Raw genomic sequence first — 72,089 nt, 5'->3', positions numbered from 1 at the left:
ACCTGCAGAGTCCTGCAGAGTCCTGCAGCGTCCTGCAGCGTCCTGCAGAGTCTTGCAGAGTCCTGCAGAGTCCTGCAGAGTCTTGCAGAGTCCTGCAGAGTCTTGCAGAGTCCTGCAGTGTCCTGCAGAGTCCTGCAGAGTCTTGCAGAGTCCTGCAGAGTCCTGCAGAGTCTTGCAGAGTCTTGCAGAGTCCTGCAGAGTCCTGCAGTCCAAATAATGAGTTGCAGCCACAGACTGTGTATTAAACAGGTTGTAATCCTGTTAAATTAATGATCTGAGGTCTGAGGAGAGGAAACACTCATAACACAACTGTCAGTCTGTGGGTTTAGGGACGATTATCAAGTTGTTCTGGTGTTTCAGCTCCGAGTCTTTCATGATTTATATTTATCATTTGATTAAGATGCTGATGTTGACGCCTCATGAAAACACCGTACATCAGTGTGAGCAGGAGGGACGATCAAACTCCATGTGAGGTGAGTTTTATTTGTTGATATCAACCAAATCAAGAAAAGTTTCAGTTTGTTTTCTGTCATTCTGAGAAGAAACTCTATGATCATTCATAGATCATTCATAGAGCATTCATAGATCATTCATAGATCATTCATAGATCATTCATAGATCATTCATAGATGATATATCCTCCAACAAACTAAACTGTTCATCACAAAGACAGCAGACGTCTCATCATCAACCACCTGCTCATTCACACACACACAGACACACACACACACACACACACACACACACACACACACACACAGACACACACACACACACACACACACACACACACACAAACACACACACAGCAGCAGGACATAAAGCCGTCAGCAGCAGATTTACAGTCCAGTCTGTCGGCGTCTGATGACCTCCTGTTCACATCATCGTCACACAGCTCAGCTCCACCACAAGTGTCAGTCACATTCTTTCACACAGCCAATCAGACAGCTCCATCATCACTGGAGGGCGGGGTTTAAGTCTGCTGTCATCTCCTCCTCCTGTTGCCTCCTTGATCGGAGTCACATTCATCCTCGATAAAATGTGTCAAAATCTTTATTTAAACAGAAATGTATGACGAGCCTGTTGTGTAACTCTGAACCTGCTCACAAACCAGCTGGGAGAAAAACTACGTTTAGCCTTTAAGCATCACTCTCATCATTCTGGATTATTCTGTTAACAGTCAACAGTTAAGATTATAGAGAATAATGTGCTTCATGTTTTATGTATATACATATTGAGAAATGCAAAAGTGACAAAGTGCAACAGAAATACATGAAGTGAAAAAAATGATGACAAACATGAAACATGACTTAAATATGTATCGTTCCACTGGCCTGTAGTGATATTTATCCATCATAGTTCCTACATGAAACTGATCACAACAAGGTCTGTGGATTATCTGACAAAAACCAGGTCATGATTTTTTGGAAAGAGATGAATTTTTTGTTGTTTTTTTTATCTCTTTGAGCTTCTTAAGTGTAGTGTAAACTAGTTCTCTCATACTGAAGAGAAGGCAGACATTTCTACAGCTGGTATCTCCAAAAAAATCTAGATAGATAAACAGCAGGTCAGAGGAAAAACGTCACCTCCTGTTGAAGTCTTATCAGTCACAGCGTGTCCTTCCCTGATTCGTCACAGCCCTATCACATGACCCTTGACTGATCAACTCCCAATAATTACATAACTGTAGTGGAGGGAAACAAACATTCATTTTCTTTTGATGATTTACTCAAAATGTGGATGGAAACCCAAAGACAAAACATTTAAAGTGTCTATTACTGTTATTTCATAAAAATGAATGATGAAAATGGACAATGACTTCCACTCCACTGTGTGTGTGTGTGTGTGTGTGTGTGTGTGTGTGTGTGTGTGTGTCTGTGTGTGTGTGTGTGTGTGTGTGTGTGTGTGTGTGTCTGTGTGTGTGTGTGTGTGTGTGTGTGTGTGTGTGTGTGTGAACTAAGAGTTCAGTTTGAGTGTGAAGCCTCTGCAGCTCCACTCAGACTTTTACAGCTTCTTTGTTTGACCTCTGACCTCTGCTCTTTGTGCTGCAGAGCAGCTGGCAGGAGGTCAAACAGCATCTTAAAGTTCAGAGTCAGAAACAGTTCATCAGATCTCAGAGGAATCCTGCACAGATCTGCTACAGAGACTTTTATCCTGAATGTTTCCTGATGTTACAGACGTTCACTGTGACTCGGCAGAGAAAATGAAGAAAACAGGGATGATATGAAAATGAGAAAGTAAAGAAACAAATAAGGTAAAGTGATGAGTTCCCTCAGTTAAATCATAAACTCATCATTATCATCATTACGATATCATCATTAATGTTCCACAAAACATACAAGACCAGTATGAAACCACTATGAGACCAGTATGAGACCAGAATGAAAGCAGTATCAAACCAGTATGAGACCAGTATAAGACCAGTATGAAACCAGTGTGCAGCTCTGGCTTATAACAAACAACCAGAACTTCTAGAAACTCCTCCTCCTCCTCAGAAACAGAAGGGAAACTACATTAACAACAACAACAACAGGTAATCAATAAGTCGATCTTTTGTGACAGTGAGTGAAGAGTCTCTGGGTTTTGGACAAACAGAGACGTTTGAACTCGTCACTTTCGATTCTGATGAAAATATGACGAGCGTTTTCAACAATTCTTTGACATTTTATAGATTAAACAATTAATGTTACTGTGAAAACAATAGGCAGATTAATCAATAATGAAATGATCATTCGCTGCAGCCCTGCACTAAAACAGGTTCTGTCAGTCCTTAAACTCCTCCTCACAGTTTGTGAGACATTTTCCTTCAGTTTAAACTTTAACAGACAGCAGCTGGAGCACGAAGGACGACTGACTTCATAGTTGAATCATGTCCTTCTGGTCTCAGTCATTTAAAATCTTAATATCACTGCAGCATCAGGACAGAGGACAGGACAGAACGGCAACTTTTTCATCATGTTTGTCCTTCGCTTTGTGGCTCAGACTTCCTTTGACTTGTTGACAGTAAACTTTCAGGAGAGTCTGAACGTTCAAACATTTAAAACACTTTTCTTTCTCTTGTATTTATGCTCATTCATTGATGAGTAGACTGGAAACCACTGAACAAAACTTTTCAGGACTTAATCTGAATATCGATGACAACAGAAATACAACCTCCAGTTATTCAGAATAAAAACTAACCTGTAAAATCCAAACGGCTCTTCGAGTCTCCGAGTCTGGACGAGTCGTTCAGTTTTTATGATCCTGAAGCTGCTTCGACACTCGACCGTCTGAGTGCAGAGCAGCAATCTGTTTCTTTCTGTCTAAAGACTGAAAGTCAGTAAATCTCTTTGTATTCAGACGTGGTGACAGCGAGGCGTCACAGCAGCTGCAGACAACAACACACTCCTCCGTCAAACAGCTTCACTCAGCCAACAAACACACTTCATCTCCAACTTTTCACTTTTTCTTTCACCAGGATGAAAATCAGAGAATGAATCCTGCAGATTTTCAGATTTTTACAGAAATATTCTGGAGCTGTGGAATATTTGATGCCTTCTCCCAAGACCAAAGATGAAAAAGTTTGTTATTTAAAAAGTGTGAATCATGAATCAATTCATTTCTCTTCATTTCCTGAATCACCTAACACTACTCTTTCTCAGTAATTTGATTAATTCATCAGATCCACTTTGTTTGAACCAATCAGACGTCAGAGATCCACGAAGAATTAATGTTACAGCTGGGAAAAATGACTCCAGAGATCATTTTGTTCATTTCTAAAAACTGTGAGGTGGTCGAGAAAAAATGAACTGAAGACTTTATTCAATATTTGAAGGCACACAAAGAACGAGTCTAAAGACTTGAGACTTGCAAAACAATGACTTGGTCCCACCTCTGCAATACAAAACTACAACCCCGGTTCTAAAGAAAGTTGTAAAGTTGTGTAAAACATAAATGAAGGTAAAAGACAGCAGCTGTGATGTAGTTGGGCTCTTTGAAGCGATGCTCTGCAGTGTTCAGTGTTTCCTCCAAAGCTTTGACTGACCTGCTTCTTCCTACATCAGAGATCATCTTTTATTTCATGTTCCAGTCAGATCACTGAGGTTCTCCACTGCTGTTCCTTCTGTGTTCCCACAAACATTACGGTGAGGCTGCTTCTGTTTTCAGGCCTCTAAACGGTGAAATTTCAGTCTCTGGTGTTTCTTTTGTTTTATTGTGTTAACATTTATGTATTAATTTTGAGCATGTTATTGCTTTAATTCTTGCTAAATTTTGTTTGTTGTTTATTTTTTATCTTCATGTTATGTTAGTTTTGATTTTTCATGCTGTATAACTGAATCTGAGCTGAGTTAATGTCCCTCCACGATGTTTCAAAGTGAGGAAATACTGCGTTGTGTGTATTTACAGTGAGTTCTGTAAATCTGCAGTGGTCCTTCAGTAAAACAGAGGGACTCGGTTCAGGTTCAGTGAGGTGAATCAGTGTCGATCAGTGCGCTGTCAGCTGATGGCGTGACCTCCGCTGACGGACAGAAACAGTAATTAAAGTGAACAGAAACAGTAATGAAGTGTCCCGCAGCTCATCAGTCTGAATGAACCGTCAGGTTTCATCGACTCACAGGAGGTGAAGGATGAAGACAAACAGATCTGACACGAAACATCAGCAACATCTCACGAACATAAACACAAGTTTTAGTCATTAAAAAAAAAAAGTATAGAAATAATTTTCATTTGAAAGTTTTTATTAGTTATTGAACCTTTTGACAAAATAACAAAAAAAACCCATCATGATTTACACCTATTATCTTTTTAATTTCATGATTGAAAACGTAATTTTTGGTATCAAATTTTGTTAAAGGAACCTTTTTCACCTTGTGGAAAAGTTTAGTGAATATATACAGATTATGATTTCCAAATGATTATCATGGCTCTCATGAGGCATATATTTAAAAAACATAAATATCTCAGTTTCCACTTTAAATATGTCCTTGGAAATCATTTCAATCTTTGACTCATAAGCTAATCTTTAAATGTAGAATCAACTCTTCATAAAGGCAGGTGAAAGATGAAAAACAGAAACTCATGTGGTAAATAAGAAACAACTGGCATCCTGATGGATCTGTGTTGAAAACACGCTCTTGAGATTTTGCGTTCACAGGAATGGGACGAGCTGAACACGTAATGCCTCTGGCCATAAAAATACAAAGGCATAAATGTCATTAAAAAAAGTTTTTCAAGAATTCTGCATCACAGAGGTTCTTCAGCGTGCAGTCATCAATATGCACATAAAAACTGAGTCTGGTTGGTCCAGTAGGATGAGAGATTAGCTGTGGACAAACTGTGTCCACTGATCTCTGCAGCACACAGAGGTGATTGCATGATCCCCTCCAGGAGAAAGGAGGTGAGACACTGATTCCAGTAATTCATTTAAAATTGTTTTTGTTGACTTGTTCATATTTAGTACTGATGATGTTTAACCTGCCGTCCGTCCTGCTGACTGCTGGTTCCACCACCTAACAAAATACAACTCAGTGACCAACCGTTTTCCCAGCAGCCCTCATGATTAATGAGATAATTAGAGTCGAGGGAGGCGACGCAGCCAGTTCAGCTTTTACCTGCAGCAACATCAAACACACTTTAAAAGAGTAATTAGCAGTGAAAACTCTCTCATGTCCACAGAGGGGGATTAGTGTGTTGATTAATGCGACTGTCGAGTGAAATGAATCGAGTGAGGAAATCCATTTTCTCTGTTCACGCTGAAAATCTTCTCTGTGGAGTAAGACGTGAGCTCGTTTCTTCTGTTTCAGAGCTTGTTAGAGTTTGTCTGAACGAGGCCCCGAGGAGCTGGAAGATAAATACACTCCCATCCTCCTGTTAGTCAGCAGGACAAACTAGAAAATTAGAAATAAAATTCGATTTTTTTAACAAGTGCCACAGCGAAGTTAAAGCCACAGTGAACCAAAGAGATCCAGATGGATTTTATTTTATATCTTTTTAATTCCAGCTCAGTCTGAGTCACTCTGTGTTGCCAAAAGTATGTGGACAGCCCTGTTCAGGTAGAAATGAATAAATATATGCTGAAGTGAAATAACAGAGGTGAACTCTGGATGATCAGGAAGGTTGACCTGTTTGTATTTCACTAATTTACAACATGATACCACCTGTTCAACAGAGTGAAGAAATCTTTTAATGAATGATTTGATTGTTTCAGATGTATTTTAGATTCTGTCTTTGCTGCAGACTTGAATGTTTCACTGTCGAATAATTCAGTTTTATAGTGATGCACAGATCAGGAGAGTTCAGATCAGTCATGAAGGCTGATCCACCTCGTCCAACCAACAAAAATATGCATCAATCAACGACCTGCAAATCACCAGTTTTATGTTTCACAGTGGCTCAAATGTCAGGTGTGTCTCTGTGCAGCTCTGTCCAGGAGACCAACCTGAGTTTGTCCCCCGTACACAGCAGTGAGTGACAGTTCTGTTCAGCCATATCTGAGTTAGAGGTTCTAAAGGTGGGGTGAGTCATTTTGGACAAACAAACCCACTCATCTGATGTTAGTGTGAAACCTCAGACTGTGACACGACTTTAAACTAAATCTCTGATAATATCTCACACATTGCACCTTTAATATCTCCTGTTTGGTCCTTTTTCTTTCTTGTATTATGAGCCTCTGTGTCACATGTTTTAATAGTACCTGACGATACAGGATAACGGTATTTTTTTTATTGTTCTTGTTATTATTGCTCTGCATGCTTTTAAATAATCATTCCATTCCGCAATAAATTTCAATCTTCTGTTTTTAACTCATTTCACAGCCTGGATTTTAATGTGCACTGTCCCTTTAAATAGACAAACAAACAAACTGCATTATGGGATGAAAACATCAGTCACAGCAGGAGGAGGTCGGTTTGTGTTTTGTGTGTTCGGTGGTGAGACGATCGTATCTGATAAAACACTGCTGCCGACATCAAACACTGACACAGAGTGTGTGTGTGTGTGTGTGTGTGTGTGTGTGTGTGTGTGTGTGTGTGTGTGTGTGTGTGTGTCCACAGAGTCATATATGTCTTATATCTGAAATATATTTGGTTACACTTCATTTTATAGACACTAATAAGATGTAACGAGCTGTAATTTGCATCAAATAGACAAAATCTTCTTTATTAGACAGAATTAGACTCTTTAATTAGACCCTTATTAGCTTTTATTAGAAGGTAATTTGAGACACATTACAACAGATTTGTACTTAAAGTGAAATGTGTCCATAATTACCCTCTAATAAATTCTAATAATAGTCTAATAAAGGGTCTAATGCTAATGAAGAACATATAATTTCTAGTTTTAATATAATTTAATACAAAGTACAGCTTGTTCTGGCTTATTAGTGTACTGAAAAATAAACCGTATATTTTAGTGCTCAATATTTCAAGTCTTCAAGTGTGCCAGTATTTTCTTCAGTCAGGAATGTGTTTGTTCATCGTCCTCTTCCTCAGAGGTTTGATATCAGCTGGATTAAAAACGTCTTCTAACAGCTGTGAAAAGCTGCCTGTTATCTCCTCCAAACAGCACCCACATGTTTCCTCTCCAAAGGCCAGCGGTGTGATGTCTGAGCATCACTGAACTCATCAGACACGAGGAGGAAGATAACAAACAGCTGATGAAGATGATAAACAGTGAGACGCTGCAGTTATTAAAGATGAAGGAACCAGACTGCTCTGAATAATCCCACCTTTCACATGATAAACTGACTTCTTCTGCCAGCCTGTGGTGACATTTCACTCTGGATCCATCCCATTTCTCTCTGCTGAAAAATACTACTACTCACTTATTTCTAGACATCAGGAATCACACCATCACCTTCATTTCCACTTCATGTTATGGTGAAAAGAAAGTGACTCACTTGATACCAATCAAATATTATTCAGTGTAATGTCCTGTCTTATATATAAAATATGTGTAATTTATGAAATGTTTTGGTTTGACTTAATGTTTTTAATTTCTAAACTTGCTGTTTCAGTAAACACTCTTATCCCAAATTCAAGAATTCAACTTCAAACAATTTAAACATGTTAAAATCCTTCTAAAGATACATGTATGTGTCTTTTATGATGTTGTCACATCTGTAGAAACATGTTCACATTGATGTTTTACAAACGAACCAAGAGGAGGAAACATGAAGTTTTACAGCCTGACAGTTGATTGGATAGTTGTGGTGATGTCATCCTGCCTCATCCTCACTGACCCAAATGCAGAATACAGACGAGACACAAGTCAGGCACGGTGAATATTAAAGGATGTCTGTTGCAGCGGTGGAAGGAGACTGGAGGTGGAGGGAGTCAGCGGGCTGAGGTAGAGGATGGTGAAGAGCTGCTGACAGACAGACAGAGGGGTGGGTGTGGTCACGTTCAGGCGGAATGAACCGGAGCTGGATGTGAGGAGACCGGAGGAAGATTTACTGAAGCACTGATGAGATCCAGGTGAGCAGACTGGGAGTGTCGATTAACCAACTGTTGCCAGGTGTGGAGGAGCAGAGCGCCTCCAAAACACAAAGACAGACAGGAGACACAGGAGACGCAGGGGGAGACGGACAACAGGACACTGGAAGAAAGAAGGAGGCATCGCCACGGCCATGACAGCATCAACAGCCTTATCTAGAAAATCACCACATGTAATGAACAATATAAGAGACAGAAACAGGATGAAAAGAATGTGTCTTGTAGTTTACATGAGACTGAACACCTGAGCACACCTGACCGACCTGCTGAGGTTCATGTGTGTGTGTGTGTGTGTGTGTGTGTGTGTGTGTGTGTCCACGCAGAGACAGCTGGCTGCTGCGCTGCGTCTGACGCACAAACTGTAGATCTTCATTTATTAAGCTGCAGAGATTTTTTGACGGGAAGGAAAATGGAGAGCACCTGGATTTCTTTTCTCCTGTGTTCAGAGAGCGAGGAGGAAGGAGGAAGGAGGGAGGAGCGAGGAGGGAGGAGAGAGGAGAGAGGAGAGAGAAGAGAGAAGAGAGGAAGGAGGAGAGAGAAGAGAGGAGGCAGAGAGGAGGGAGGAAGGAGGAGGGAGAGAGGAAGAAGGAGGAGCGAGGAGGGAGGAGAGAGAAGAGAGGAGAGAGAAGAGAGGAGAGAGAAGAGAAGAGGGAGGAGAGAGAAGAGAGGAGGGAGGAGGGAGGAGAGGGAGCACATCTCCCCTCCATCTGATTTTTTTGTTTACAGTTGTGTATCTGTGGGATCAGTCACACTTGTTAATCAAAACACTCAGTCTGATCAGATTTTGACCTGATCATTAGGGAAAACACCTGTTACTAATTAATAGGCTATACATGTCATACAGATCAATTATCTGATCACCTCCTGAACAGATTTCACAATCAGTTGATGGATTTATCAGAACCTAAACTTTTGAATTGTGCTAAAATCACATCTTGTATCATAAAATCCTGTGGTTGTTTGTTTCACACCACAAACAAACTGCAGTCTGCTTGGAACAGAACCTCGTCTTCAGGTGGACTCGATCCAGTTCTTTGATCCACACGAGGGATCAGTTTAACGAGGGACTGTTAATCCTCAGCAGGATAACTAACGTGACTCTGTCGAGTGAAGGACATGAAAACTGTGACAGTGTTCAAACTGTGTTCTGTAACTCAGAGTCATGTGACCTTTAAGACTGAGGCAGCGTCCTGCAGGTTTGAAGTGAAGCCCAGTGTTTTATCAGTGCAGAGTCAGTGTCCTCTGAGGCTGCTCGCAGCAGTAAATCTGTCCCTGGGGCCCCGGCACCGGCCCCGGCACCGGCCCCGACCCCGCCCCAGCCCCGGCACCGGCACCAGCACCGGCACCGGCCCCGGCACCGGCCCAGCCCCGGCAAAGGCCGCGCCCCGGCACTGGCCCTGACCCCGCCCCAGCCCCGGCACCGGCCCCGACCCCGCCCCGGCACCGGCCCCGATCCCGCCCCAGCCCCGACCCCAGCCCCGGCACCGGGCCTGACCCCGCCCCAGCCCCGGCCCCGGCCCCGGCCCTGACCCCGGCACCGGCCCCGACTCCAGCCCCGGCACCGGCACCGGCACCAGCACCAGCCCCGGCACCGGCCCTGACCCCGCCCCGGCACCGGCACCAGCCCCGGCACCGGCACCGGCACCAGCACCAGCCCCGGCACCGGCCCTGACTCCAGCCCCGGCACCGGCACCGGCACCAGCACCAGCCCCGGCACCGGCCCTGACCCCGCCCCGGCACCGGCACCAGCACCAGCCCCGGCACCGGCCCTGACCCCGCCCCGGCACCGGCACCAGCACCAGCCCCGGCACCGGCCCTGACCCCGCCCCGGCACCGGCACCAGCACCGGCACCGACACCGACCCCTGCCTCACTGCCAACAACACGACTGAGAGGAAAATCAATACAGAGATTTAAAAGAGAGAAAAAGCTACAAACAACTGACTTCAAGTCAGAAGGTGTGAAACATAAAGAGACGAGTGTGTTTTTCACATGAACATCGTGTTCACTCAGTCAGTCAGGTTAGAGGAACAAGAATTTATACAGCTGATAATAATAAAGGTTAGAGAGGTGGAGGGAGGAGGTACAGGAGAGGAGAAGGAGAGAAAAGAGGTGATGGGGAAGAAAAAGGAGGAGGAGGAGGAGGAGGAGGAGGAGGAGGAGGAGGAGGAGGAGGAGGAGGAGGAGGTGAAGGTCCTTGGCCAAGGTGGCTGAAATGAATCCAGACTGAGGCTGGATTCATTTCATCATTCAGACTTTCCCTGGAGAAAATACACACACACACACACACACACACACACACACACACACACACACACACACACACACACACACACACACACGGTGTGTATTCCTCTGAGAATTACTGTTTCCTGCGTCCTCTAAAGTCAAACACTCCCAGCTCATCAGTTTGGTCTGCGGTCCAGAGACGTCGACAACCAGAGAAAATATTTCTACAAACACTGATACTGTATTGAAGTGGAGTTTTCAGGTATCTGTACTTTATTTTTTATTTTTCTGACAACTTTTTACTTATCATTTATTTGTGTTGCATTTGAACACAAATATCTGTCCTTTGTACTCCTTACATTTTCAAAACAGCATTTGATGGGAATTACTAATTACTTTAATTTAGCATCACTGCGTGTAGTGAAGTGTAGAAACAGACCCAACAAGACTATGTCGTTTATTGAGTATCGATGATGTGAAGATGATGAAGAAACGTCCGCTGACACCGACTTGATTATATAATAAGAAGTTCAGCATCATCAGGCGCCATGGTTTCCCTGTGAGAGAAGCCAATATGAGTCTGCACACAGGTCATGTAACTTGACTTATATAGATCTGGGTGTCCATTAGTTCACAGAAACAACTGCACACATGAACGTCCCACATAAGTTATGACGTAAGGGAGGACCTCACTTTCTCAAAACGTATAGAGGGCGTCTCAAAGCCAAGAGGTCCCTTGAGAGTTGAGCTAAAGGCCTCTTTCTCCTTATCAGAACAGAATCATATGAAAAAGAAGTTCAGACACCACAACTAAAATGACATAAGAAGACAAAACAATGTCACAACACAAAAAAACACAAGAACAAGATGAAAACAACTTCACAACACAAAAAACAATGTAAAATACATAACAGACATATCAAGACTGAGAAAAAGAAAACAAAAACTATTTGATAAGACCAAAAATAACACAACGGAAAAGACTTAACATGACAAACTGGAACTGGAACTTTTAATGAAATGACATCATTAAAACAAACAACAGAGCAATTTTTAAGAATTTTACCTGTTTTATGTTGTTTGTTGTTTCTAATGTTTGTAAAAACACTTTTAAAGTTTAGTTGCTGAGAGAATATTAGATACAAGATTTAATGATGGATGGATGAATGGATGGATGGATGGATGGATTTATGGATGGATTGATGGACGGATTGATGGATGGATGGATGGACGGATTGATGGACGGCTTGATGGATGGATGGATGGATGGATGGATGGATGGATGGATGGATGGATGGATGGATGGATGGATTTATGGATGGATGGATGGATTGATGGATGGATGATGGATTGATGGATGGATTGATTTATGGATGGATGGATGGATTGATGGATGGATGATGGATGGATGATGGATTGATGGATTGATGGATGGATGGATGGATGGATGGATGGATGGATGGATGGATGGACAGACGGATTGATGGATGGACGATGGATTGATGGATGGATGGATGGACGGATTGATGGATGGACGATGGATTGATGGATGGATTGATTTATGGATGGATGGATGGATGGATGGATGGATGGATGGATGGATGGATGATGGATTGATGGATGGATGGATTGATGGATGGATGGATTGATGGATGGATTGATGGATGGATGGATGGATGATGGATGGATGGATGATGGATTGATGGATGATGGATTGATGGATGATGGATTGATGGATTGATGGATTGATGGATTGATGGATGGACGATGGATGGATGGATGGATGGATGGACAGATTGATGGACGGATTGATGGATGGATGGATGGATGGATGATGGATGGATGGATGGATGGATGGATGATGGATTGATGGATGGATGGATGATGGATTGATGGATGGATGGATTTATGGATGGATGGATGGATGGATGGATGATGGATTGATGGATGATGGATTGATGGATGGATGGATGATGGATTGATGGATGGATGGATTTATGGATGGATGGATGGATTGATGGACGGACGGATTGATGGACGGATTGATGGATGGACGATGGATTGATGGATGGATGGATGGATGATGGATGGATGGATGGATGGATGGATGGATGATGGATTGATGGATGATGGATTGATGGATGGATGGATGATGGATTGATGGATGGATGGATTTATGGATGGATGGATGGATTGATGGACGGACGGATTGATGGACGGATTGATGGATGGACGATGGATTGATGGATGGATGGATGGATGATGGATGGATGATGGATGGATGGATGGATGGATGGATGGATGGATGGATGGATGGATGGATGGATGATGGATTGATGGATGATGGATAGATGGATGGATGGATGGATGGATGGATGGATGGATGGATGGATGATGGATTGATGGATGATGGATAGATGGATGGATGGATTGATGGATTGATGGATGATGGATTGATGGATTGATGGATTGATGGATGGATTGATGGATGGATGGATGGATGGATGGAAATATAATATATAATATTTCCATATCACGGAAATATAAAAACGTTATATATAAAGTGAGAATTCATCAAACTAAAGCGTCAGTTAATTGAGTTGATGAGTCTGATCTGATCATGTGACCTCTGTCTCAGCTCTCCATCCAGGATCTGAGCTGCTCTGATGCTCGTTAGCGTAGCGAGGACCGACTCTGTGATCTGGACCCGACCGGCTCGTCCTCTCCTGAGCTGCTCGGTGGCCGTGTTGAATATGATGCGTGTTGACAGAGCGTGGAGAGGAGGGACGAGGACATGGAGGAGACACTGCAGTGGAGGACAGATCCTCTCACTGACATGGTGAACTGGTATTGAACTGATTTAATTGATTACATGCTGAAATCCTTTAATACTGACTCCTGCAGTGTATCAGTGACTCCACAGGGACATTCTGATTGAATTATTGATGAATTGTTTTCCTGTTAATAAGTTTGTGTAGAAGAACGTCCATCGAATGGATGGATGGGTCAAATAAAGTCACGCAGGACGCCGGCGTTCATGTGAAACCAGAAGTTGACTTCTTGCAGTCAAAGTCACTTTCATTATGTTTTTATTCCACTGTTTGTTCTTCTTATTTTATTTTATGGCACTTTTCTTTAGATGACTCTTCTTTACCACTATTTGATGTATTTTTAACCTTTTTCAACTGTTTTTGTTATATGGATGCTGTTTTTTATTGATGTGAAGGACACTGAATTCCCCTTTGTACAAAATGTGCTGCTACATAAACTTTCTTATCATATCAGCAGCCTAACAATATAAAATAAATATAAAATTGTACTTCAGTAAAAGTACTAACACCAAAATTTTGTATGATTTTAGTGTTGCAGCTGGTAAAAATGGAGCCTTATCAATTGATTCATTGATTATATTTTGTTTATTAATAATCTGATGACACAAATGAAACATTTACTGAAGTTATTAAAAAATGTTTTGTCTAAAAATGATCTAAATGTTAAATTTATTAATATCATGGCTGATGAATTAATCAGCTATTATAATAATTACTATTTTCTCACAGTTATGTTACTGGCCTTTTGATTTTTATTTCTCATCTCTGACTTCTTAACATGAGGATTTTGTTGAGGATGGTTCATCACATCTGACCTTTGACCTCTGGACACTCGGCTGCAGCTGACATCCTTCTAATACCTGCGTTGTTAATTAAAACGAGCTGACAGGTGAATCAGAGAAAGTGACACTGACTGAGTTCAGAAATGAGAACCGACAGAACACACAGAGGAACGGTTCTACTGACACTGATGCAGAAGTCAGTCAGCTGGCTGTCAGCTGTGGTCCGTCCACTGTGTTCAAACATAAAAGAAAACATGAGTTCTCTGTCCTCTCATTCTGAACAGACGTGGCAGCTATGAAAAACTTGGACTGGTAACTTTAAGGGTTCTAAAATTAACGTGATAATGAAAATACATGATAAATCAATTAGTGTCAAATTTACAGTACAACTATACACTTGTATATTACTGACTCATATTCAGAATTATCTTTTAGTGGAAACTTCCTGCCAGGATCAGGCACGTAATCACCTCTGGAGCCTGAATGAAAGATGGACATTTGACTCTCCCAAAACCAGCCGTACAAGTTTAAGGCTCATACTCTTCTGTGGTCAGTGAAGGCAGCATGCAAACAGAGCAGAAAGGAGAGGCATGATGTGTCGATACGTCCACAGCCTCCTCAGAAGTGTCGTTACACACCACAGCTCACTGTGTGTAACTTCAATCACCTGAAAACAACACCAGACCGCTGCAGTGTGAATAAACAGTCCTGTACACACATCAGACCGGTCAGTTAGAACTATAGATTCAGATTTTTATAAAGGAGACGCCAGACCAGCTGATCTCCCAGCACTGCTGCATTTACATGAACCAGAGGGTGCAGATGAAGGTGCAGATGAAGGTGCAGATGAAGGTGCAGATGAAGGTGCAGATGAAGGTGCAGTCGAAGGCGCAGATGAAGGTGCAGACTCTACACGCCATGAACATCCCAAGATGGACGTGGGACTTAAATTTAGCATTTAGGCCTATTATTCATTTTCAGCAAAGGGTATTAAACTCTCAGAAACAGGACTGTCACCTGTCTTTGTGAACACTTTTGTTCAGCTTTGATAACATTATATAATCTATTATAATCTATATAACCTATATAATCTATTATAATCTATATAATCTATTGGACAGACTGGCTATTTTGGTGTAAAACAAATTAAATATGTTTACACTGAATGTTTAAATGATATGTTCTGTATTTTGCAATTTACCAGGTTTTTTAATTAACAGCATTCCCTCATTGTATTAACAGGAAACAGTCTGTATTACACCTCAAAAAATATTTGCTGTTGTAAATAAAGTAATTTGTCTGGGACAGAGCTGGACAGTGTGATTATGTATTCCTCACATCCAAATGTGTTCATTTTAATTTAAATGTTAATTTTAATATTAATGGTGGATGGATGACAGAAATGGCAAATGATTTCAGCCTGAACCAAACAGACTGTGTGTATCTCTAACAATTCAAAAACTCTGAACCTTAAACAAGCACTGAAGACACACATGTGCAGCTGACTTCACCTGATAACAGAGAATCAGCCCAAACTCTCAGATTTGTTCAAACCAGGTCAGTCCAGGATTCGAACCAACAACAGTTATTCTGCCGACACTCTGCGGTAAAACCTGCCAGGGCTCCATCGATATTATCTGAAATATGATCTGTGTTAATAATCAGAATAATGACTGACTCCACATCTGACAGTCAGCACTCTGTGACGGACTCAGAGTCCAGCTCATAAAGCTCCTGCCGACCAAGTCGCCTTTCTGCTGACCAAGCGGGTCCTCAGGGCTTTTACAGCAGCGGGACCGTTACTTCCTGCTGCTGTGATCTTGCTGCCATCATTCATCTCTGTACACACAGCTTCTGTAAACATCTCCCAATCACAGCTTTGACCAATCAGCTGTCGGAAGTGTGTCACTACAGTTCCTCTAACATCCACCAGATGGTGCTGCGATCAGACTGCGAGTAACAAACTGAGAAAAATACTGTGACAATAAGATCAGAACTGTAAAGAAAAGTATTCTGAGAATAAAGACATAAAAGAAGTCTTTACTTTCACAACATATGACTTTGATCCAGATCTTATTGGTTGGCCCTATATAAACACGGGGGTTAAACAAAATCAGGAAAATTTAAAGTGTGAAAATATGTTTTGGAAAACATAAAGCAAATTAATTAACAAATGAACACAGGACTTTCCCTGCTGTCCGCAAGTTAAGACAAGCTGTTATAAATGAGACTGCTGTGCCGTTTAGACCTCTGAGGGTATATTTCACTTACAAAATGAAAACAAAATCAGTTTCTTAATGTGGCAATGTTGAAAATGTTCAGAAAGGTTAAGCCTCTGTTGCTGAATGAGGTAGCACAGTGGTGACTGAGCTTATGGCCCACAGACGAAGGTAAAGAGTTGACTTTTATTTTGAATTTGTCACAGGAAATTCAAAGTGTTCATCAAAATTGCATTTCCCTGCTGTTCACTAACTCATGCTGTGTGCAGCATAAAATCAGTTGCTTACAAAATGATGGAAAAAGGCCAATTACTTCCTGACTTTTTCTATAAAATGACAATAGTTTGTTTTGCTGCCCCAGAATTCTGGGACCTGTAGTATCAAACCACATGTGCCGTTGCCACCAAGAACTAGAGATGTCACCACATCTACTAGGACTGAAATCTTTAACATTACAACTTTAAGATTACAGTAATAATCAGTAATAACTGCAAATACTGCCCACAGATATCCTGTCACACCTGCATCAACAGGCTGGTTTATCTCTCACCCCCTGTCATAACCACAAGTGACGCAAGTGAGTCAGACTCTTTTTAAGTTTTTCGTCTCACGCAAAGGAAACACTCTGATTTCAGCCCATCCTTCTCATGCCTCAGATGTGTCATTTATTTAGACTTCAAGTAAATTTTATATATACATGAAAAAATGAGGTTGGTGCCCAGAAAAACAGCACTGAATAAGTACATTCATCTTCACTTTGTGACCTTGGTGAGGCAGATACCAGCTCACTCTGCTCTGGTTCAGAACCCACTTCATGCAGCAGCTGGGAACAAGACGTGGGAACTTGTTGAACTTTTCTGCAGTGTTTTTTCATCTGCATTCATCTTACTGCCACTAGACAACTTCACTGTTAAACTTGAAAGTTCAACTGCTGCTGGTTTCCTGATTACATTCTCCCCTTTTTATTCTGAGCAGGAGTCACTGATTAACAAATTCTGAATGTCTTTTCATCAGTGACCAGAGTCAAAAGTTTATTCAGGTTTTTGAAGCTCACACTGAAGATCCACAGTTACAGTGAAGGGAATCGAACCACAAATCACACAACTTTCTAAAGCAAACTAGTTCTGGTGTGTGTGTGTGTGTGTGTGTGTGTGTGTGTGTGTGTGTGTGTGTGTGTGTGTGTGTGTGTGTGTGTGTGTGCATGCATGTCTGTGTGCAACAGAGCAAACGACAACGGAGTGAGAGAGTGAGATGAAGAGGGAGAGAGAGGCAGTGAGGTCAGATCATCGAACATATCAGAGAGAGAGAGAGAGAGTTAACATCATAGAAAGTGAAGCTCTCTCAGCTGTGCGCTTCTACATAAAAACCTGACAGACGAGTTCAGCGTCAAACTGACGTCTCTGAACACGTCTGAAGCGGCCGAGGCCTCCACACTTCACTGACTCGCAGAAATCACAGCAACAGGACAGAAAGTGATTCACCCAGAGCTGCTCTCTGTACTCACACACACTTTATAACACAATCAGAGTAGAAATATAGACAACCTAACACAATCTAAAATCAATACAAAACAAATAAAAGCCTAATTCACTATAAAGTATAATCTTAGCAGGAAAAACAGCACAAACTACATCAGTGTTAACCTCTTGACCTATATATCTACACACAGTGACACCACAAACCAAAACTAGCAGCTAAAAGAGAATAAAAGCTCCACAGAGCTGCAAGACAAGACAGCAAAGATCGCGGGTTTCTAAACACCATAATCAGAACAGCTCTACTGAGTCCCTCCAGGAAGCTGCTATGTTGCTAAAATTCATACAAATCCAACCAGTCCCTGTGAATTCTGCACTGCTTTACAATGTTGTCCAAACTCTGCAGCTTCTCTGCATCATACATGTTTGTCTCAATGAACCCAGCCATTTCTATATTTTTTATTTTGTCACAGGTACTGAATAGAACATAAAGTTTGTCTTTTTGAATGAGTTTGAATCAACACTCTCTGCTCTTCATCATCTACAAATAAAGCAGAATTTGTACTTAGAGTTTTGTTCTCCCCTGCAACAACTTGCCTTTGGTTGTAATTAATTATTCATATATGAAAAAGCACAACTTTCTTTTGCAGTTGTCACTTAATCCCACAATTTCATTGCAAAAAAGCCTAAAAACATTTAGGCAACAATCTCAAAAACAGGGAGGGACTTTATACTGTCTGTACACAGATGCTTAGTGGTTTTAACTATTTTAAATTTAATGTTGCCATATTCTGCTCACTTTCAAGATCATATTTTAATTTTAAGTCTCTTCACATGCTTTTCAGGAGTTCGGTTCTCTGCAGGAGTGAGTTACTCCCTGTGGTGTAGACTCTGATCTTTGTGGCTTTGAGACATTTTACATGAATAAAAAGGTGTCTAAAACATTTAAAGAGGGAAAACATTAGGTAACTGAAGATGTGACTATATTTGTCTTTTACAGGACCTCCAGCTAAGGCTGTGATCATAACCGATTAGCCCACCACAATACAGTGGCCGCGCGATGCTTACCGTGAGGTTGAGCTCATTCCTGTCATCACCACAAATTTCATTCTGAAAGGTCACCATCATGTTGAGGACAGGGCATGGATCTATTAATAAACCTAAGAATCCACGCTGTCACACACAAAACAGGAGCACAGCCTCTGATTAGCTGACAGACTCAACTCAAAGCATCTTGGGATTGCCAGAGGGTGGCTAAAAACATGCCAACAACAACAACTGATTACAACACAGAAAAAATGGATAAAGAATTACAGAAGACATTCTGTATTGGATTTATTTAAGGCTGAATTACGAAGCTTGTGAAATAGATACGAACACTGACGTTGTTAAGGTACAACACTAGTGTTAGCATTAGCTTAAAATAAGCTTTTTCTGCTCAGCTTTGGAGCAGCACTTCAGAGCAACGCTGTAAGTTTCCCAGCAGCTGGAAACAACAGAAGCTGCAGCGTTTATTAACTGACACACTGTAACCTGAAGTGTACATTTACTGCCACACTGACAACTTACTGCTAACTTTAGGTTTCTGCTCTGCTGTGAGCTGCACCGTCGCTCTGCTCCACATCCACAGCAAACACATTTACATACTGCCCTATTCCTTAAAGAAGCTTTGTTACACTCACGACAATATGCATTAATAAAGTCCAGTGAAATGTAATTATTAAAGCACTTGTGGTAAACTCACAGGAATATATCTTTTGTCACCACAATCAGAAAAACAGTCTCACCTTCAGCAGCATCTATAAATCATCTTTAAAATGTGGTTTTCTTTTCAACATCGACCAGCTGAGCAGATCTAAGTACAGGAAACAGGAAAAAGCACAGATGACTGAGGTACCAAGTTTGCTGTTATTAGAGTACAGAGCAAAAAGGGGCGGGACTTATGAAGGGTCAATCAGTCATTTCCTCAGTTTATCCTCACATCACTAAACCATGCTAGCTGTACTTGATTCAGGCTGTCAGGAGCTCTGTGGAAACTGTTTCTAAGTTTTTGGGTTTTTTGGTGTTTTTGCTGACCTTCAGCGCCGTGCTGTCGGCCAGAGCAGCAGCTTGTCTGTTCAGCTGTGATGTCATGATGTGGCAGCGCTGACACAGCCTCTGCAGCTCCTCCTCCTCCTCCTCCTCCTCCTCCTCCTCCTCCTCCGGTTTGCCGTAGCAGCTCAGCTCACTGGCCGACAGCGAGCCTTCGGGGTTCGGCCGGGACGCACAGCTCCTCGCCTCCTCGTCATCCTCGCCTGCAGAGCGAAGGCGCTTCCTGCGACACACTGAGGCCAGAGGAAGAGGAGTGTCTCCCTCCACCACCTGCAGACAGACAGGAGAAAACTGACACACCTGCAGCCTCCTACCACTTAATCCTCTGCAAGTATTATAGTTTAAACACACAGTTCACACACTTAGTTCACTTCATCACACTTTAATTTGCTTTTAGTTCAGTTACATGTAGTGAATTATCTGTAATAAAACTAGTAGTCAGTGTTGTACCAGTTCCCAAGAGCTTGTCCAAAGTTCATTTCACAGAGATTCAAATAAAATACGATTGTTGATGTTCATTTTTTCATTTTTTTAAATTTAGTTATAAATACAGGATTCTTACAAATGCTGTAAATCCTTGAAAACACTTGAATTTTATGTCTTGCTTCCCCATTTTAGATGCTGGAATCAGATCATTTGGACTTTTTTTTTTTTTTTTTTTTTTTTGGAAAAAATGACTAATTAATTAATCCTGTCACAATCTTGTCACCTTAAACAGTTACTTTCATTATTTCTTAATCTGTCAGCCATTTTCTCCATTAATTAATTTGTTGTTTGGTCCATAAAATGTGGATCAGTGTTTCTAAGGTGACGTCCTCAAAAGTCACAACTCAAATATATTTAGTTTACTGTCAGAGAAACCAGAAAATATTCACATTTAAGAAGCTGAAATCAGAGAATTTTCACTTTTTCTTAAAAACAATTAATAGGTTAAAATATTTAACAATTAATTAAATTGTTTATTAATAATTGCAGTTCTACTTTGATTTAATATGATGAAGTGAACTAATCTTTGTGTATATACAGTATGCAAATAAGTATATGGGTTTTGGTGTACGGTGCTGAAAAGCTCAAAGATGAACCTTGAAAATGCTTGAAGAGTGCACTGTAAAACTGAAAACTCCAATTAAATATTTGAATTAAGTATCGAAATCTTTGAATTTATTTGTTAACTTAAAATCTTGAGTGTCAGTAAAATTGTTATTTCTTTTGTTTTCACTGAATATTTTCAATTTGTGCTTAATGCAGTTTTGCCAGCAACATTATATTATGCTACAATTATTTCAGGGTTATTTTGGTGGATTTTAAAATGTTTCATAACTAACAGCACAGAGTTTCTAACACAAGCAAAGAGGCACACTGACTCCCTGTAGGGTTAAAGAACAAATCAGCGCTCATAGTGAACATAATGCACCTGAATACAACAGTGACTGTGTTGCTGGAGTAAAATTTTACTCTTTGTAGTTTTGGAACTATTCACAGACACTGTGCAGGACAGCTCTGTAATATCTTATACATCATCATGAAACACAATAAATATAACCATAGATTAGCAATTTACCCTCATGTCTGAAATTAGGAATGCACTGATACACGACAACGATGGTATCGGTCCGATACCGTCCTCATGCACTCGTACTCATATTCATAAAATGACTCGATACCCCACATCCGATACCACGTCACAAAAGGTAGCTGCTGAACACAAGCAAACATCTAAAGAACCAACACAACGCAGAGTTCAAGATGTTTGCTGATGCTTCCCCTCTTTTCATTATCAGTGAGAGACTCACTGTCCTCAACATCATCCACTAATGACTGCGGAGACTTTGGAAATTCCATGTAAAACTGAAATAAGTGCAGCTGTAGACTGCAGCCAGCCGCTGTCCAATAAGTCCTGGCGACTGTTGAATGTCTCAACTAATTAATCCAAAGACGAAAGATGAAAAAATGCATCTGTCAGTCTGTAACCCTCTTTTCTTGATAATAAACTACTACAACTTTTCTTTGTGTACTTATTCTTCACCAAAATGTCCTGACAGCTCAGGACACACAACTTCACTCTTTGTGGTTCACAGCAGGGTCAATAAAACTGTTGCACACATGGTACCACACTCATACCTGTCCCCCGTAAACAATGACAGGTAGGAACTAATTAACTCTTAGACAAAAGGGACATGAAGAAGAATTCTATTATTATTTAGTCAAAACTATATATATATATATATATATGAAATGAAATATATATGAAATTCAAGCAGTTTGAGTCCAATTAATAACTTGAAATGGTACAAAGGTCAGTGGTGAACTGCCAGAGATTAAAAAAATGGTACTGAAAAAACTGAAAAATAATGTACATTTCAGAATTATACAAAAAGTCCTTTTTCAGGGAACAAGAACTGGGTTAACAACTGAAAGGTGTTTTGCAGCAATGGAGGTTGATCAAGTCTTGAAAGTTGGTGCTACTGATTCCTACAGGTGTCCCAATTTTTCTTGGTTCCTTACAACCCCTCTGTCTGCATAAAAGTAGTGTTAGAACACACTGTGGAACCACACCCTCATGAACATTATTTGAACAGTATTGTCCTGCAGAAAGTGGTGTGTTGCTATAAAAATGGAAGGAAAAAGGCAATTAACAATGAAAGAGAGACAGACCATCATAAGGTCTTTCCTACAGAGAAATAGTGAAGAAAGTCCAGGTGTCAGTGAGAACAGGTTCCTTCACCATCAAAAGACACTCAGAAACTGGAGGAAACTGACAGGAAGAGGTCTGACAGACCCAAAGACACAACAGAATCAGAGGACAAGTTTCTGAGAGTCCACAGCTCGTGTGATCGGCGGCTCACAGGACAACAGCTTCATGTGGTCGGAGTAAACAAGTCTCAGTTTCAACTGTGAAGAAAAGACTTCGAGTGGCAGGTTTGACAGGTCGAGTTGCAGCAAGAAAGTCATTGTTAAGACGTCAGAATGAAAAAGAGTCTTGTCTGGACCATGAAACCCTGACAATGGACTACTGAAGACTGGAAGAAGGTGTTATGGACTGATGAATCAAAATTTGAAATCTTCGGTTCATCACACAGGACTTTTGTACGCCGTCGAGTAGGAGAAAGGATGGTTCCTCAGTGTGTGACATCAACTGTCAAACATGGAGGAGGAGGCGTGATGGTCTGGAGATGTTTTACTGGATCCAGGGTCGGTGACTTGTACAGAGAGAGAAAGGCAACCTGAACCAAAACGGCTACACAGCATTCTGCAGCTCCATGCAGTGACCATGCAGTTTTGGGTCATTATCTTGCTGTAGGATGCGTCCAAGCTTTACCAGAACGAGTTTAGGAAAAAAGAACAAGATGGTAAGCTTGAAAACATGGAGTGGATCAACACAGTCTCCAGACTTAAACCCCATGGAGCTGGTTTGGGATGAACTGGACAGAAGAGTGAAAGCAAAGCAACCAACAAGAGCCACACATTTATGAGAACTTCTGCAGCAGAGTCGGGAAGAACTTTCTGAAGAACGTTTGATTTCCATTGTAGAAAAAATCCATGAATGTGTTCAGCTGTTCTATCTGCCTGAGGTGGCTACTGATGAGTCAAAAGTTTAGAAAACATTTTGGTTTATAAATTAATTCCATGATTTATTTTTGAACTTCAATTGTTTATTTGTTCTATGCTTTCATTTCAAAGTACAATGAGACATTAAACTGTATAATTCTCAATAAAATACTGGAAAAAATGGGGTGTTCTAAAACTTTTGACCCGTAGTGTGTATTAAATATATAATATAAATGATCACAGACAAGCTGATTAATGATGTGACATCTACACGTTCAACAGCAGGTTCAACAAAACGGTTAACTTCATAAAACTTTCACAAGTTCATCAGCATGACCTGTGTCAAGCCAGACAGAGTGAGACAAGAAAAACACCTGAGGTCATTTGACCTTCAAAATAAAGGCATGGAAATGCAGGTTTTGCACCCACAAAATGAGTATGAGTATAGATTACAGTGAACATGCAGCATACGGGGGGAAAAGAAATAAATTCAATCAACAACATGAGTGAATTTAATTTCACTGTGTTTCTCTGCAACATTTATAACTCAACATTATGATATGTTCAGTGACAAAGGTTTTAATTTGAAAGTCTTGTTTTTGGACTGTTTGTCTTAACTCCAGCGTCAAGATGCAGGATCATAAAGAGTCTGATACTCACTGTGTATCTCCTGTAGTCTGGTCTGCGTCCCCGAGCTGTGTCCCAGTACTGTGAGTACATCTCTGTTAATAAGCTCTCTGTAATAAACTTTAATAAACACTCTGATAAACTGTCCTTCCTTCATTCACTGTCAGAGACGCAGCTGCAGTCTCTCTGAGCCAGTGATGAACTCTGCTGTCAAGATAGAGAGAGAGAGAGAGAGTGTGTGTGTGTGTGTGTGTGTGTGTGTGTGTGTGTGTGTGTGTGAGAGAGAGAGAGAGTGTGTGTGTGAGAGAGAGAGTGTGTGTGTGTGTGTGTGTGTGTGTGTGTGTGTGTGTGTGTGTGTGTGTGTGTGTGAGTGTGTGTGAGTGTGAGAGAGTGTGTGTGTGTGTGTGTGTGTGTGTGTGTGTGTGTGTGTGTGTGTGTGAGTGTGTGTGTGTGTGAGAGTGTGTGTGTGTGTGTGTGTGTGTGTGTGTGTGTGTGTGTGTGTGTGTGTGTGTGTGAGGACTATGGGAGGAGAGTGATGTCAGTGAAGCGTGAACCTTCAGACTGCAGGACTGGTTAGCGAGGCTTCAGATGATCCTTTGCTCTGACACTCAGTTATGTAACTGCTGCATGTAGATACTGAGATAATGATTAGTGTATTAGTAAATATTTAGTTTATAGAACTAGAGAAACAGCAGTTGTGGAAAGTACCTAAGTACATTTACTCAAGTACTGTACTGTACTTCAGTACTGTTCTACTTGTTACTTTGCTCTATACTTCTACTCCATTACATCTCAGTCATGTTAACATTCATGTACTTTTAAGTGATGTTAGTATTTTTACTTGAATGACTGGTGTGTGAGGTTTGGTGGCATCTAGTGGTGAGTTTGCAGACTGCAAACACTACAGGCTCTATTTACACGATCTAAAGTGTTCAGTGTAAAGTGCATGGTGCGTTTTGGTTGTGTCCAACCTCACTTTGCTATTTAAGTGATGCATGATCTGAATGCAAAGTAAAAGGACGCAGACAGGTTCTATTTAGTTTCTTAACTGACAAACACTCATATATCAATAAAACACAATCACTTGAAAATCTTGAGCTGCTTGACACTGTTTAAATTATTTAATGATTCGAATGTCTCCTTCTAGTTTTGTATCCACGTGTTGAAAAACTAAAACTGTTATAAACTTGACAGGACAGAGGAAACTCTCCTGAGGAAACGGCGGTCAACTCTGATGGAAGTCAGGATTTATACATGAACCTTTTGGATGTGTAGAAGAAAACATCAACATCAGATCCTGATGATCCTGTCAGAGTTAAACAATCAGTGAAGTTACAGCTGCTGTCAAAATGTTCAGTGTGTCTGTGGTCACACAGCTTCAACCTATTTCACCCACCATTCATTCATGTCATTCATTAACCAGAATGTTCATTTTTCTGAGTCGTGGACTAACAGCAGGATCGTAGAAGCTGATTGTAAGTGTGTTGTGATTCTGTCTATGTAGGTGCATTATTCAGTTTCTCAAGATTTATTGATTAGGCTTGTTGTAATTTGGTTCACGATAGTTTGTCATTTTAAAAAAGTTGGTCCTCAGAAAACAAAGCTTGGGAAACACTGACGTAGAGCCAGTGATTGGTTTGTCTCTTCTGAGGGTCCATGTAGTCCATCAGGACTGACTGTCAGATGCTGGAACAGCTTGGGAAACTGCTGAAAGGAATCTGTAATCTGTAAGGGTTGAGTTATACAAAAGTAGCTTCAAGAAGGTGTTTGGCCATCCAGCAGCAGTTCTTATGTGTATACTGACAGCTCAACTCTCTGAAATTGATAAGATGACATTAAAAGGCATGTAGTGACTATTTTTATACTGCGGCACCGTTACTTTTAATTAGGTCTAAGATCTCTCATAGTGGTGGAAGAAGAACAGACAGCTGAATCGCTCATTTAGATGAAATGTCTTTGTACCAAAGCACCCTGATAATTAATGTGATAATTATTATCATTTATAATGCTACAATCAAAGAAATACATTTTAATTTAAATCTGATGTGCCGTCATCAGTAATCTTGTATGAGCACAGTTATATATATATATATATATTATTGAGGAAATCCTTATTTTATTTGTTTGTTCATGATAAATATAATTTACTCACCCATGTCTTGATCATAATTGTTTTTTCTACTATTTTTTTTGACAAGAATCACATTTTTAGCAGAAAACCAAATATAATTTTTGTGCACAAAATATGAAATAATCGTGGTAATACTGATAACCCAGGGTTCTTTTCCTCTAACATGTTGGATGTTTACTACAAACATATATTTGTACACATCGACTCCTAAATATTTGATTGAAGTCAGTGAGAAGCTCTTCAGACATCAGCAGCTACTAGATGCTGCTGCAAGAAAACTTTATTAAAGTCAAAATCAAAGTCAACACAGTTTGAACACAACAAGTTCAGTCCTGAAGACGTCATTTCAACATTTGTCAGAAAAAAACATTAAAGGTACAATCAGTGAGTCAAATGTTGACCAAAGTGAAGCCTCGTCCACCAACATTTAAACCACAGGACTGGAGGTTGTCTCTGTCCTACAGAGGACACAGAGACACTGAGGCACCAAACCAGAACCTGAACCCAGGATACAGAGGTTCAGTGAATGTGGTGTTGACGGTGTGGAGGTGGATCAGTTTTTCAGAGGAGACTCTGTAGAAGGACAGAGAGCCAGCAGGACAGTCCACATACACTGCTACTCTACCAGAGGAGGAGGAGGAGGAGGAGGAGGAGGAAGAGGAGGAGGAGGAGACAGGGAGGACTGTTCTTTTGTGTTTATGCCAGACAGAGTAACGACCATTAGAGCAGAACAGACTCCAGGACTGATCATTTCCTCCAAACACACAACTTTCAGTCTTTCCACTCCTTTTGATTCCTCTGTAACTCACTGCTATATCAACCCATCCTCTCCACTCCACCTCCCAGTAACAGCGACCAGTCAGACCAGTTCTACACAGCAGCTGACAGAAGTCAAATCTGTCTGGATGATCAGGATATGGCTGCTCCTCCTCCACACGTGTCACCGTCCTGTTGTCATCAGACAGTTTGAGGTTTTTGTTTGCTGTGTTTGTGTCCAGTGTGAGTTCACAGAAATCTGATGGAGAGAAAAAGACACAACACAGCAGCAGTTTATCATCAGACACATCTGAAGGATTTATTCTCTGTTTACTGATGTGTTCTTCATTTCTATAAAGTTTAATGATGACACATTTTGTCATTAAGTTTTAATGAACTATCATCTATGTATTTAAAGACAAACTGACTGTGTCCTGTTTTGTCATCATGAGTCAAATTGAATCCACACTTACACTTCCTCAGACCAGGTTTTAACCTCTGCTCTCCACCATGGTCCATCCTGGAGGAACAAACACAGTCACAATGAGTTTATATCCAACATGAGTCCTGACTGCTGCTCAACATGAAGCAGTGTTCCTCAGTTTGTCAGTGTGATGGAGAAACAGACTGAAGTTCATCCGTGGCAACAATATCATCATTCTCTCACTTTTATCTGTGAGAAAAATGTGAAGAAGAAGATAATAAGCGAGCACAGTCACCACTGATCTACTCGGTTGGTTTATGGATTTCCTCCCACATGATAAAACAGAATGTGAAATATTGTCCTCTGCATGTTGTCTCTTGAAATGAACACCAACATTCATGCATGACCAGCTAAACTGTTTATATGCTGTTCTCAGATCAGTTTGCACTGTTAGATGAAACTTAAGTTGCACCACTGGTTTCCAGTGTTTCCTATTTCACTGCTGAAGAAGGAGGAAAACAAATGACATGAGATAAGTCAAAACACCTGTGGGGACACTCTGCATCTCAGCAGAAAAGGACAAGGTGGAAGGAGGTAGAGGACGACAGCGGATGGACATGAAATTTGATAAATTAGAGACACCTGCAGTGTTTCAGCTCTTATCTGTTCATACCTGACAGTTTCCAGTTTGCAGTGTGGATCCTCAAGTCCAGCAGACAGAAGCTTCAGTCCTGAGTCTCCTGGATGATTGTAGCTCAGGTCCAGCTCTCTCAGATGGGAGGGGTTGGATCTCAGAGCTGAGGCCAGAGAAGAACAGCCTTCCTCTGTGATCAAACAGCCTGACAGACTGGAATTTAAAAAAATATCATTAAAAACCTACAGATGTTGAATATTTTCACTAATATGAGCCTAAAGCCGAATAATCAGGATTTAAAAGATTAACTGCTAGCAAACAGCTGCAACCTGACCTGAGAGTTTCCAGTTTACAGTGTTGACTCTCCAGTCCAACAGAGAGAAGTTCCACTCCTGAATCCTGCAGGTCGTTGTTACTGAGGTCCAGGTCTCTCAGACATGAAGACTGAGAGCTGAGAACTGAAGACAGAACTTCACAGCTTCTCTCTGAGAGGTTACAGCCACTCAGCCTGGAGAAAAAAAATAGTGATAAAGAAAAAAAAGTTTAACATTCCCACTGTTTCTATTCTCTTTACTATAAAGATAAAGTGTGTCCATAAGACTGTCATGACACCATCATTACCATACCATAGTAATGAAAGGATGCCTCAATGTGAGTTTCTGTTCTAACTTGGGGTATAATTTAAAGGCCACTACCAGAAGACCAGAGGGTTAATGAGGGCTGGTAGGATTAAAGCAAATCTGAAACTCATAAATAGTTAGGACTAAGACCACTAAGATCTTTATAAACCAATAAAAGTATCTTCTAATCAGTTCTGAAAAACACAGGAAGTCAATGACAGACATTCTCTTAATGATCCTCATTAGAAAACATACAGCCAAGTTTTGTAATAACTGTAATTCAGCAATATTTTGTCGCAGACAGATATAATATTCATTTTATGGATCATAATTTTTAAACCCTAATCATTTTGCTGGATCTCAATAAACATGCAGACACAAATACTACAGCTGCTCCAGCTGTCATGTGACTGATCTGTTAAAGACGCGCACAACATGCATGCTGTTCGCTTCAATATTTACTCTTTATTGACATTGCTTGCTCATTATTACTAATCCACACATAAATTATTTATGATTGTGGGGATGTGTGTGTGTGTGTGTGTGTGTGTGTGTGTGTGTGTGTGTGTGTGTGCTCTGTCTAAATGTGCTCAGTGCTATCTTGTGCCACAGACTTTGCGCTTCAACAAAGTTTTAGTTGATCTAAGACACAAGGGATTTTGACTCCAATGCGCTGCACAAGATAGCAAATGCCCGGCCTAACCTTTTTTTAACCTTCATTTTTAGACCTTCCGCTCACGGCCACACAGGCTGGATGCAAGTTCATTTGCTATTTTGCAGATGAGGAAAAATGGCCAACTGTGCTGGTCTAAGATAGCAATGTCACCTGTGCCACCAGTTCACCTGCTTTATGTCAGGTGTAAGATAAGACTCTGATTGTTCATGACAGGTGTCATGAAAATGGTGTTGACAGTCTTCAGCACATCCCTTCAAATAAAGTGTTACACATATATCCAGTGATCGATCCACTTACAGAGCTTTGTTGGAGGCTTTGACCACTGGCAGCAGCCTCAGAAGAGCCTCCTCTGAAGCAGAGTATTTCTTCAGATCAAACACGTCCAGATCTTTTTCTGATGACAGTAAGATGAAGACCAGAGCTGACCACTGAGCAGGAGACAGTTTATCTGTGGACAGACTTCCTGAACTCAGGTACTGTTGGATCTCCTCCACTAGAGAACCATCATTCATTTCATTCAGACAGTGGAACAGATTGATGCTTCTCTCTGGAGACAGATTCTGTCTGAGTACCTCCTTGATGAATTCAGCGGTTTTCTCATTGGTCTCTGAGCAACTTCCTGTCTGTTTAAGCAAACCCTGTAGGAGATTTTGATTAGTTTGCAGTGAAAGACCCAGGAGGAAGCGAAGGAGCAAGTCCAGGTGTCCATTTGGACTCTTTAAGGCCTTCTTCACAGCATTCTGGTAAATATTTGTGTGCTTAGATTTCTTTCTAAATACTTTAGACCACCATGTTTCTTTTGACAGCAGATTGACTCCAGAGTTGATGAATGTCAGATGGACATGAAGAGCAGCCAGAAACTCCTGAACACTCAGATGGACGAAGCAGAACACCTTGTCCTGGTACAGTCCACTCTCCTCTTTAAAGATCTCTGTGAACACTCCTGAGTACACTGAGGCTGCTGTGATATCGATGCCACACTCTGTCAGGTCTGATTCATAGAAGATCAGGTTTCCTTTCTGCAGCTGATCAAAAGCCAGTTTTCCCAGAGACTCAATCATCTTCCTGTTCTCTGGACTCCAGTGTGGGTCTCTCTCGCATTTTCCATGATATTTGACATTCTTCAGTTTCAACTGAACCACCAGGAAGTGGATGTACATCTCAGTCAGGGTCTTGGGCAGCTCTCCTCCCTCTCTGGTCTTCAACACTTTGTCCAGAACTGTAGCAGTGATCCAGCAGAAGACTGGGATGTGACACATGATGTGGAGGCTTCGTGATGTCTTGATGTGGGAGATGATTCTGCTGCTCTGCTCCTCATCTCTGAATCTCTTCCTGAAGTACTCCTCCTTCTGTTCATCAGTGAACCCTCTGACCTCTGTCACCATACCAACACGCTCAGGAGGGATCTGATTGGCTGCTGCAGGTCGTGTGGTTATCCAGAGGCGAGCAGAGGGAAGCAGTTTCCCCCTGATGAGGTTTGTCAGCAGCACATCCACTGAGGTGGACTCTGTAACATCAGTCAGGATCTCATTGTTGTGGAAGTCCAGAGGAAGTCGACACTCATCCAGACCATCAAAGATGAACACAACCTGGAACTCTTCAAACCTGCAGATTCCTGCTTCTTTGGTTTCAGTGAAGAAGTGATGAACAAGTTCCACCAAGCTGAACTTTTTCTCTTTCAGCACATTCAGCTCTCTGAAAGTGAATGGAAACATGAACTGTATGTCCTGGTTGGTTTTGTCTTCAGTCCAGTCCAGAGTGAACTTCTGTGTTAAGACTGTTTTCCCGATGCCAGCCACTCCCTTTGTCATCACTCTTCTGATTGGTTCGTCTGTGTCAGACAAGTGTTTAAAGATGTCTTCACATTTGGTTGTTGTTTCCAGTGTTGCTGGTTTCCAGGATGTTTCAATCTGTCTGACCTCATGTTCCATGTTGACCTCTCCTGTCTCTTCCATCATGATGTAGATCTCAGTGTAGATCTCATGTAGAGGTTTTGAATGTCCTGCTTTAGTGATTTTCTCAAACACACATTCAAACCTCTTCTTCAAGTTGGCCTTGACTTTACTCTGGCACTCAGCAAGAATGTCTGAATGATTAAAAAAGAGATGACACAGTTGAGACGATGACACAGTACATTTATATCTAAAAAAAATTAGCATATTTCAAAATTTAAAGTTTATAATTTAATTTGTCTTGAATCAAGATCATGTTTGTATCTTGCTGCAAGATACCATCTGCATTTGGTTGTGATTTGTTTAATTTGTTATTTTCAAAGTTGCTCTCCCTTAAACATTCAGAAAGCATTCTTGGTTTGCGTTTCCTTGCGTGACCATCCTGTGAGCTATTGTCCGGACAACTCACTGTCTTCAACCATCTCAAGTTGATGTTTAGTCGAGGGGTCTTTCTTGATATGAGGTGGGACACTATTTTTTACTGTATCTGTTATAATTGTCATGTTGTCAGTTGTCTTGTTTCTTTTTTAATGACCTACCTGTTGGCTCTGAGGTGATTTTTGAGAAGTTTGTTGCTAGATCATTCTGATTCATCTTCTCTAAAACCATTCTGGTCACTTTAATAGTGTTTATACAGTAGGTCTGCACCATCTGATCCACTGTATCCACCCTGTCTGCATTCTCCAGTCGACTCTTTCTGATTGCTGGGAAACCTTCTAGAACCCCCTGCAGGTACCATTTGAACTTTTTAAAGTCCTCGGCTCCCAAATTCTCCAACGTTCCCAAGACGGCCTCTTTAGGTGTTGCCATCTGCCGTCCCTGCCAAGGTACAAAAGATAGGTCATTTTAAGACAGTCCAGTTTGTAATTTTATTTTTATAACAATTTAATGACAGCACAGCTTAATAATCAATGTCAAGAAAATAGTGCAAAAAAGTGTGCTGTATACTACACATAATAATTTGACAATCACTGTGTTATGAACACAGGAGGGACCCAGATGCAGGACACAGAAGGTGGTGGTGGTAAGGAAAGATATGTTATTGAAGCTTAGGATCTGGATAAAGGACTAATGGCAGGGGAACAGGAACAAGTGGCCACAGGACTGAGGGGAAGTGTGGCTGGTAGGACCAGCTTGGAAGCTTGGAAGTAACTGGCAGGCAGGTGGGTTAGCAAACAGGAGACAGGAAGGCAGGCAGTGATCCTGGGGCACACAAAGATACTGAATCACTAAGGGAAACTATCTAAGTTGACCATGAGCGTATCTGCCACTTAGGCTGAAACAACAATCTAGCAAAAAGGCTAGGTAAGCTGAAGATCTGGTGAGAGACAGGTCACTCAGGGGTTGTTGAGTCAGTTGTGAACAGGTGTGCCTGTAGAGCCAGTAACCAGGAAAGGAAGGAAGGGTGGACCACACCAACACACAAATACCCATAAAGACGTGTAGACCTATTCCTATGGATGACCTCTGGATCACACGTCAATGTCATCACCATATCGATCCAAGTAAGAGAAACCAATACCAGTAAACAAAGTCTGAAAAAGTTTTTGTTTCCCTACTCCATATAGATCACAAACCCTTGACTATGAAAAGGACTCATGTATCAGTTAAGAAAAGTAAACATTATTGTGCTTTTTATCCAAAGAAAATGCAGCTCCTCTGTTTACTTCCATTGTTTTTTCAGGGTCTTGATCAGACCAATATGGTGGTGATGTGGAGCTATCGCTGTCTGCTCAGGACCCAAGGAAAGAAGAGGGGTCTACATACTCCAAGACAGAGGAGAAAGAGCACCTCCCTTTGTCAGTGGTCTGCCTGTACCTGCCCCCTGCACAGGCTGGGGAGAGAGAGAAAATGCTGAGTTTTGTTCCTTGAAGGCCAACTCAACCAATCCCTGTGGGACTGTGGGAGGCTGAGTTCAATGGCTCCATTTGTTGAGAGACAAAGGACCTTTCGGTCTCCTTCACCATTTTGAGTGGTTTTAGACTGTGGCCCATTGTAAAAGTTGAGTTAATCACAAAATGAAAAAGTTAATATGTGGAAAGTCCCAGTGGTTCCAACACCAGCCTTTTTCCCTCCATGGAGAATGTTGCACATTTAGTAGTTTAACACACCATAACACAAAGCAGTGAAGTAACTTAGGTTTTGAAAAATAAGATTTAGTACTACACAACAAACATGAAATTGAGATTTTTGTATGCAAACTCTCAAAAGCCAAAGAGCTGAAGAGAATGATGCAAACTGTGATTTGTTTCTTACTTTTGCATTGAATTTGTGACTCTTGCAAATCTTCTCAACCCTAAAACTAAGCCCTTCTTCTCTGTTGTTAACATTTATTCAGCAATGGTCTGGTAACACCAATGTATACCTAAAGGTAAATTGGTAATAACATGTTTCAGTGGTGTGACAAATGCAGAACACATATTTATTGTTGCTTTACACAACAACTTAACTGTCTCATCATCAAAATAATTTACTTTCAATGGAAAATTAAGCCGAAAATTAAGCAGCTTCTGATTTGGCTTTTAAGGGGAAAGTTAAGGGAAACTTGGAGTGTGGAGCCTCTCTGGGGTGAGCTAGTCCAAATTTGATAACTCAGAAGGTTTTTCAAAGAGGTTTGGTCTAATGTGGTCTAGATGTGAATAAAAAAAAGAAATGTTCCTTTTTGCATTTTTGCAAATGTAATAAAGGTTTAACAAATCACAAAGTGTAGTTCAGATAGCATTTAGGCTTAACATAAAATGTTTAAAATGTTTAAAATACTAATACAACAGTAAGAGCTGCAACAAATGGAGGATCAGTCACACAGAAATGTAAGTTAAGTCCCACTGAACTTTCCCTTTAACTGCTCAGAAGCTGCAATAGATTTACCCCAAAGAACATCATTAATACAGTGAACTGTGGTGTAATTATGGTGTTAGAATGTACTACAATGTAAAAAATCTAAAAAGGCTGGAACTTATTGTTGAAATTAACCAACAGCTCGAACCAGGAAACCAACCAGAGAAAGAACAAACATGTAACTCACAGCAGGAGTTTTTCAAAGGTCTGTTGATCAAAAACAGTCTCAGCTCTCTGTATTCACCTGCAAAATGACTCAGTGAGAGTTCCTGAAAGTCTGGTGTTCAGCTGCTTTTCTTGTTATTGTAAACTTTGGGTGTGAGAACTTCCTCCTTTTAAGTTCCATGTTTTGCAAACTGAGAAGTTGTTTCCTTTTTTGTGTTTAAACATAAACCATGAAATCTGAATTGACAGTAAGGGTTTATTTTAAGTGAGTGTCTGATTCTTGCCATATAATTATTTTTTAAGAACCAGTTTCATCAGTTAACCATGTTTCCTCAGTGGGGTTTGATATGGACCTTTTTCCTAGTCAGACCACAGTTTGGTGGTTTGTTTTTGGCAGTTTGACCACCTAGAACAACTGCAGTCAAACCTGAACAGACAGTATGAAATATCAGTTTTAAATCTTTTTTGTCCTCAGTGCCTTTGATTTTACAACAAGGAGATGAAAATGGGCAAAGCGGCATTAATTACTGCCATTAATTACCGCCATTAATTACTGCTCCCAATCAAGAGTGTAGATGGTGCAGGTAACGCCCTGCGTAGCTGGAGGCCAATCACAGGCCGGAGTTCACACACTGCAATATACAAACAGAACTACACGGCAAAAGGGTTAAGCACGTGGGGGGGGGGGGCGGAGACCGTAACAGTCAGTCATGTGGATCTTTAGATAAATCAGTGAGAGGAGAAGACCATTCAGCAGATGACTGAAGATCTCAAGGCTGGACTGTCTGTTCTCAGATCTACATTTGGTGTGATCCGTTTTGGATTTTTGCAATGAATTGAGGTTCCTGATTTATATTTTTGCATTTGTAAGAGAGAACATTTATTCCATTTTTGGATTTTAGACATGGATTAACTGGGCTGAATAAAGGACTAACCCTCTTGACAATTACCAATGTTTTCTTTGTGAACTTATTATGGGGAGGGGGTCATGGTGTTCACATACATTTAAGTTTCCATTCAAAATGCTCCTTTGTAACAGACAGAAAGGTTTGAAGGCAGGGTGTTAAAAGTTGAACAGTGAGATACAGGATAGTTCAAATTTTCTATTCAAATCTGGAAAGGATGTTGGAGCCTCTGGGACAGTTGAGACCTTGACTTTGCTAATGAGTTATTTGAAACCAGGTTAGTCTCAGTGTTGGAAGGTTTCTGTTTTGGGTGTAACTCATGCATCCGATGCATCAGACTTTGCAGACCGCATCAGTTTAGACGGCCTTTATTGGCAAACAGCTCAACATGAACCGAAAACATGATGCAGCACTAGAGCATCCATACATCTCATTAGGATGTGCATATGTTTCATTTTTGGCATCAAGGAGCTGCTGCTGTAACTTCCCTCCGTTTTCTCTCATCTCGTCTCTGCCTGCACTGCTCTCACTGGACGCCTACTGTTGCAATCACACAAAACAGGCACTTCCCCTCCCTCTCCTGTGTCTCCTCTTCATTTCCTCAAAACAGACCGCACTGAAAACACGTGAAAGTGACATTGTACTGTGTCACACTACCAAACTTTCATAACGTGTAGAATAAGTTAATATTTCATAAGAAAGATGAGAAACGCTGCTGCACATCATTTATGTAAGACATGTCTGACAGCAGAGAACAGAGACACAAGTCTGAGCCACAGAGATGTCATGTGACTGTGAGAGCAGTAAAGCAGTTTTAAAGTTTGTTCATAGATTCTCATTTAGGCTACAGGATCTCATTTACACATGAGACTCATAATAAGATGTTAACACCACTGTAATGTCTCCTTCTCTCTCTCTACTGTTACTATATTTAGTAAAACTATCGGGATTTCCCAGGATTTGCAACTAACACTCTACAAATGTAGCTTTAATTTAATCAAAATGTAAAGATTCACATATTGCATTGTCTTGTATTACATCATATCATATCATGACAGAGCTGAATCGAATTGAACCAAATTGATTGCTGTTTAAAAATTTCTAAGATGTACTGTATCACTGAACATGTATCGAGATACATATTGAACCAACTCAATCAGTGAGATACACACTTCTAATTTCTGTAGTTGAGCACGCATCCATACACTTAACTGGTAGGATTCTCACCTGCTGAAGTCACTTCAGGTCAACTTACAGACACTTTCCAGCTTCATGTGTGGAGGAAACACTGGGAGAGAAGAAGCTGCTCATCTCTTCCTCATCAGTCCTGCTGTCTGTGAACATCTGATCTGAGGACGCCGTCACACCCTCATGACATCAGAGTCCAAGTCTACAAACACTTCAGAGTGACGTCAAAACCAGTCCAACCTGTGGCATAAACCCAGTCACATGATGTAGTTCTACTGTCTGTCCACTAGATGGCGCTGACTGACCATCTAATGAATTTTTGGCAACTCTACCCACCTCTGCCGCTAAAAGGAGCCATAAACAAGAACTTAAAAAACTATATTGAGCTGAATGTGATACGATTAATAATAAAGGATCTGAAGGCTTGACAATTTAGTTTAAATTATTTATTCATTTATTTTATAAATATATTTATATTTGAAGGATTCTGAATAATTGATCAATTTAAGTTGGTCTAACATTGGTCAGATGTAAGTTAAACATGTGAGGGGTGGATCTTGGTGTATTCTTGTGTGTGTGGAATAAATATATTCTACCTGTTTTCACTAAGTCGAATCTGTGTCTTACTTATCATCCTCCTTAAAGGGTCTATATGTACTGGTGTATGTATTCATTGGTCTCTTAGCCTATGTTAATAAAAACATTAGTTTCAGAACCCCTTTTATGGCGAGCCAGCCAGGAGGATTTTGAGTAAAATTCAGAATATACAGCATTCATAATGTGAATTACTGGTGTATGTATATCAGAGGTCCCTAACAGCTGGACTGCGGTCTGAGTCTGGACCCACATGCCGCCCTATACGGACCCGGACCTATAACCAATAAATTATTAAAAGATTTTAAATTTTGACGGGACACTTCTATTTTAACTGACACAATTTTTCTAGTCTTTCCGGCGCTGGTTTATCTGATCAGGAAACGCACAGACCAACTGCAGAGAAGCTGCGTGTGGAGGAGACTGTTGTTAATGACGGAGTTTATTACAACAGTCGAAACTAACGTGATGGTTAATGACATTGATGCTGTTGTTGTACTTTAATGGTATTCTTATCATTATTTTTTGATGACTAAATACAGACCTGCAAACTCATAAGAGGAGAAAAAGGTGTCATGTTGGTAAACCAACAATCAACCAATCCCCTGTCCCCTGGGGGTCTGGGAGCGTCTGTCCTGCTCCAGAAGAAAAATGTTGTGATTTTAACATGTGAACAAAACATTCTGGTGACTGTTTCAGTTAAAAGAGTTAGTTCACTCTTCTGTTTGTGGTTTCTGCAGACCTTTACTTTTATCTTTGTACTTGGAAAAAAAAAAGTAAAGTAAATACAGTAAATCTACATTAAAGTATGAGTATTTTTACTTTAGTAATTTATAGTTGTTCATTTAATAGACCTGTCTTATCTTCTCTTTTGTATATTACCATTGTCCTTAAATAAAGCAAAAGTAATGTAATAGAAAAAAATGCATAACACGCAATATTTCTTATCTGATTACTCGATTAATCAGTAGAATAATTGATAGATTATGCTTTAATTTTACTGGTCCGGCCCACTTGAGATCAAATTAGGCTGTATGTGGCTCCTTGACACCCCTGATGTAGACGTTGATACAACTACTAAACTTCCTCAGTATATATCACTCTAAATCATAACACAAGTTAGACATTATGATGTTCTGGACCTTTGCTTTAGGAAATTTTCTCTAACTGGACCTCTTTGAATTTTAGTTGAATACCCCTGATATATATAGATATATGGGAGAGTAACTAAGATAGTCAGACTAAAACCATTGAGAGCTATAACTGAGTTTGACTCCAAAGAGTCCGTTACACACCTTAAACCACAGTTTCCCTTTGAGGTAGCTGCAGACCCCACTGTGAAATGGTGCTTAGATTGCATTGTGGAACAGACCAAGAGACCAAGACGGCAACAATGGAAAGGCTCTTCAATCAGCCAACAGAAGCACTGTGTGCAACAACATCAACTCACCGAAGTCAGTCAGCACTCTGCAGTTTTACTTCACAGATTCTCCTCCATGTGAAGGTCAGGAAAAGGAATAATTTGTCCCTTAGTTTATGTTAAAATCATTTTGAAAATGTGTGTGTGAAATATGAAACAGCTGGAAAAATTATATTTATGAATCACTGAATTAATATTTTATTACATTTCATGATGCAATCTACATTATTCATATCATTAACACAATCACAAATAAACTCTAAAACAAGTTAAGTCTGATAAGTAATCTTAAAACAAATTCAGAGAGGAAATTTAGAATTTTTTATTATTATTTTTTATTTGTTTTTATACATGCAACCTGCTCCTGTTAGAATCACTTGTGTGTTGCAAACTGTTATAAGCAAGGGGACACTTGCTTAAAATTGACCTTTTTACCAAAACAATTGCTTGACTTTTACAATTGTATGTCATATTGATCAAATCAAATATTATACAAACTGTTTCTGCTGACTGAAATGTGAAGCAAAATGGTGCCTGTCTCAAATAATAAGTATTGCTTTTGGAAAATTTCACACATTTCAGATAGTTTGGTTCTTTTTATTTCCAAAATCAAAATGATTGTGATTCAATGAACTTTCATAAATGTCTGATGTATCAAATATGTTACAAAATATCATGTAAATTATATAGAAAATGAATTTTGTGATTTTGTCAAGTGGTCTAATAAGCACTTCAGTTTCAAAAATGTGGAATTTTCTGGAAATGATTTAATATGTCAGGGTTTTCAGGGGTAACAAATATATGTGTTGAAATATTTGTTTTTAATCCTTTATTGAACTCAGTCATTAGCAGCTGCCACAAAGAAGATGCTGCTCTAGAACATTATTAGAGGTGAAGATCAAATTCAACACAGTTTATGTCCAATAAATTCAGGCCTGAGGACATAATTTTACCATTTATAAGAAAAAACATTTTGACATTAAAGGTACAATCAGTGAGTCAAATGTTGACCAAAGTGAAGCCTCGTCCACCAACATTTAAACCACAGGACCAGAGGTTGTCTCTGTCCTACAGAGGACACAGAGACACTGAGCCACCAGATAACCAAGACCAGAACCCAAACCCAGGATACACAGGTTCAGTGAATGTGGTGTTGAAGGTGTGGAGGTGGATCAGTCTTTCAGAGGAGACTCTGTAGAAGGACAGAGAGCCAGCAGGACAGTCCACATACACTGCTACTCTACCAGAGGAGGAGGAGGAGGAGGAGGAGGAGGAGGAGGAGGTGAGGACTGTTTCTCTGTTCCTGTGCCAGACAGAATAACCATTACTAGAGCAGTCCAGACTCCAGGAATGATCATTCCTTCCAAACACCTCGTGTCCTTTCCCTCTGATTCCTCTGTAAGTCACTGCTATATAAACTCCTCCTGTCCACTCGACCTCCCAGTAACAGCGACCAGTCAGACCAGTTGTACACAGCAGCTGACAGAAGTTAAAGCATACTTCATAATTATCATATGGCTGCTCGTCTGTCACACATGTCACCGTCCTGTTGTTGTCAGACAGTTTGAGTTCGCTGTTTGCTGTGTTTGTGTCCAGTGTGAGTTCACAGAAATCTGATGGAGAGAAAAAGACACAACACAGCAGCAGTTTATTATCAGACACATCTGAAGGATTTATTCTTCATTTCTATAAAGTTTAATGATGACACATGATGTCAGTAAAGTTTTAATGCATAAATACACAACTATCATCTTTGTATGTAAAGACAAACTGACTGTGTGCTGTTTTGTCAAACTGAATCCACACTTACACTTCCTCAGACCAGGTTTTAACCTCTGCTCTCCACCATGGTCCATCCTGGAGGAACAAACACAGTCACAATGAGTTTATATCCAACATGAGTCCTAAGTTGCTCAGTTTCTCAGCAAGACAGCGAAATATGCTGAAACTCATCTGTGGCAACTGTCACCATCATTCTTTCAGATAATGTGATGTTTAAGTAAAAACAGTACAGTCACCACTGATCTGCTGAATTACTGTCCTCTGCATGTTGTCCTTTATAATGAAGAGTTTGACCAAGATTCAGACATGACCACTGTTTACAGACTGGTCATATGGATTAATACTCACAACTCAACTGTCTGAATACACTACTAACGGCCAAAGTCTTGTTCTTCTGCAGCAAACATTCTTTCAGTTGGTGCCAGTTGAATATTTATAAGAATTTCAAATATTCCAAAAAAGGTTGAATCACTCAGTGTGAGTGTGTGTGATGGCTAATATCTGAGGAGCAGAGGCATCTTGCATTGCAGCCTCTGCCATTGGTGTATGTGTATACTAGGACCACTACTCTTCTCCATTTTTATTAATGACGTCCCAAAGGTTTGCTCTCAGTGTCAGGTACACCAATATGCAGACGATACTGTAATTTACACAGCTAGTGTCAATAGATCTGTGATTGAAAGATCCTTACAACATATTTCTACCTCTGTTCAAAAATGGTTCTCATCTAACAAATTATTATTGAAAAACATAAATTGTGCAGTTTGTTGTTTGGAACCAGACAGGGCCTTGGTGAAAGATCAGATCTGACTATTTCTTTAAAGGATGCCTCCGCAGTTGAACAAGTTACTTATTTTGTATAGCTGGGCCTATGCTTTCTTTTAAACAACACATCAAGTCCGTTATACACAAATTGAGTTGCAATTTATTTATACTTTATCACTCTATTAAATGTTTCAATTTCCAGATAAGGAAAAGAATTGTCACACAGTTGTAAGTGTCCATATTGGATTGTTCTGATATTGTTTATCAGAACACATTTGACACACATCTTCAACCCCTTAATGTTTTCAACAATAGTCTCTGCAGATTTATCTTAAAGTGTCCTCACTGAATTCATCATTGCTCCATGTATGAAACTTTGACCTGGTCATCCCTCAGTGCAGGACAACATTATTATTGGCTTCAAAGTATTTTCAGATGTATTCATTTTAGCTGTCCCTCTTATCTAAAACAATATTTAATACATTTTCTCACACACTCTCAGACACAGTCTGCAGCCTTTCCTATTTGTTCCCAAAACTAATAAAGAAATTTGTAGAAATGCCTTCTAATACAAAGCTCCTTCTGACTGGAACAACCTCCCCACTAACATAAGAACAAGTAACTCATGACACCTCTTACAAATTCATTATTACTCTTCTTAAAAACATCATACTGCTGCTTTAAATGGTAATGAATTCAAGCCCCTCTAATATTAAATGTCTTTTCCTTGTTGGTCTTCCCTGTATTATCTTCATTATTATTATTATTATTATCATTGTGATTTTATTATTATAATCATTATTATCATCATAATTATTGTTATTATTATCATTAGCATTATAATTATTGTTAATTCCACTGTATGTTCTGTGGTATCTACCTACTACTTATTTTTGTACGTTTTTGTGTTTGTGTATTTTGAGTGTTGTGGGTTTAAAGAAATGATGTGTGTGAGTCGATAAACGAGAGCCTCATGTTTGGATGTTTTGATTGTGTCTACTGTATCATATTGTATGTTTTCTGTTGGATGCCCTTGAAAACAAGGTGGTACATCTCAAGGAGCTATCAATTATTAATTGATAGCCCCTTGAGATGTTCCTTGAGAACTTCCATTATGTGTGTGGGTGTGTGAATGTGAAAAGGGATGTAAAGTGTTTTTAGTGGTCAGAAGACTAGACAGGCACGATATAAATGCAGTCCCTTCCCTGTTTACGACATATGCAGTGATAGTTGCTCTGTAACAGGTTTGTGACTAACAGCCATAGCAGATTGTGTGGTGTGTTTTGTTTCACACCAATCAGGCATATTTGCTATTTGAAAAGGTGGTGTAGGGGTGTTCCAGAGTAATTCTTAACATGGTCACCACTGTGAATACCACCAATTTCTATGACCAACTTTTAGAATTGACTGCAGAATTATTTAATACAAAAGTGGGTAATTCCACCTGGAGCTCTAAGAGACCTGATCAGTCCAAATCTGTGAAGACAAGACAAAAAGCCCTGCTGGTAGAGCTAGAGTGAACGTTAGAGTGTCACATTACATCAATTCTTAATGGACATAAAACTGTGAGCAAAATTTAATCTCAGCACACATTTTGTAGACAACATTACCATCACTGGAGCCATGCCATGACCTTCAACGATGACAGGCGAGAGCACAAAGACATTAAATTAGACACAGCTGCAGTGTATCAGCTCCTGTTTTCTGCTCATACCTGAGAGTCTCCAGTCTCCAGTTTGGATCCTCCAGTAAAGCAGACAGAAGCTTCAGTCCTGAGTCTCCTGGATGATTGTAGCTCAGGTCCAGCTCTCTCAGATGGGAGGGATTTGACCTCAGAGCTGAGGCCAGAGAAGCACAGCCTTCTTTTGTTATCAGACAGGCTGTCAGACTGGAATTATGAAAACGTCATGAACACATTCTTTTAGGAAATCATATCAGCAAAAACCTAAAGGTGGATGAGTAGCCTTTAAAAGGTCAAACCAAATCCTGACCTGAGAGTTTCCAGTTTACAGTGTCGACTCTTCATTCCAACTGACAGAAGCTTCACTCCTGAGTCCTGCAGGTCATTGTACCTCAGGTCCAGGTGTCTCAGACTAGAGGACTGGGAGCTGAGAACTGAAGACAGAGCATCACAGCTTCTACTTGACAGGTTACAGCCACTCAGCCTGAAGAAGAATTAGAGATGAAGAAAAGTTTGAAAGAAAAAACAGTTTCTCCTTTCTTTATATATATATATATATATGTAAGTTCATAAATATATCTAGTGATCCGTCCACTTACAGAGCTTTGTTGGAGGCTTTGACCACTGGCAGCAGCCTCAGAAGAGCCTCCTCTGAAGCAGAGTATTTCTTCAGGTCAAACACGTCCAGATCTTTTTCTGATGACAGTAAGATGAAGACCAGAGCTGACCACTGAGCAGGAGACAGTTTATCTGTGGACAGACTTCCTGATCTCAGGTACTGTTGGATCTCCTCCACTAGAGAACCATCATTCAGTTCATTCAGACAGTGGAACAGATTGACGCTTCTCTCTGGAGACAGATTCTTACTGATCTTCTTCTTGATGAACTCAGCTATTTCTTGACTGGCCTGTGACCCATTTCCTGTCTCAGTCAGCAGACCTCGTAGGAGAGTCTGATTGGTCACCAGTGAAAGACCCAGGAGGAAGCGGAGAAACAAGTCCAGGTGTCCATTTGGACTCTGTAAGGCCTTGTCCACGGCACTCTGATAGAGATTTGTCAGTTTTGGTTTGTCCCTAAATACTTTAGACCACCATTTTGTTTCAGCCAGCAGATTGACTCCAGAGTTGATGAATGTCAGATGGACATGAAGAGCAGCCAGAAACTCCTGAACACTCAGATGGATGAAGCAGAACACCTTGTCCTGGTACAGTCCACTCTCCTCTTTAAAGATCTCTGTGAACACTCCTGAGTACACTGAGGCTGCTGTGATATCGATGCCACACTCTGTCAGGTCTGATTCATAGAAGATCAGGTTTCCTTTCTGCAGCTGATCAAAAGCCAGTTTTCCCAGAGACTCAATCATCTTCCTGTTCTCTGGACTCCAGTGTGGGTCTCTCTCACATTTTCCATGATATTTGACATTCGTCAGTTTCAACTGAACCACCAGGAAGTGGATGTACATCTCAGTCAGGGTCTTGGGCAGCTCTCCTCCCTCTCTGGTCTTCAACACTTTGTCCAGAACTGTAGCAGTGATCCAGCAGAAGACTGGGATGTGACACATGATGTGGAGGCTTCGTGATGTCTTGATGTGGGAGATGATTCTGCTGCTCTGCTTCTTGTCTCTGAACCTCTTCCTGAAGTACTCCTCCTTCTGTTCATCAGTGAACCCTCTGACCTCTGTCACCATGTCAACACGCTCAGGAGGGATCTGATTGGCTGCTGCAGGTCGTGTGGTTATCCAGAGGCGAGCAGAGGGAAGCAGTTTCCCCCTGATGAGGTTTGTCAGCAGCACATCCACTGAGGTGGACTCTGTAACATCAGTCAGGATCTCATTGTTGTGGAAGTCCAGAGGAAGTCGACACTCATCCAGACCATCAAAGATGAACACAACCTGGAACTCTTCAAACCTGCAGATTCCTGCTTCTTTGGTTTCACTAAAGAAGTGATGAACAAGTTCCACCAAGCTGAACTTTTTCTCTTTCAGCACATTCAGCTCTCTGAAAGTGAATGGAAACATGAACTGTATGTCCTGGTTGGTTTTGTCTTCAGTCCAGTCCAGAGTGAACTTCTGTGTTAAGACTGTTTTCCCGATGCCAGCCACTCCCTTTGTCATCACTCTTCTGATTGGTTCGTCTGTGTCAGACAAGTGTTTAAAGATGTCTTCACATTTGATTGTTGTTTCCAGTGTTGCTGGTTTCCAGGATGTTTCAATCTGTCTGACCTCATGTTCCATGTTGACCTCTCCTGTCTCTTCCATCATGATGTAGATCTCAGTGTAGATCTCATGGAGCAGTTTTGGATTTCCAACTTTTGTGATTTTCTCAAACACACATTGAAACCTCTTCTTCAGGTTGGATTTGAGTTTATTCTGGCACTCAGCAAGAATCTCTGAATGAATGAAAATGAGATGTCATAATTAAGAGGACATCACAGTAAATGCAAGTCATCAAAAGCATTTCCAGACAGGTATGACCATTTCTAACTTTATTCATTTAAATTGCCTTAGATCACATCTTCCTACAGAATACAAACTGGGTCTTAAGTCTATACATAATACAGTTTGGACCACATTTTAGAGGAAAGTGGTTGCACTGTAGCATTCAAAAGAAATCTTTGCTTTTGATTTATTTATTTTTTTCACATAATGAGGGGCTATAGAGCTGGCGTGTTAACCTCTACCCTGCTGTCAGCACAGCATGGCCCTCATCCTCACCAACCTCCCCAACAGCAAAACTCTAGATTCAGCTTTGACCACCAGAGCTCCCCTCTCAGGTCCGGCTCCAGGGAGAGATCCCAGTCTCTGTAGTCTCTCTTCATTTTAACTTATTCTTACTGTCATGTTTTTCTAGTTTTACTGTTCTTATTTCTTTTACTGTGTTTTATTGTTTTCTCTATGTTGCAGTGTTTTTGCTTGTGTCTTGTTTTACTTCAGTCTTAGTTAACTCCTGTTTGGCTCTCTGTTGTTATTTTTCCTTGGTGTCCTGCTCTTGTGCTCTTTTACTTTGTCTGTCAAAGCACTTTGTAAACTCTGTTTTTATAGGTGCTATATAAATGAAGTTATTATTATAAGATTATTATTATTATTATTATTACTATTATTAGAAAGGACTATAAAAACGTGACATTTGGCAAGATGGCAGTGAGCACAGTGACCGGGACTGACAGTGTGACTGTTGGTGCAATCTCAAACAAGGGAAGGAGACCCATAAAAACCATCACAAACTGAAACTGAACAGAATGTCACCAAGGATTCAGCGGCTGATGATGAACATGTGGAGATACGAGCACCTGATACTTGTCTGGGCACTCTAACAAGAATGCACAGGGGACACAGAGGAGTGAGTGCACCTGAATCTGATGGTCAAAACCATGTCCACATGCTTCCTGTATCAGACACAAAGTCCAGACATATAGCCAAGGAAAGAACAAAAGATGGGCTGATGCCTTCTGGTCAGTTAGTTAATTAGCTGGTCAATGAGTTCTTCTATGACCAAAATATTATTGGTTGGATCGTGCATGTGACTTTCATAGGAGAGAAGAGCTAAATCATGATTAAGATCGTATTTAGTCGATCAGTAATTTTCTGACAGCATTCTTCTTCTCCTGCTTTATTTCCAGCAGTGTCACAGCAGCACAAAGTTGCTATAATTAGCTGTGGAAAATATACAAAATATTTTACAGCAAAAAGCAACACTGTTGCTGCAAATAAAGCAGGAGAAGAAGAATGCTGTCAGAAGATTCCTGATCGACTAAATACGATCTTAATGCTGCTGTTTGTCTCTAACATGAAAAATGCACGTTAAAAAAATAAAACTTCATACAGCAGATTTGAACATGATGCTGTCAGTCTGTCACTGTCTCCTGATGACAGACATGCGGAGATTTTTGGCCAAACCAACGTAAAATGAGTGTAAAAGATTTTCCGTGATAAATGATGAGGAAATTTCTAATCAGAGTTCTGAGCTGCAATATTAGCAATGGAAAACAGACACTGGTAAAAAGTATTCAAAGTGTCTGTAGTTGCTTCATCTTTATTTTAGTGTGTATACCATGTAAATGTAAAGTGGACCTGGAGCAAACGGTGGTTAACATGACAGTGTGACACACACAGTTTGTGCCACTGAGACACTATGTTAGATTTATGCATTACACAGATTTGTTTGGTGATATTATGAACATACAGCTCAGTTACTTTTCATTTTTAACGTCTTCCCTCAGTTTATAAGCTATATCGCTCATAAACAACCTTGCTAGGACAATAATTAGCTTAAGAGTGGAGCATTTTCATCTTCCACGCACGCACAGTTTGTAGAATCAATGTTATCTTCCACTCGATGCATAATACCTGTGACCTCGTGATGTTTTGACAGTAATTTCATGGTTGTCAGATTCGTATCCATAATGAAGAAAACAAGACAATATGCCTTTTTAATGACCTACCTGTAGGTTCTGAGATTGTGCTTGATATTTTTCCCACCATATCATTTTGATTCATCTTCCCCAAAACCATTCTGGTGACCCTGATACTGTTAATGCAGTAGCTCTTTGCCATCTGATCCACTGTGTCCACCCGATCAGCATTCTCCAGTCGATTCTTTTTGATTGCTGGGAAGCCTTCTAGGAGTTCTTGCTGCTGCAGGTACCACTTGAATGTTTTGAAGTCCTCGGCTCCCAAATCCTCCAAAATTCCCAGGAGGACCTCTTTAGATGAAGCCATCTGTCCTCCCTGTCAAGATACAAAAGATTGATTGTTTTCAGATACTCCAAAAAAGATGTGATGAAAGCATAGATTAATAATCAGTGGAAAGAAAATAGTGTGTTCTGTCTGCTGCTCATAATGAACCAACAATCAGCCACTCAAGTGATCGTATCATTCCTGCCTCGCAGCCAGGCCTGGAATTTCATCACTTTAGGGGCAAGGCCACATGGTCTTTGGTGTTTTCAGTTTTTTGAGGGTAACAAGACAATCAAATAAAACAATGATTTTGAGTCTATGGAAACAATGAATTAAGGGGAAGGGGTGATTTATTAGAGGTTAAAGCAGCATCAGTCCCCTAAAACAATGGGGGACTGATGTTTTTGTTCTAACTATTATTTCTTCTTCTTTCTTGTTTTTCTCTGCTAAAAGCTTTTGTGCAGCAAAACCATGAGACAGAAACGCACAAAAACTGGCAGGTGGGTTGAAAATTTCATCCACTACTCAGGCAAAAAAACAAAAAAAACAAAAAAAACAAAAACAAAGGACAGTTATTGACCTGGTGCCATAACAAACAAATTGATATTTTTCCAGTTACGTTGAAAACAGCTTGACGTGGACTAAAAATTCTTTAAAAAATTTAATAATTCAATTCATCTGCATCTTTTCACAATTAGTCTTCTGCTTTAAAAATGTCACCGTTTGATGAAGTTTTTCTCAAGTTTATCAAAATTGTATGGAGCCCCTAAAGTGTCATGAAGAAAAAAAAAACTATATCGTGCGCACGAGATACTAAAACGTGCACACGTTTAAGCTAAATCGTGCGTATGAGACGGCCAATATGACTCTTACTTCTTCTTTTTTAACTTTTAGGCCATTTCTTGGCACTTGGTAAACATCCATCGATATCCATGCATCTTCCCCGGACCCTGTAATTGTTCCTGGATGAAGTCAATAACACGGCCTAAATCTGCACAGTCCTTCCGTCGGCTGAGCCTATTGTTCTTCAGTATGTGCAGCAAAGTACTCCTGCTGATGATTATCCTATGTCTCCTGGCAAGAGCAACAAGAATGAGGTGAAAATAAAAGTGGTCACTACCGAGAGCCGTATGCATGGACAAGTCAAAGCTGGGAAATAATTGTATCTCGAGGGCACGTTTTCATATCTTGTGCGCACGATATATATTTTTTTTTCTGCATGACACTTTAGGGGCTCCCTAAAATTATGTTTTTGTAAACAACGTAAACAGGACTCCAGATTATCTGCAGACTTTGCTGATCTCAAGTTATCAAATTAATCTGAATATGTCAACCTTTTAGATTTATGAGCCAATCAGATTTCACCAAAATAAAATATTGTGCAAAATTTGCAAGAACTCTTTAACTCAATGAAATGTCAGTGTGAAAATGGAGAACCATGTTCAGGAGTGTTAACTAACCTTATTTATAAAAGACCATTGCATTTCACCTCTAGGGGGCACCACAATGCAAAAAGTTTATATAAATTTACTACATGGATTCATAATAAAATCATTTTTGCACAGTAGTGAGTGGTGGCTCTGCCAGTGTGTGACATTTTGTCATAATAATTTAAAGTGGGCACAATTTATAACAGTAAATTTAAATTTCTAGACACTGCACAATTGAAAATTTAAAAAATTAGCCATACAGCTTCCAGAGCTGACATTTCTTCAGCCCATCTTCTGAATTGTGACTACAGTTTGTCTTACTGCAATCTGTGGTCAATTCAAAAGTCCATCACTCTGTATTTTTATAAATTCACAAAATCACTAAACTTTTATATCTCCACAAGTCTTCATTCAGTCCTACCAAAATCAACACATTCTGTAGATGGTAGACATCAAGTGGTTTGCTTTCTTTCTTTCTTTCTGTGAAAAAAATTAATCGCCATTTTAAATGCCGATGGCTCGATGATATATAAAACTTGGCACAGGCTGTCAGTTGTGGTTAAAAAAATACATATTTTGGGGGTTTACATGGTTGTGGCAAAATGGCTCAATAAGGCCAAATTTCAATGAGGTAGCGTGTTTCACCTTCATGAACATTGGTATACATATGTATCATGTTGAGAAACACAAAAAAGTCTCCGGGGCCATACGCTAAACTCAGCAGGAAGTTGGACATTTTAAATGGTCAGTTTTGGTGATCTCCAGCCGTTCTATTTTAACAGACTCCTCCTAGTGAATTAATCAGATGAACTTCAAAACTGGTGTGTGCAATTTAGAGACATTTGTAATGAAAAGTTATTAAAAGCTTTTGGACAAACAGTGTGGTCATAGGATGGCCTTGATTTCTGATGTTGTGCCATGAAACAGGAGGTTTCTACAGTTACAGTGGACACAACCCAATCTACCCCACATTTCACCTGTTTGATAAGAGTCCTGGTCTGATCACATCTACATGTCAATTAGGAGTCAGTCATAGCACCACCTACTGGCAACAGGAAGTAAGTCTCATGTGACAGTCAGCACTTGATTTACATGACATTTTTACAGTGCGGTCTACACTTGATGTACTGGAACACGATGTATTATTATTGAGTGCTCAGTAGTGCTTACTAGTTTAGTAAAGACAGGAAGTGAAACTGAAGGCCTTCATGCAGCGTTCGAAACACGTAAAGCTTCAGAGCCTGGTTGTTCGGTGTCTGGCAACAAGGCAAAGGACGCTGCAACACCTGACATGTGTGGAAGTGTGAGGGCCTAATAATTTCAACATTTTTTGGAATTTATGCCTAATTAGTTAACATTAAATACAAGGACACTGGATGCTGAGAGATCAGTGTTTTTAATGTCATAATAAATGGTGCACAGTGTGTATTTGAAAATCCTTATACCTACAGTAGTTTTGCAAATATTTTACACCCCAACAGACTGTTAAACACCAACATACTATATTATGTCAAAGCAGCCACAACAAATCCACGGAAGTAATGCATGAGAACTGCAAAGAGATAAAGAGGAACACAAAGAAGTAAAACAAGAAACTAATAGAAAGAAGAAGAAAATAATGTGTTACTATTCCAAAATGAGAGACTTTCTCATCATGTACCTGTGGGCGATGGTTCCTTCAGTGAACAGCTGAGGCTGGTTTCTTCTGCAAGGTGGCTGCTGAAAGCCCTGAGTTCACAGAGGAGTTTTGAAGAGAAGAAGAGAGCTGTAAACACCAGACATTCAGTAATTTACCCCTTTGTTCAGAGAGAGAAGGAGGAAGGAAGAGAGGGAGGGAGAAAGAAATTAGTGCACTGCCCTTTGCCTGATTTTTTCATGTCTGTGACATATTCTACAGACTATAAAGCTGTAGTGAAAGGTGTCATGTTGCTGGTATAATGTTAATATGACTGTCAATAGATTATTTTCACTGTCATCACCCGGACAAAAAGAAAAGTGGTCCTCAGAGTCTCTAAGTGTGTCTGAGGCTGTGTGGGAAACATGCTGCTCAACTATGACGTGTGAACCAGCAGTTAATATGTCAAAATAATAATGGCACAGTATCTGTTTTATTAGTACTGTTAACAGTCTCCAGTCTGCAGTGTAAACCACAGAACTGCAAAAAAAACAAACAAAAAAAACGGTGTTTATCACATCACCTCTTCCATAGGCGCTCGGCCACATGAGCAAAGTCCCCATCAGTACAGGAAACACCACCAAACTCTGAGCTACCAAACTACACACTGAAAATGTCAAGTTAGCAGCAGCTCACTAACAGTATGAGCATAAACAAGCTAGCAGCTGTTAACTATCTTTTTTGAGGATTTAACCTTTTTAATGCCAGGACTCACCTCCCCACCCACAGATGTTCCACCAGAACAAACCAGAGGCAAACTGCTATTTAAGTTTATTGTTGATGATAAAATAATCTGCATGAAGTCAGAATTAATCAGCACCTTCAATCAGAAAACTCACCAAAGAAAGAAGAAATATTAACTCACACAAGAATGTTTTTGAAGGTCTGCAGATTCACATACAGTCTCAGCTGTCTGATTTCATCTTCACACTGAAATATGAGAACAAAGCAGCTCTGAACTTTGGATTGAAGTCAAACATTAACAGGGATCATAAAGATCTGATGACGTAGTTTTAACTTCAGTGTATTTTATGCTAAAGTAAAAAAGTTACGGTTAAGGTCAACCTTTTTGTCACAGAAAGTTATATGAACTATGATGTACTGTGAGATTAACCCATGTTAGTATTGGCCGAGCATATATGTTTATGTGCTGTATGTGACAGCTCATAAAGGCAGACATCCCTCTCAGAGCTCAAGCAATTTATTATCAGCTGCTGTAAATCACTTCTGATCAACAGCAGGGCTGAGCAGGTCAGAGCGGATCAGACTGTGAATCAGCTGAGAGTTCTGCTCTTCTGTTAACACCAATCCAAGCAAAACTCCAAAACCCAAAGATACTCAAGTGATTTAAATGTAGGACAAAGAAAAACAGCAGAGATGTCACATTCTAGAAGCAGGAACTGATTTTTAAGAACCTTTACATTATAAATACACACATAACTCATGACACATGATTATTGATAATGAACCTGGACATAAATGTTTGACCGAGCATGAAGTTACAGTTTGTTATCACTTTGTTTTTGGTTAGACTCTACTGTACTTTGTCACAAGAGACAAATTCCACATTTTGACACAGGACATGAACACACAACCTGTCTGTGTTTCAGAGCTACATGAGCTCTCACACAGATAATAATTAGAAGTAGAGTTCAATCTGGAGCTTCATCTGGCATTCAAGCAGTTTTGCTTTGTTGCATTGTTACCAATTAATTTCCTGTTTGTTTGATTAATTGTCTAATCTTTGCAACCATACTGACTGTAGCACCAGTGACTGGTAACTTAGCTTGGACCTTAACAACAACCAGAGAGAAAGAGAAAGAAAATCAGAGTGGAGGAAGAAGAACTGCAGAAATGCTGCCTTCATCGATGTGGAAAGAAAAAATATCAAACATTTTAAAAAGGGTGTTTCTCACTGTTTATCTTGAATAATTTGACTCCAGAGCATCACACCTTCAGAAATGATATACCTGTGTTCGTCTCACCCTGCTCTACAAAATTACACAATACTCTCAAAAACCTTATTAGACTCCATGACCGTAAATGATGACCATATCAGCTACCCTGCAGCAGGTTTGGACCTTTCCAGCCTAACCAGTGGTCACGTGGTGTATGGGACACAGGAATAGACAAAAATCACTCAGGGAGGGTACTTTTACTTTTACTTGTTAGCTTAGCACCAGAAGACCCCCCATGAGGACAGCGAATCAACCCACTGCTGCAGCCTTACTTTAGTAGGTCAGCGCAACCTTACGGTGACAACAACTGACCTGTGTTACCATGTAGGGGCCAAGACTTCCCAACTACTCTAAATGCTTACATTTCAATTTACTAGAGTAATCCAGATACTTAACCCTAGAATACATACCTCTTAATTTACTGAAGTAATGCCAATAACATCAGAATACTTACTTTAAACCGTACATTTTAAGTTACTTTACCATACAAATACCTACAAAACTTCACTCAATAAAACCTGATGTAAAAATCTCACAGTTGGATGCAGGACACACCCCAACACATCACCAACCTCGACCTTGACTAAAACAGCACCAATACAACATTTGGGAAGGCAGACTTCAAACTCCCCTAAGACATTTCCAACAGCGCTCCACTAATCACCTCATTATTTCAGGTTTGGAGTCTGATGACTGCTGGACCAGTGGGCAGAGGACACAGGCAGAAAAGACTGGTACCACTACACCAAGTGGCCTCAGTGACCTACCATGACCTACGTTTTCTCCACAGATGCAGCAACAGGCCAATCATAACCATAATCTTTCGCTCCAGCCCTTCAGTATCAACCACAACCCTTTCCACATCCTATGCCCAGTGGAATAAAGGCAAGTGCGCCACAATGACTATTTACGCCTCCAGATGTAAATAGCATTGTTAGCCTCTGACACCTGTGTGCTGTTTGCTGCATCTACCACTTATTGATTCTTTATTGTTGTGTTTGTTGTGTATTTGTGTTGTTTCTGGTGAACGTTTCTTTCTCTTTTAGCAAGAGATCTTATCTCAGTGAGACTGTCTGATAAATAAATAAATAAAAATAAATAAATAAAATATTTGGTCAAAAAAAGTTGATAAGCTGAAGATTATAGACAGTGTTATAAATGACTGACACATGCTGGTGGCCTGTTGCCCCCCCCCCCTCTGAATAAACAGCCTGCTGTCTGTGACTCTGCAGCAGATGAACTTTGTCCTGCAGGACAGAACCTGTCTGCCGGGACTCTTCAGGCTTCAGGCTGCAGCGGTTTCTCATTTCTCTTCACCTTCCAGCAGAAACTTCAGTAGAAACTGAACATGGCAGAGAGGAGAGCAGCAGTGAAGGCAGCAGCAGAGCCGGACTTCCTGCAGTTTAATGATCTGGTCTGTGACGCCGTCGGTGGGAAGGTGAGTCATTCTAACAGACCACATTCAAATAAAGTCATTAAATACGTGCATGTATTTGCATCCACCACCACCAAAAGACATTTAGTCAACATACCTACAGTATGTGCACAGATGTAAGCATGTTAATGTACTAAAGTATTATCACATTATTTTCTACAATTATTCTCAGACGTTTACAGTGAATAAGGTCAAATTACATTTGGCTGTCCAATACTAATATTTGACAATTCTTCCTTTTTTCCACTCATTAAATTCATCATGTTAAATTCTGATATGAGCCTGCAGTAACTGAGTATGTTTTACCAGTAAGGTTACAGACATACATACATACATGCTTTTTAACCACGTATTTTTGCTTTTCTGTTCGTTTACTGCTAATTTAGGACAGAATTTATGCACAGAACCATCACTCAACATGGATGTGGGAATCTGTGAGGCAGCCATGATGTGTATGGATGCATAGGGGTGCATATGCATATACATAGTCCAAGCAAGTATATCTCTGGTCTAAGACTCAAGACCTTCATCATCCGTGATGTAAAACCATCAGATTTTCCCACAATTAAGAGAAAGTAAACATGTGCTTCCTCCTATAGTTCAGTTATTAAATCAGCAGACATGAGGAGCATCTCTCACCAGACTATAGGCCGAATAAACAAAGCAAAAAAAAGTTTCTAGTTAAACAAAATCTCTCTGACTGTAGTGATCCTTTCCATTTCCACAAACAAGAACAATCTGAGCCTATCAGAGACAAAAACAAGCATCAGCTGTCCTGCGCTCCGCAGTGCGCTCTGGTGAAGTGTCTGATGGCGCATCAGCTGCGCTCCGTTTCTATCACTCTTCTCTGCTTCCATCACTGTTAGTTTTGTGGTTTGTGGTGATTTAGAGACTCAGTTTGTAAAGTTTACAGCCTGTCATGATGTTGCATTGATCTGTGGACAATGATGCAGATAAAAAACAAGAAACTTGTTTACTGACCACTTGTTTATCTTCTCTCATCAGTCAACAGACACAACATGTTGGTCACCAGGAGATTTTTTTAATAAGAGCACCAGCTAATATAAAAATATATTTATATTTACCTTGAATTCCTCACTGAAATGTTCTCCCTGCACATTTTTATAAGCTTCTATCTGTTATCCTGTTATCCACAGTATAGTTCACACACAACAGGATTTTTTCTACATGTAGCTGACAGAGTCAACAGCACCAGGTTCATTTCAGAGAGGGAAAAGCTGGGGGCTTCTGCAAATATTTCCTGAGTGTATCTGGACAGTTAGAGAGCAGGTATCAGTGCATTACAGTAGCTGCAGTCAGAGTAGAACAAATAATTGCTGCAGTCTTTTGCACAAGTTGTGTAGAACTACCTTCTGTACTTACCACTGCTGAGCTGTTTATGCATTACTTGAATAACCCAGTTCAACCTTAGAGATGAGTTACAGAATCACTCTAATAGTAAATAAATAGTCAGGCTTCACATGCCAGCGAGGCGACTCATAAAATGCCACACCAGAACTTCAGCACATTATCTTTTCTAGCAGCAGAGAACTCTGACATTACCTGGTTGTCGTCGATTCTGATTCCTTGAGGGGCCGGGTGAAAAACAGACCACTTGCTTATTTCACTTCTGTTGGAAACTTTTAATAATCATCTTTTTGCATGCAGAAATGATTATTATCATTATTATCACTGGTGTTATGTGTAAGTTTACATGAGGCTGGAACTGAACTTTAGATTATCTGCAAGGTCTGTTCACTGTTCATGGCGTCCATTGTGGGGTGCTGTCGGATTCAGGCTTGTGCTGCCAATACAATGCCGGGACACAGCCCTCATTTGCATAATGCCCATGATGCATTGCTGAGACTTAAGTTGGTTTAAGTTGGTAATTGTCATTATTGTGCTGCTTTAGAGACACTTTAGTCGACACCATGAGTGACAGGTTTTGTACATTTCATCACTCCAGCTGGAATTTCCATGGAAGTGGAGTGAATTATTATCCCCAGCATGTGGTCACAGCTGCAAGAATTAAAGTTAAGTAAAGACGGAGCGCAATGATACAGGCAGAAATATATGCATGTGTGCAAGTTACACAAGTGCATGGGAACACTTTCACAGCGTTCTTCTTTTTAAATGTGTCAGATGGAAACAATAAAACTTCAGCAGGAGACTCTCAGCTGACTTAAGTTGAGTTAGCATTAGCATTAGCTTACATCAGCCAGCTACACTTATGAAATCTGCTTGTCAGTCGTTATTTTAGTGACAAAATCTGCCATCATCAACTGGAAATGAGAAGCTGCTTTTGTTTATGTTCATGTTTCAACAGTTAATCCCAATTTTGATGTTAAATCTGCCACCATTATCACTGTAAACTGCAAAATGCAGTGCAAGAATGGAAAACTTGGCAGGCACAGCAACAGTAACTAAGGAGGGCGGGGCTTAGCAAAGGGTCAGTTAGTGCAGCTTTTCTTTAAAGGGTGATGCTGTGTGATGTGACCTGGTTTGTTTTGCATTGAATTAAAGTTCTCCTGTTGTTCTCTCAGGTTATTTTTGCCTCGGACGAGTGGTTCGCTCCTGCTGCCAACCTGCTGAAGGTACAACTCTGATCCACCATGTCAGGTTCAGGACACACAGCCGCACATATGACTCATATCACTGTTACTGTCAGGAGGAAGTGAGTCTCAGTTCTGGTGATTTATGCTATTATTTATTTTTTAAAAGTCTGATGTTATTTTTCCTCTGTTCTTATGTTTTTTATTATGATAGAAAATATCACCAGTATTATACATGAACTGAAAGATTTCATGCTCAAGATGCTGGTTTGTCCTGTTAATCATATAAATATGTATGTTTGTACAGAGAGAGCCGCCACAGTTCATCGCCTCTGCCTTCACCGAGTTTGGAAAGTGGATGGATGGATGGGAGACAAGGAGGAAGAGAATACCTGGTCAGTATCTGGCTGCTCTGATGAATTCTGGCTCATTTTGAGTTGATTCCAGTCCTTCTGTATTCATCTGCATGACACAGGAAAGGATCAACAGTCGGCCTCCATCTGCTGGTGGAATCATAGTATTGAGAAGAGCGTCTGTTTTATCTTTGTGGACTTGAGGTCAAAGCAACAAAAACATCATGCTTCTGTTTGTGTTTCTGTCTGATTTTTTCTGGAAGGTCATGACTGGTGCATCGTCCAGCTGGGAGTTCCAGGGTTGATCCACGGCTTTGATGTCGACACGTCCTTCTTCACTGGAAACCATTCGCCACACGTCTCCATCCAGGCCGGGTGTCTGGGTACAAACCTCCAAAATCTCTATGACTTCTATTGAATAGAAAATAGAAAAAAGTTGAAACTTTATTGTTTTTGTAAATATACAGTGTTTCTATTTAAAAAACAAAAAGTTTTGACAAGAGCATCAAATAACTGAAAGTTCAAAAACACATTTGGAAAATTCCACAATTCCACAGGTGACAAAAACGTCATAACTCTGATTTCAGCTTCTTAAGTGTGAATATTTTCTGGTTTCTTTCCTCCTCTCTTACAGTAAACTGAATATCTTTGAGTTGTGGAAAAAAACAAGACATTTGAGGACGTCATCTTGGACTTTAAGAAACATTTTCTGACATTTTATGAACCAAACAAATTAATCACTTATTGGAAAAATTAATGCCAGATTGATCACTTATTAAAGAATGGGTCCAAACATGTGAAGACACGTTGTTTTGTTACAACTTTTATGTAATTTTCATTTTATTTAGTATTTTTTTTTAGTTAGTGCCCAGTGCATCATGGGTAACTGTCACATCTGTTAAGGCCTTGTTAAGATTTTGGAGCGTCATATGCTGCCATCACTGACGTCTTCTTCAGAGACGTCCCTGATTATTTCAGAGACGATGCTGAGACACATTGTGGACGTGTTCCAACAGCGTGTCTTCATAGTAAAAGAGTTCAGGTCCTAGACTGACCTGGACCTGCAGTCCAGACCTGGACCTGCAGTCCAGACGTGTCTCCCATTGAAAATGTGTGGTGCATCATGAAGGACAAAACAGGACAACAGAGACTGTGGACTGTTGATCAGCTGAAGACGAATATCAAGAAAGAATGAGACAGAATTGACCTTTAAAACTTCAACAGTTAGTGTCTCAGTTCACAAACACTGACTGAGTGTTAGAAGAAAAGATGATGGATCACAGAGAGAAACATGAAACACAACGACTGCAGATTTACTACAAACATTAAAGCTGATCAGTCTGATCAATAAATATCTGATCTTTGTTCTGGATTCAACTGTTTGTTTTTGTTTTATTACATATTTAATTAACTGTTATTTATTGACATATTCTACAGTGTCTTTAGATTTTGTCTGTTTGCAGGCGGCAAATGAATTTGTTTGTTTAAAATGGTGCAGAAGCATAAAAACCATTGAAACAAAAGATCTTAAATTTGGCAAATATTTTAAAGGGACAGTTCAGATTATTTGCAGTGTGGTTATATGAGGTGCTTCTCCACAGTCAGTGTTTTACCTTCAGCAGATGGAGGTCAGTTTGGAGAAGCAGCAGGAGAACCAGTGCAGGAAGCTCAGCTGACGTCCTGCTGTGGACAGAGTCAGCAGCAACATCTATTTTAGACACCTAAAAAATTCATATCAGTTTAAGTGTACATTATTTTCAGAATATTTTCACCTCCTTACCTTTCTGTCAGACAGATGTCCTGACAGGAAACTGCCGTTACATAAGACAAATATCACTCGCTACAAACCAACCAAACAGCACTGACAAAATCCATCATTTTGACTCACAGAACACAGGAGCTGTTGGTCTAACATTCACGTTCCTCATCAGACAAACCGCCGACCTTCACCCTGGAGGGAGACCGAACTGGCATGGCCGCCTCTGACAGTCAGCTGGCAGCTGTCGCTAAGGTAACATTGGATGGTGATCAAAGTATGACCACTGCATCCAGGTGGTCACCATGGCAACACTGACAGACTGCTGGACAACTCCAAACAGTGACGTTTAACATGACTCACCTGTAATGTGTGGTTTGATTGGCAGCTGGGCTCAGAGGCGTGGCCTGAGCTGGTGTGTGTGTCGAAGCTGCAGCCTGGATACTTAGACAGCTGCCATAACTACTTCAAGGTGAACTTCAACCACAGAGTCACACACCTGCGTCTCAACATGTATCCAGGTAGACACACACACACACACATACACACACACACACACACACACACACACAGAGTCATGACATATAATATTCAGTGTGTCTTTGTGTCATCAGATGGCGGGATAGCCAGGCTGCGGGTGTACGGTGTCGGGCAGAGAGACTGGTCAACTGGCCCCGCCCACCAGGACGTTGACCTGGTGGCTCTGACCAATGGTGGAGTCTGCCTCGGCTACAGCGATGCCCATTTTGGGCATCCACGCAACATGATTGGTTGGAATCAGCAGAAACATTTAGTGCATTAACTTCACATTATGTTGAGTCAGTCTCACTGGACTGCCAGCTGACTGTGGGAGGACTGGTGACACTGGTGACACTGGTGACTCTGGTGACACTGGTGACTCTGGTGACACTGGTGACACTGGTGACTCTGGTGACTCTGGTGACTCTGGTGACACTGGTGACACTGGTGACTCTGGTGACTCTGGTGACTCTGGTGACACTGGTGACTCTGGTGACACTGGTGACTCTGGTGACTCTGGTGACACTGGTGACTCTGGTGACACTGGTGACTCTGGTGACTCTGGTGACACTGGTGACACTGGTGACTCTGGTGACTCTGGTGACTCTGGTGACACTGGTGACACTGGTGACTCTGGTGACACTGGTGACTCTGGTGACACTGGTGACTCTGGTGACTCTGGTGACACTGGTGACACTGGTGACACTGGTGACTCTGGTGACACTGGTGACACTGGTGACTCTGGTGACACTGGTGACTCTGGTGTGATGTGATTTCAGGTCTCGGCCGAGCTCTCAACATGGCTGATGGATGGGAAACAGCCCGCAGACTAGACAGACCCAAACACCTGAAGGTTTAAACATAAACACACACACACACACACACACACACACACACACACACACACACACACACACACACACACACACACACACACACACTGTAAAGCCTGACACATGACAAATAAATACCAGAACATTCACTGTTTCACTCTTTTTGAAATCCAAATGTTTATCGGACAAAATACAAAAGAAGTAAAAATCTGTTTGTCACAGTTGGTACGTCATGGAAACAATACCTCATTAATATTAAGTTTTCCTGTAACTATTATTTTAATTATTCATCAATCTGTTGATCATTTTCTTCACTAATCAATTAACTGTTTAGTCAATAAAATGTCAGAGAATATTGATTAGTGTTTCCCAAAGTCCAAGACGACATCTTCAAATGGCTTCTTTTGTCCACAACTGAAAAAAAGCTTTATAATGGCAGCAGGTTGTATAGATATATATTTTAATTTTCACTTAATATTCTTCAGTATTTCAATATTTAATGTTTATTGAACAGTGTATGCCGTTACAAGATGACAAACTATGAAAAAGGTGTCACAACACATAACAACACAACAAAGACGTAGGCCTAAAAATATGAAAATATTATTTAAAAAGACAAATAATTCAGTAAATGACTTATCAAAATGAAAATGACGTAATCATGAAAAGTGACATTAAAAGACAAAAAACTACATAAAAGCTGAATCCAGACAAAAAAGACATAACCAACTGTCCATAACCAAAAACTGTCCTCTCATATTTCACGGTGTCTCCTCCTCCCATCTTCTTCTTCTTTTCTTTAAACGGTGCGTCTGTGTGAACATGAATAAAAGTTCAAATGTTTCCCGGCTGCTCGTCTTGCAGGTGGACCAGCAGGGGATCCTGCAGGTTCCCGGCTGGGAGTGGGCCGTGTTTCGTCTCGGTCATCCTGGACTGATCAGCAGCATCGAGGTCGACACCAACCACTTCAAAGGTCGACACACACCTCAGCTGTTGTTTTACAAAATGAGTTTTCATTCAGGAGCAGAAGAAAGAAAGTGACGCTCCACTGATGTCTCTCCATCCAGGAAACTTCCCAGACTCCTGCAGGATCGAGGCCTGTTCTTTGACCCCCGAGGAGGAAGCTCAGGGCATCACAAACAAATGGAATTCTGGGAAATGGCAGGTCCTTCTTCCCCCTCAGAAAGTAAGTTTACTTCATCTATGAAATCATTTTATTGTATCAGACTGTTTTGATTGTTACCTGCTGTCTGTCCTGCAGCTTCGTCCTCATCACAGACATCTGTACAGCGAGACTGAGCTCACTCTGAGCCAACCCGTCACTCACGTTCGTCTCATCATCAGCCCGGACGGAGGAGTCAGCCGGCTTCGCCTCTGGGGTCGGCCCACGCCGATCACTGCAGCTCCGGCCAATCAGCAGAGACTGATGTCCAAACTGTGACCCTCTGAATACTCGTGCTCCATCACTGAACATCAAACACAGAGAAGATTTAAAGTTTCTGCTTGATGATTTTTCCCAAGTCAGTGCACAAATAAAACAACAGATCATGACTAGAATGAATTCATAAATGATGGACAATGTCCATCTCAGTTTCTCAGAGTCCAAAGTGATGTTTTCAAATGTCTATTTGCTCGACATAGAGTCCATAACCCCCCAACATAAAACAACAGGAAACTGTCACACTTCAGAAACTGGAGCCAGAGGTTAGTTTGACATGTGTGCTAGACTGAAACAGGCCACAAGACGGAGCTCCAACAGAAACAATAGCTCTTATTCATGAACTTGACCTTCAGTGCAGCCTGCTAACCATTTACACTCATCACCCTACTGCCCTCCGAATGTCACTGAGTAATGATGCAAAAAAAACAGAAAAACAACCTCTAAATACAAACCACAAATGAAGGCAGTACTTATCAGTTAGTGCCCACAGCAAGAGTAATCAATATTAGTTTGATTAGCTAAATAAGTCAACGTCACACAGTGAATACACCTGTTTGAGCCATATAAACATCATACAAACCCAGTTTACCATGAGTCATGTTCATATAAACACACACCAGTCCTCACAAAGACACAGAGAAAGCACAGTCCTGATTGGACGGCTGACATGTGGCTGGTTGCTTCACAACAGCTGTAACTGTGCTGGGATCCTGTCACATGAATAAGCTAGGGCTGCTGGGAAATGTTTCTACAACTTGTGTGTTGTTATTTATAACATTTATATATCAGTGTCATTGTATCACCCAGAGCTGCTGAACCCAACCAAAGTGCTGCGGCTTCACGTTAACCACATGTTTAATGTGCTGAAGGTCCAGTGTTGTGCGACGCTGCTACATCTCTTATTCTGAGTCAAACAGTTTGTGTTCTTCACATTTGAGTCCCTGATGACCTTTTGCTAAGAAATGATTCACCGCTCATTTGAAGGTCTTTCCAAAGACAAAAAGAAAAGTCATCCACTGGAAAATAAAAGAGATTTTTAAGCCACTGCACAGTGTACATCAATCAATCAATATCAATATCCTGTCATGTATCATGTGTGACATTGTATCAACATTACAGCAACATACAAATACCATCCTGTTGTTGAAACATCACAGTGTTACGTCTGTTCACTGTCCTCTGCATCAAGTTTCCTGTTATTTATAATATTATAATAATTATAATAATAATTATATATATATATATATATATATATATATATATATATATATATATATATATATATATATATTATTATTATTATTATTATTATATATAAATATATATATTATTATATATAAATATATAATAAAAATAATATAAAAAGTAATGGAAACGTTGGTACAACATAGCAGCAACGTTTCAGGAAACATGCTGTCAGTTGGTAGGTTGTTACGACGTCACATGTTGGAAAAGTTATATTGCGACTATGTTTGTGCAGAGACTTTGTGTTTATAAGATCGTAGATTATCTATCTGGTAAATTTAACATTTTATGAAATTATTTCTTCTACTTCATGTCCTCACGGCCTGACAGCAGTCTGACCCCGACTGAACATTTACCCACAATCCCCTCTGCTTGTCCTCATCCCACTCATTTGTTTAGATTTAAGCCTGTCGGCTCGATCTCCTCCATCAGTCAGCTGAACATTTCTTCTCAATTAATAACCTGAAACAACTGATTCGGAGGACGAGGAGGAGGAGGAGGATCAATAACGTCTCCACCTTCGTCTTCTTTAGAAATTAGAGATAAAAAAAATCTGATAGTCATCGATCTCCGGCTCATTGATTTCCTTTAGTCTTCTCCTCCGTCATTACTTCTCATTCTGGCTCTTCCTCACCTCTCAAGGTCAACTTTAATCAACCTCAGGCGGCGTTGTCACCCGTCTCACCCCCTCAGCCTCCCCCACCGAAGGACTGAATTAACCTCGTCTTCATCAAGGCTCCTGCATGTTCACAGTCAGTAGTCAGCAGTCAGAGACAAGAAGTAACTAAGTACAAATACTTTGTTATTGTTCTTTATATTTTTACAAAAATCTGTAAATTACTTTTTACTTTTCCTCCCGACATCTGAACTCAAATATCTGAACTTTCTCCTCCTCATGTTTCCTAAACAGACTCCTTACTTTAGTTTGAATGACTCTGAGGTGAATTATTGATTATTTTTAATTTGCATCATTGTGCGCCGCCTTCAGACATCAAGACTGATTTCAAGTTAAATGGACGAAACAATAAGACACAGAAAAGACGATTGACTGGTGGATCCATCAGAGGACGTCACACAGGACAGACGGGACGAGACGGAAAATGATGCAAGAAGATGAAAAATGACATAACAAAATGTAAAAAAAGTAACAAGACGTAAGAAAATTTTAAAAAATGACAACAAAATAAAGACATAACAAGATGACAAATGTTGTAAAAGATGTAACTAACCACAATGTAAAACTGAATCAGAAAAACTGAAACTGAAGACAAATATAGACATAACAGACAAACAATGACATAAAAGAAGTTTCAAGACAAAAAAGATATAAAACTAACAAGACAAAAATATGTTACAACACCAACAACTATGAGAACGACGCAACAAGTTGAAACACAGAGAGACAAAGACTCTGCGGAGGTTCAGTTCTGTTGTCTTCAGTAGAAATGTCCTTCAGAGGACGACTTTTTACTTTTATACTTTGAAGACATTTCAGAGCCTGAACCACTTTTACTGCAGTAAACAAGTTGAATCAATGTCTTTTCTTCTTTTATAAAACAAGTATTTGTTCTCTGAGTACAGAATGTCACCAAAACCACTATAAATGATTTTCTACTTGCCTTAATCTTGTCAATTAATTTGTTTAAATGTCACCATCGGTTGTCCAGTAAAATAAAAACATAAAACCTGAAGTAAAAGACGGAGACACAAACTAATCAAAAGAATGAAATAAAGACTAAACTGAAAGCTGTAATGTTGTGATGACATCATCCATCTGTCCCTGTGAGACTGAAGACAGAGTTCATGTGTCCTCCTCCTCCTCCTCCTCCTCCTCCTCCTCTGGAGTCAGCTGCTCACAGCGCTGAGCTTGGACATGACCTTTGACCCCGCCTGGCCAGCCTCAGCTGAGAGGCAGACGTTTGTGTCGACCACTCAGACCAAATTATGGCAATTAGCCTCAATGTGTGGGCCAACCCAGTTTTACTGTGTGTGTGTGTGTGTGTGTGTGTGTGTGTGTGTGTGTGTGTGTGTGTGTGTGTGTGTGTCTTCACTTGTTTCCACCTCAGCTTGTGTTTCCAGGTGTTGGGAAGCTCTTCTATAAAGTCTTCAGTGTGACGTCACTGAGCTAACAGGCTAACAAGCTCTGAGTCCACTGTCGGACAAAAACAAACATATTCTATATCAATATCTGTATCAATCCCCCAGTTGTCCCCATGTTCCATAAGCAATGCAGAAGTGCCGTCTGAAGTTCTCTTCCATTGGACAAAATGTGATAGAATTTTGACTGTAAACAAACGTCAGGGATGGATTAAACCAGCTGGTCTGTACTGGTCCTAACTGTACTGGGATGACAAGTAAGAAGAAGTAGTCAACTTGGACAGAATAACGGGGACATGCATCACTGTTCAGACTCAGCAGCCTTCTTTCTGAAAACGATGGATGGAAAAATGATGAGAAAAATCAAACCAGAGTAGATTTTGACATAACGCTCCTGACTAGATGTAAGATCTGCACCTAGGCTTAGCGAGAACAAGCTTTAATCTAGATGGTGTATCTGGTATATCATGATGGGACGACCAACTTAGCTTAAGACCAGGTGTAAGTCCTGTTGGTGCAGTCGGCCCAGACTGTGACCTCTTCAGGTCATTAAGGCCCAGAATTCCCTTCATCTAACACTGTGAATCCAGTGGACACGTCATGTATGTGACATGCTTTTGATCTGTCCTCTACACGTCCTCTTCATGCTGCACCAGCAGTGTTTCTGATTAAGTTGACTTTCCAGGTTTTGTTGATTGGATCATTCTCCCTGATTTTTGTGCCTACACTACATACTGTAACAGTTTCTTTTCCATCTGCACAGAATCTTCATTTTCATTTTCCTGTTTCTGGCTTCCTGTTTGACTTTAACTTTGTTCTGCTCTGTGCAGCTTGATGTGTCAGCTGTCAACAATAGACTCAGTGCATATTCTCCACAGAGCAAAGCGCAGAGACGCAGTGGTTCTGGTGGAATCACAAACATCTTACAGCAGCAGTCAGCTCAGACGTAACACAGTGCTGGGAGGTAACCAGTTCGGGGAGTCTACCAGTCTGAGTGTCTGTTAATGCACTCCAGGATTCATCCCTGCAGATTCGTGTTGTGTTTGAGGTTTGTGAAACAGTGAGGGTTAGAAACACTGAAGCTGCCTCACATGTTAACACATAATGTTGTGTTTGTCCTTCAGGACAGCGGATGAAGGATGGTGGTGTTGCTGGGATGTGACAGTTGGGTGGAGCTCTGCTCTAAAGTCTCCTGTCATGTGACTGATGGCTGCAGTGTTCAGACTCATGATGTTAATGACTCAACTTAATTAGATTAACAGCAATAATGTCCAGTCCAACAAAACCTGCAGAAAGGTCCTTATTTTTTTAAGGTTCCTTTCAGCTGGATTCTAGAACATGATTGATTGACTGTCTGAAGTTCTGTCTGTATTATCACCAGCAAACCGGAAATATTTTAAATTCAACACATTCTGCACTTTTCTTTTATTTGTGGATGAGTGCATGAAGCTGTAAGTTGATTCATGGTTGGTTCTGTTCCAAATGTTGCTGATATTAATACTTAAACATAAGATTAATCCAGCTAACAGTTAGCAACATATTTAGCTATAAGCTAGCACTGGAGACCCAGAGGCAGCCCTGTCTGTATGGTTGTGTTACTCTTATTGCAAACGAGGAGTTGCTGCTCTTTGTTCTGGTTAGGGTCCAAGCTCCAGCCTCAGTGTGAAGAACCTGAGAAACTGAAAGAATTAGTATTAATTATACAAATGGATTAGGGCTAAACAGGAAACAGGAACTTATATGTTCTTTACTGTGTAATGCCCCCTAGAGGAGACAGGAAGTGACATTTACTCTTTCCTGTGGTGTCCAAAACACAATAGATTTCAGAGCCTTGTTGACCCGACACATGTGAGAGCGTGGAGGAGTGATCATCGCTGCTTGAACCTTTAATTCAGATTTCAAACAGTTTGTCCAAAAGGTGGAATTTGAAAACAATCTTTAAATATTCATGTTGAACATTTGTAGAAAATCATATTGATTCAATAAAAAGAGGTGGTTTTCCTGCAGGACCAGAGCTGCAGGTTTGATCCCAGCGCTGCCAGCGTGTCCCTGAGCCCGACTCTGACTCTCCTGGACGCCTTAAAACCAGTCTGTAACTGGGATCTGACCCGATTTCCCTCTCTGGTTTCTGTGTTGGAGGTGTGATCATCGAGTGGCGGTGTGACGTTAATAAAGATGAAGCACACACAGGAAATTAAAGCCCAGCTTCTCTCCTCTAATGAGATCATATCCATCATGTTCTGCTCTTTAACCTTTTCTACAACCCCCATCCCCTCCAAAGACACCGCTACAACCGCTACAACCACTACAACCAGTACAACCAGTACAACCAGTGCTATACTCCTCTTTATGTCTCTCTGTTCCTGAACTCCTCCTCCTCCTCCTCTTCTCCTTCTTCGTCTTCTTCTGTGAAACAGTTGAGAGTCTAACAGAGAAGAAACTGTTGAGTCTCACCAGTGAACAAACAACATCCTGATGGTTTCTTTGAACCAAACATTAAGTGTGTGTGTTTGAAAAAGTACCTGTGACATCATCCTGCATCTGTTGCTACCTGACAGCAGGGGGCAGTAGAGACCCAGTGAGACTCCTGCAGACATGAGGTCCATGTGCAGACGAGAGAGACGATGGGAGACATGAGGTAAATGAGGGAGGAGGAGGTGACAGCAGAGAAATGAAAAAAGATTTTAAACTCAGTGTCAGTACTCATACTGATTCAACGTGTTTACTGCAGTAACAGTGAAAAAGTTCAGGCTCTGAAATGTCCTGTAATAAAATAGTATAAAAGTATAAAGTTGTCCTCTGAAGGACATTTCTAACAAATTTCTTTCTCTGTGGTTGAGTCTCCCATAAAATCATGATTTCACGACTTTTTTCCTTTTTATTCTTGAAATCTTGAACCTCAAATAGTGGCTCTAATTATCTGTCATCATTTGTGTTTCCCATCAGCATATTTTCATTTTCATTTTTTTGAAGCATTACATTGAAATGTTGTCTTTTTTATCTTCATCTTGTCTTTTATGCTGTTTTTCAACTTTTTTAAATGTTAAACAAGTCACATGTGCAGAACATTAACTTACACTGATAAAGATCTTGTTCCTCACATTCATGCTGGACCAAATAAAAGGACATATTACAGTTTAATCTTCATGTTCAGCCTAAACATGGACCTTAAGAGAACCTTAAAAATTGTGTGAAATGAAAAGGATTTTTCTTCTGAATACATTCTGCATGTTAGAACACAGTTCACTGAGAACACTGAGAACTCTTAGAACTCTGTAGTCCTGAATAGTGGAGTTAAACTGTTGTTCATGAGGAGCGTTGATAACTGACAGTGAGTGTGTGGAGAGGAGGAGGTGGTGCTGGTACTCAGAAAACGTTAGCTAAATATTAGCATGTTAGCATGTTGATGCAGCTCAGAGCTGCAGCCTCTCAGGCGTCTCTGCAGCTTGTGTTGTTCACCATCTGTGTGATGAGGACATTGAATCTGAGCGTGACCGCTCTGTGACAATGGCCTCATAAACCCCAGCGGACTCCCCCCCGGCGTCACCCGGAGGGCGCAGGCGTCCCTCGGCTCGGCCCTGTGCAGATTATTGCTGCGTCTGACGGGCTCCAGATATCACTCTGCCTGACGGGCAAACAGCAGCAGCACCTTGCATGATTATTTCCCCCGAGACTCCTGAATCACATTTCCAACGACCCTCGCCGGAGAAATTTGGTGAAACCGTGTCGCTGTGAATTCCCCTGAGAGAGAGTGACGGCCTCATCACCATAACGGCGAGCAAATCAAACCCACAGCGAGGAGGCCCCTCCTTCAGCCAGTCTGAGGACTCAGACCTGCAGCCTCGCCGGGTGAGATCAGGAGACACAGTGATGGAGGTGACGGCTGGGACAGGCTCTCTGTGTTATTACCCAGAATCCTCCACCCACTCTGCACTGCTCTGACAGACAGCTGACTGCTGCAGGTACAGTCAGAGGTGTCAGACGCTCAACTGTCCCGTTCAGTAACATCTGAATTTATTCACTGAAAAGCCACCAGCTTATTTAGTTTCAGGAATATTAAAATCCAGCAGGACGTCGTCTCATCCTGCAGACACAGACCGTCCTGAAGCTAATTTATAATCTGCTGCTTTTAAAGATTGTCTGTGACTGAAAAGAAAAAAGAAGGAATCAGCACATGCTGACACAAACAAACAAACAAACAAACAAACAAACAAACAGAAATATACAAATATATCTACATAGTTCTCATGTTTGTTGTATGAAATAAGTTTCAACAGCTGATCTTTTTTACCTGCCTGACCTACCTGTACAGGTGTAGTATAAGCAGGGACACATTGTCCATCGTGCAGACAGTCCCCCAAGGGGTTTGCAGGTGTTTTTTGGGATTGTTGAGGCTTAAAATGCCTGATTTCAGAACAGCTTCTATTTTTTTCTCAAAAATTGTGACGCATGTTTTTAGGCATTTTGTGAAATGAAATTACAGTGAAAGGTGCAAAAAATGAAACATTTGAAATTAAAAATCATTAAAAATCAAAGGTAACTTATTAACTGTCCTGATTGCAATCACAGCTTCCTGGAAGGACTGTCAGATGTCACATGTAACAGTCTGTCTACATGTTCTCACTCCACAAATACAGCGTGAAGATGTAGGTTCTCCTCTGCTGTCAGTTTTCTACGTGTACAGCTCCATGTTATGTTAGAAATAATTAATGTGCAACATCCAGCAGAAAATTTGATGTCATTCAAATTAGTGGATGTCACAGTTTCCCTCCTGTCCCTCTGCCTCAGTAAATTTCCACTCACCTGCTAACACACCTGCAGCTCATCTCCAGTCAGCCCAGTATAAAGCCTCTCCAGGACTCTCACTCCTTGCCAGATTGTTCCATGCGAGACTTTGCAGCTTTTTTTACCAGCCTGATCTCCTGTTGCCGACCCTGCCTGCCTCTGACCTGCCTGTCTCGCCTGTCTCGCCTGTCTCCCTGTAAACTTGCCAGCCTTCTGTCCCCGACCGCGAGTTCTGCCTCGACGTCTCGTGTTTCTGTCAGCTCTCTCGGCTCCGACTCCTCCACCTGATCCTGACTTCCCTGCTGCACGCTCCTCGTCTGCTCCTCTGCTTCGCCGACCGGCTCTTCTGGTTTTGGATTCCTCGCCTCGTCGACTCTGCCTCCAGTACGCCTCTCTCTGTCACTCCTGCCTGCTACAGAACAGAACCGAACGGGTCCGGAGGCTCACGTCTTCTCCCTCGGTCCTGTGTCCAGGTTTGACTCCACCCGTTCCTCGAGTCAGACACCCAGAGACTGTGTTTGGGCTCCAAGTCCGAAGAAGGAACTGTTACCTGTGTTTCCTTGTCATCTCAAGTTCCTGTTCTGCTTGTGTAAAGATAAAGGTCATTACCAACTGTCCCAGATTTCCAGAGTTCTGCGTTTGGGTCCTAAGAACACCCGTTACAGTGGAGGGCTAAACTGGACGTGCCTTCATATTGGGCAGGTGGCAGGCAGAGGTTGTGGAGTGAGACTGTGGCGGTGAGACGTGTCCTTTCAAATCTTTTTAAATTAGATAGTAACACTTTAAGTTCAGGGTTAAGTTGGGTGAATAAAGCTTTGAATAAAAATGATGACAAATGGCCTTTTTTACATTCACATGTTTTCATGTGAATAAATCGTACATTAATAATTTGACAGGATGGGAGGAGGTGTTAGGGGTGCGATGGATTGGCTGATGGCTGGTTGTACAATTTAAATATCACCCAACCCTCATTCAAATACTGTGGTGAAAATGTGACAGCAACTTAAAAGGTACCATCACCACAAGACTACACCTTTAGCATGGCAACTGTTGATTAATCTGCTGCTGGAAATAGTCCCCGGCTCACAAACAGTTTCCTCTGCATGAGTAATGTTAAAAACTACAGTGACCAGCTACTGTATGAAGTCACTGAGCCCCTTTAGACTAAAATATGAAACATATGGACCTTTGAAAGCAAAAACTTCCTCCTGAAAACTCTTGTTCTTTCGGGGCTTTTGGTGTCACTCTTGCTGTATTTGGTGTTTATAAAAAAAAAAAAAAAAAAGCTGGTACACATTTTCACGTGAGCGTCTCATTATGAGCTAAAGGTCGGAGCCGAGCCCTCGTCAGTCTCCATCACTGTTCAGACGCTGCTTATTGATCGTCCTCACCTTGGACTAAATGCAGCCCGTTAGCAGGCAGAGAACACAAACGGTTCTTACTGTTATTATCCTGAGAGCTGCAGAGTCAGCACATCGGAGGCCGCCGTGTGTTTTTTGTCTGAGCTCATTATTCCTGTTTGATTCACCACCAAACGATCAGAGCAAACGCACAGGAAGAAATCGATGTGAGTGCTTCATTTGTATGAATTTTTTATTGTTTCTGAACCTCTGCTGTCCTGCAGGAGTTATTATTCTTACCTGTCCAGAGGTTCATCTGAGACAAAGACAACCAGTCTGTCTTCGTCCATAACGAACAAAAGCTGTTCAGTCTGTCAGTTCTCTTCACCACCCGTGTTTTCAGAGCGCAGTACTTAGAACAATTTTGATGTACTCTTACTTCAGTATTTCTGTTTTCTGCTAATTAAGTTTCTGCTCCAACTCAGAGTTAACCTACAGGACGTCACTCCCAGAGACACACAGGAGGGTCGCAGGAGATTTGGGTCCAAGAATAACTGAAAAACTATGAAACATACATTTCTAAAGCTTTTAATGTGTCTTCTTAGGACGCCTTATGAGAGGAAAAACACTGGTACATTAATTTACTTGTTTTATCTCATTTATCAACACTGGCAGAAATAAGGGTTCCAAAAGGGTTCTTCTTGAAGTGCTGAGGTTCTAACCATTTATTTTAAAGAAATGGTGTGTCAAGTCTTCTTTGAAAGACTGAGGGTTTTCATTCAAATAAACCTTTTTGAAAAAAAGAGTTCTTTAAAGGGTTCTTTGTACCATAATACACATGGGTTCTTAGTAGAACCTGGTGAGTGTGTTGATTTACAGCTGATTTATTGATCTCAACAAACTCAACAGAATCTTTTTGCATCATCGTCAGTTTCATTCACTCTGCAGGTATAAATGACCAACGAGGACGGAACAGGTTTTAATATCATTAAGTTTTACATTTTATCTGATCACATCCCTGCTGTGAAATAAATGATGCTCATGTTTTAAACCGTGTGTGTGTGTGTGTGTGTATGTGTGTGTGTGTGTGTGTTCATGCAATCTTAATGCCTGCAGACGCCACCAGGGAGTCAGCCAATCAACAGCCAGAATATCTTTCCTGCTTTATTACAGACAGTCAATCTGTATGCA

The 72,089-nt window shown here is 40.7% G+C and overlaps 3 protein-coding genes across 3 annotated transcripts; 1 reads left to right on the top strand and 2 right to left on the bottom strand.

The window, feature by feature from the left end:
- Window positions 1-26,651: 26,651 nt before the first annotated feature.
- LOC146314909 (protein NLRC3-like) lies at window positions 26,652-32,870 on the bottom strand. Its single transcript, XM_084736773.1, is given in 6 exon segments — window positions 26,652-27,419; window positions 27,634-27,680; window positions 28,258-28,484; window positions 28,486-28,726; window positions 29,812-31,600; window positions 32,006-32,870. Coding segments are annotated over 6 exon segments (3,132 nt in total). The 5' UTR covers window positions 32,277-32,870; the 3' UTR covers window positions 26,652-26,862.
- Window positions 32,871-39,010: 6,140 nt separating this feature from the next.
- On the bottom strand, window positions 39,011-50,608 carry LOC146314908 (protein NLRC3-like). Its single transcript, XM_084736776.1, has 7 exons — window positions 50,570-50,608; window positions 47,245-47,530; window positions 43,404-45,192; window positions 43,115-43,288; window positions 42,838-43,011; window positions 40,387-40,433; window positions 39,011-40,189 (listed from the first exon to the last, which is right to left on the bottom strand). The coding sequence occupies exons 2-7, from the start codon at window positions 47,519-47,521 to the stop codon at window positions 39,645-39,647; spliced, it is 3,006 nt and encodes a 1,001-aa protein (XP_084592902.1). The 5' UTR covers window positions 47,522-47,530; window positions 50,570-50,608; the 3' UTR covers window positions 39,011-39,644.
- Window positions 50,609-53,788: 3,180 nt separating this feature from the next.
- Window positions 53,789-61,580, top strand: allc (allantoicase). The gene is made up of 11 exons (XM_084736794.1): window positions 53,789-53,980; window positions 56,521-56,571; window positions 56,837-56,924; window positions 57,146-57,265; window positions 58,814-58,893; window positions 59,027-59,159; window positions 59,253-59,408; window positions 59,937-60,010; window positions 60,855-60,963; window positions 61,058-61,176; window positions 61,252-61,580. Exons 1-11 carry the CDS (start codon window positions 53,891-53,893, stop codon window positions 61,429-61,431), a joined length of 1,200 nt encoding a protein of 399 aa, XP_084592920.1. The 5' UTR covers window positions 53,789-53,890; the 3' UTR covers window positions 61,432-61,580.
- The last annotated feature ends 10,509 nt before the right edge of the window (window positions 61,581-72,089 follow it).

Source organism: Lutjanus erythropterus, chromosome 15 (assembly GCF_056507025.1).
Source record: "Lutjanus erythropterus isolate fLutEry1 chromosome 15, fLutEry1.hap2, whole genome shotgun sequence".
Lineage (NCBI taxonomy): Eukaryota > Metazoa > Chordata > Actinopteri > Lutjaniformes > Lutjanidae > Lutjanus > Lutjanus erythropterus.
Note: the sequence above shows the minus strand (reverse complement) of the source record. Positions and strands in the feature narration are given on the sequence as shown.

Bases quoted from the DNA above. Each gene is read 5' to 3' on its own strand.
- LOC146314908 (XM_084736776.1), bottom strand. From the start codon at position 47,521: ATGGCTTCATCTAAAGAGGTCCTCCTGGGAATTTTGGAGGATTTGGGA. The intron at 45,193-47,244 runs GTAGGTCATTAA...TCATTCATTCAG, and splicing joins CACAATCTCAGAACCTACAG to AGATTCTTGCTGAGTGCCAG. The intron at 43,012-43,114 runs GTCAGGATTTGG...TCATAATTCCAG, and splicing joins TGTAAACTGGAAACTCTCAG to TCTGACAGCCTGTCTGATAA.
- allc (XM_084736794.1), top strand. From the start codon at position 53,891: ATGGCAGAGAGGAGAGCAGCAGTGAAGGCAGCAGCAGAGCCGGACTTC. The intron at 56,925-57,145 runs GTCAGTATCTGG...TTTTTCTGGAAG, and splicing joins AAGGAGGAAGAGAATACCTG to GTCATGACTGGTGCATCGTC. The intron at 60,964-61,057 runs GTCGACACACAC...CTCTCCATCCAG, and splicing joins CGACACCAACCACTTCAAAG to GAAACTTCCCAGACTCCTGC.